Source organism: Barbus barbus (genome assembly GCF_936440315.1).
Source record: "Barbus barbus genome assembly, chromosome: 36".
Taxonomy (NCBI): Eukaryota; Metazoa; Chordata; class Actinopteri; order Cypriniformes; family Cyprinidae; genus Barbus; species Barbus barbus.
The window spans coordinates 18065663-18137751 of NC_136714.1; the positions used below are offsets into that span (position 1 = coordinate 18065663).

The 72089-nt window shown below is 38.3% G+C and overlaps 2 protein-coding genes across 2 annotated transcripts in view; both read right to left on the reverse strand.

Moving 5' to 3' along the window:
• Positions 1-11570: 11570 nt before the first annotated feature.
• LOC306855502 (transmembrane protein 132D-like) lies at positions 11571-42000 on the reverse strand. Its single transcript, XM_079394259.1, has 9 exons — positions 41687-42000; positions 37792-38665; positions 25397-25543; positions 23157-23331; positions 20332-20475; positions 16821-17026; positions 15424-15694; positions 15032-15223; positions 11571-13596 (listed from the first exon to the last, which is right to left on the reverse strand). Exons 1-9 carry the CDS (start codon positions 41727-41729, stop codon positions 12178-12180), a joined length of 3471 nt encoding a protein of 1156 aa, XP_079250385.1. The 5' UTR covers positions 41730-42000; the 3' UTR covers positions 11571-12177.
• Positions 42001-53271: 11271 nt separating this feature from the next.
• LOC306856176 (RIMS-binding protein 2-like) overlaps positions 53272-72089 on the reverse strand; it is a gene marked incomplete at both ends in the record, with an annotated part of 89755 nt that continues 70937 nt past the window's right edge. The window contains 9 exons of the mRNA XM_079395259.1: positions 53272-53460; positions 55846-55995; positions 56080-56151; positions 56253-56350; positions 65268-65436; positions 65517-65686; positions 67688-67811; positions 67901-68047; positions 68175-68303. Of these exons, the coding sequence (XP_079251385.1) occupies positions 53272-53460; positions 55846-55995; positions 56080-56151; positions 56253-56350; positions 65268-65436; positions 65517-65686; positions 67688-67811; positions 67901-68047; positions 68175-68303 (1248 nt within the window). The remainder of the gene's footprint in view (positions 53461-55845; positions 55996-56079; positions 56152-56252; positions 56351-65267; positions 65437-65516; positions 65687-67687; positions 67812-67900; positions 68048-68174; positions 68304-72089) is intronic.

The window sequence follows — 72089 nt, forward strand, 5'->3', positions numbered from 1 at the left end:
CCCAAAACCGGTTGTTCAACACATTTAAAAAAGCCATAAGAAAGTTTATTGTGTTTTGAAGAGAAAGCCAGATATGGTATATAAATTAATATGATAGAATCACACTGAATTTATGAGGTTATGTATTAATACTAGTTTGTGTACTCATCAGTTACTGTATACATATACAAGAGAAATGCATACACAATTGTTTTATAAAGCTTTTAGTCTGTCATTACAAATATCTTAAAGAGAAAAGACTGTTACTTAATTTCTTGATTTTCATTTATTTCTATTATGATGACAGCTCACAAAGAGCTGTCTTCACCTAAAAACATACACAGTCCGACAAACAAATTGTGAACGGTCAGCTGAAATCTTGATACGATTAAAACTAGTGGTGTAAGAAAAATGTCATTTACAAAAGATTGTTATTCTTAGAATCTGTTGGCATAAATGTTTTAGCACAGCTATTTACGCACATAGTATGAGAACTGTACATAGTATCACTTTCCATAGAAAATTCGTTACCAGTTTATTAAGATCAAAAACAAATTGACGATAATAGTTGAAACATCCTTGTACATCTCTTTCATGCTGAAAACACAGATAATCTTTTAGTAAACCATTTCAAATGACGTGATACCTACAAAAGAGTCAAATAGTCAAAATGTACAAGTTTTGTGTTCTAGGTGAGAAATTTACACCAATAAAGGTCCCCATGAACACTAGAAAACAACATGTATTCCCTCTGGCTGTTAAACGCCTCGGGTGAATAATTTGAAATGTAGGTCTGTCAAATGAGAAAAGTTCAGTCATATGTTTCAAAAACTTTTCTGAATTAAAAATTATGTGTTTGTCACAAAGACATCCAAAGAGTTATCTACTCATGTGAGAAAACCACTTGGATGCATTATCATCAGGCTATTTTAAAGAAATCGAAGAATAAAACTAAAGTTTAATTTAAAGACAATAGAAATCATGACTTACTTTAGTAACACACCATGTGTTTAAAACTTTTAAAACATTTTTAAAACTGTAGGTGTAATTATTTTACTAAGAAGTTTTAAGTGAAATGCATATTTGTTATTTTACAGTACACATACTATCTACAGTCTAGATTAAAATGAAAATATGTCTTAAATAACAACAAAAAGTAAAAACAAAATATACGATTTTGCTCGCATTTAAAAATTTTGCATACTCAGATTTGTGTGTGTTTTCTTTATCTATCTAATTCCAACCTTCTTTATCTATCTAATTTAGGTCCAATTCATAAAGAACAATCTCTGTAAGTGTCTTGCGTTAATCAGAGGATCGTTTGACTGCTTCTAATCCTTGCTCTAGAGCATCATGGTTTTAGGTTTGAAAGATCTAAAAACTTATTTGTTAAAACAAAAGTTATATCATTGTTTAATCATGCTACTTTTCATCATCTTGTAAAGATACCCAGTGTGATTCTAAACGTTTTTATTTATAAAAGGTTTGTATTGTAACAGCACGGCCAGGCTCCCCCGTCACTCAACTCCCAAGATCTGCCTCACCTGACTTCTAATCATGCACACCTGCACCTCGTCATCACCCTCATCACAGACACTTCATAAGCACTCACCCCAGCCACCACAGTTGTCCGATCTCGTTGCTACCTGCCGGACTCTACTCTGAAGCTCTCCAGTTGATGAGTATTACCTCTGATTACTTACCTTGTGTACTAACCTGCTGTTCTCCGTCCCGTCTTCCTCTCAGTCTTCAGACCCGTCTGTGTGTGATCATCTGTCTGGGATCCGACTCCTCTCCGGTCACGCTCCACCCGCCTGCAAGGCAGAAAGACCCGATTAGCACTATCACCCAACACCTACAAGATTCACGACAAAGAAGCTACTCACCTTGTCTCACGATCACCAGCACCCAAGTCCTGTAAATAAAGACACATTATTGCACTTACCTTTTGAGTCCGTCTGCATCTGTGACAGAAGATCGGACCAAGACCGTTAACAACATGAGCACGCCTGATCCCTTCCAAGAGCTAGTCGACTCAGTGAAGAGGCTCCTCACACAAGCTACCACCTCTTCACCACCCCCCGTTCCACCGAATCCACCAGCCATCAGCTCTCCTTCTCCGGTAATGTTCGCCAGTCCCATGGCCAGACCAGCGCCCTACTCAGGTGAACCAGAAGAATGCAATGGTTTCATTTTGCAGTGTAATCTCACTATCGATCTTCACCCACAAATGTTCACCTCAGATAAGTCCAAGATAGCGTTCATCATCTCCTCACTCACCGGTCCAGCGCTCAAGTGGGCGGAAACTATTATGTCTCAAGCTGGTCCCGCGACTCACTCCTTCTCCCAGTTTATGAGCCATTTTCGCGAAGTTTTCAGCCATTCACCAGGTGACTCCACAGTTGGCGAACAGCTGTATCGGCTGCGGCAGGGCTCTTTATCCACCCGTGAGTATTCCCTCAAGTTCCGTACCCTCGCGGCTGCGAGCGGATGGAACGAGCCCTCGCTTCTGACTGCCTTCCGCCAGGGCTTAAACCCCTCGGTACGCTTACAACTTGCAGCTTATGATGACAATTTCGGCCTGGAGAAATTTATCCAGCTGGCAGTACGCTGCTCTAACAGAATGCGAGCCTGCAGCCCTGAGTCCCACCAGACCAATTACCCCCGCACTACATCCACGCTGCCCTCGTCTGAAAGTAACCCACCTGAGCCTATGATCACTGACTCCTATCACCTCACTCCCGGAGAACGCCGAAGACGTTTACAAGGAGGTTTGTGCCTATATTGTGGAAGCAACTCTCACCTCATCCTGGATTGCTGACGGCTGACGGTGAGTGGACTCCGACCTACCTTCCCGAAGATGCAACCTCTTACCACTCAGGCTCAGCTAATCACCGATTCCTTTTCCCTGTCAGTCACCGTCCTCCTCGACACCGGCTCTTCGGGGAACTTCATCTCTGGTCTCCTCTGCAAGCAGCTCCAGCTCCAGACCACCAACACCGAGACAACTTACCAAATCGAAACCATAACAGGTAAAGCCCTTTCCCGTCGTCGTGTGAAACACTGTGTGGGGCCCTTACTACTACAAGTGGGCAGCCTACATCAGGAAGAAATTCATTTGCTGGTGTTAGAGGAGTCACGGGTGGACATCATCTTGGGTCTCCCCTGGTTCATTCAACATAACCCGACGTTGTCCTGGAGTACCGGTGAGGTTTTAAAATGGGGTAGTTGCTGTTTCCCAAGATGTTTCCCATCATTGCCGTCGCCCACCTCTGAGACCCAAGTTTCTCTTCCCCTCTACTCCACCTCCATAGAGAGCCCTGTCGCCCAGCAGTCTGTCGACATCCCAGCCGAATACAGCCAATTTCAGGACGTCTTCTGCCCAAAAAGGGCTTCTCAGCTACCACCGCATCGGCCATGGGACTGTGCAATTGATCTGCTACCGGGTGAGTCAGTACCGCGGGGAAGGATTTATCCTTTGTCACTACCAGAGCAGAAGGCCATGGAGGAGTACATCGAGGAGGCGTTGCGACAAGGTTACATCACACCATCTACCTCCCCTGCTGCGTCCAGCTTTTTCTTCGTGGCCAAGAAGGATGGTGGCCTTCGTCCATGCATCGACTACCGTAAGCTCAATGACATCACAGTCAAGTATCGGTACCCTCTTCCTCTTGTCCCTACGGCCCTGGAACAACTCCGCGGCGCAACTATCTTTACCAAGCTGGACCTCCGCAGCGCTTACAATCTCATTCGGATCCGAGAGGGAGACGAATGGAAGACCGCTTTTGTCACGCCCACTGGCCACTATGAATATAGGGTTATGCCCTATGGACTCGTCAACGCTCCCTCGGTCTTCCAGGGATTCATGAATGAGGTGCTCCGGGAGTACCTCCATCGTTTCGTCATCGTCTATATTGACGATATTTTGATTTACTCCCGGAGCCTGGCCGAACACTGCCAACACATTGCGGAGGTCCTTCAACAGCTGCGGAGGTTCCATCTCTACCTCAAGGCCGAAAAATGTACCTTTCACCAACCCCGCGTCCACTTCCTGGGCTATATTATAGAAAAGGGTGGTGTCCGCATGGACAGAAAGAAGGTGGAGGCCATCACCTCTTGGCCACAACCGTGTACCATCAAGGAACTGCAACGCTTTCTCGGGTTTTCAAATTTCTACCGTCGTTTCATTGCTAAGTACAGTACCATCACCAGCCCTCTCACAGACCTCCTCAAAGGGGGAACCAAAACTCTTGCATGGAACACCAGCGCCACAACAGCCTTCCTGAACCTAAAGAAAGCCTTCACAACCGCACCACTCCTAGTTCACCCTGACCCGAATCTGCCATTCGTCGTGGAGGTAGATGCCTCCATCACAGGTGTTGGTGCGGTTTTGTCCCAGCAGCAGGGGACGCCTCCCAAGCTCCATCCATGTGCCTTCTTTTCCCGGAAACTCAGCCCGGCGGAGAGGAACTATGATATCGGGAATCGAGAATTGTTAGCTATCAAGCTCGCCCTGGAGGAATGGAGGCACTGGTTGGAAGGGGCCCTTCACCCCTTCCTGGTTCTGACGGACCACAAAAATCTTTAGTACTTGCGTGAGGCCAAACGGCTGAACCCCCGCCAAGCCAGATGGGCTCTATTCTTTACCCGGTTTAACTTCAAGATTTCCTATCGCCCAGGGCCCCGTAATTTGAAAGCAGACGCTCTCTCTCGAGTCCATGCCCCTGAGGAAGGTCCGGAGGAACCAGAGGGCATTCTGCCGACGGAGATGTTAATCAGTCCCATCCAATGGTCCTCCCCACCAGTCGCCTCAGAGAACCCTCCTGCCAATCCGCCGGGCTGCCCTCCAGATCGCCAGTATGTACCTAGAACTCAACGAACCCCGCTCATCTTCTCGTCTCATACCTCCCTCGGTACTGGCCACCCCGGGGCCAACGCCACCCTCTCGCTGCTACAAGATCGCTTCTGGTGGCCCAATATGGCCAGAGACGTACGAAGGTTCGTTCAGGGCTGTCCGGACTGTGCCATCTCCAAAACCTCCCGTCATCTCCCCACTGGCAAACTCGTTCCACTTCCCACACCTAACCGCCCATGGTCACACCTAGGAGTGGATTTCATCACCGACCTGCCCGTCTCGGACACATTCACCTGCATCCTTGTCATCATAGATCGATTTTCCAAGTTCTGCCGCCTAATCCCGCTCACAGGCCTACCCACGGCTCTTCAGACTGCCGAACTACTCTTCAATCATGTATTCCGCCACTATGGCATACCAGAAGATATTGTGTCCGATAGGGGACCCCAGTTCATATCACGTGTGTGGAAAGCCTTCTTCACTCTCCTAGGTGTGACCGTCAGCTTGACATCCGGCTACCATCCGCAGTCTAACGGACAGACTGAACGAAAAATTCAAGAAATCAGCCGTTTCCTAAGAACCTTCTGCCATAGCCACCAGAACTCTTGGAACCAGTTCTTGGGCTGGGCCGAGTACGCACAGAACTCCCTACGCCAAAGCTCTACAGGTCTTACACCCTTCCAGTGCGTACTCGGCTACCAGCCCCCATTGTTCCCGTGGACGGGTATTCCCTCGGATGTTCCTGCAGTAGACCACTGGTTCCGGGAGAGCGAGAGGGTCTGGGACGCGGCACACCACCAGCTGCAGCAGGCAGTGCGCAGGCAGAAGATCCAAGCCGATGCCCGCCGCGCTGCCACACCCTCCTACCGCCCCGGACAAAAGGTATGGCTGTCCACTCGGGACATCCGCCTGCGCCTGCCTTGCCGGAAATTGAGTCCCAGATTCGTTGGCCCCTTTACCATCCTAGAGCAGATCAACCCAGTAACATACAAACTTCAACTACCTCCTCAGTATAAAATTCACCCTGTTTTTCACGTGTCCCTGCTAAAACCCTTCTACCCTTCTGTCTCCCCAGAGCCTGGTCCGGTCGAGGAACCCCCTCTCCCTCTCATCGTAGACGAAGGTGCCATCTACAGGGTGTGAGAGATCCTACATTCCCGGCGCCGTGGTGGCAGGTTGGAGTACCTTGTAGATTGGGAGGGCTATGGCCCCGAGGAGCGCTCTTGGGTACCCAGAGAGGATGTTCTCGATCCAACCCTTCTTTCGGATTTCCATGCCGCTCACCCGGAGCTCCCAGCCCCACGTGGTCGGGGTAGGCCACCACGACGCCGGGGTCGGCCTTCAGGAGCAGGCCGTGGAGAGGGGGGTACTGTAACAGCACGGCCAGGCTCCCCCGTCACTCAACTCCCAAGATCTGCCTCACCTGACTTCTAATCATGCACACCTGCACCTCGTCATCACCCTCATCACAGACACTTCATAAGCACTCACCCCAGCCACCACAGTTGTCCGATCTCGTTGCTACCTGCCGGACTCTACTCTGAAGCTCTCCAGTCGATGAGTATTACCTCTGATTACTTACCTTGTGTACTAACCTGCTGTTCTCCGTCCCGTCTTCCTCTCAGTCTTCAGACCCGTCTGTGTGTGATCATCTGTCTGGGATCCGACTCCTCTCCGGTCACGCTCCACCCGCCTGCAAGGCAGAAAGACCCGATTAGCACTATCACCCAACACCTGCAAGATTCACGACAAAGAAGCTACTCCCCTTGTCTCACGATCACCAGCACCCAAGTCCTGTAAATAAAGACACATTATTGCACTTACCTTTTGAGTCCGTCTGCATCTGTGACATGTATGAGACATCATAAAAGTTTAAATATTTAACTGTATGGTTGTTTATGTGTAGATGTGCTGTGTGTGTGTGTTTGCATTTTCAGTGTTTGTTTTGAGGGTTGAAAAATATATGAGTGAAAAAAAGAAATAACAAAACTAAGTAAAATGAAGTAAATTAAACAACGTTTTCCTACAGCAGACCATCTTATTAAAACAATCACCTTGACCCTCCCTATTTATTTAAGTTTGTGGTTATCGACTTCTTTATCTATCATCTCATCCTGAACATCAGTTTGAAACCGCATTCGAATAGATTATAAATTCATTATAAATACTCAATTCTCAACTTTACCAAACTTCACCAGATGTGTCATAAAAGGTTCAATAGGGCACACATCCTTTGACCTGTACCTAAACCTTCGACAGAGTTCACACTCGCAGGTGCGTGTCATAAAATAGATGCGATAGACCGAACATCTTAGAAAGATTATCTGTTTTGATAAATGAACATTTTACCTCACGTTCTAACAAAGACGCCAGATCCCCTCAAAAAACTCATTAGATTGCAAATGAGTTGAATCCCAGAAACTTTAGATATTTTACAACGGATCTCTTGATCAGATAAGGACGTTTCAGTGATCATACAGCCAGACGCACAGCGGCCGTTCTCATTTCATCGCACTGCGTGAGACAAAATATTCACATTTCGTAAGATGCTGTAAAAAAAGTTTAGGCCTCTAATTATGGCTAAAAATCCAAAGATCCCACCAAAACATTTGCTTTCATTTCAGTTTGTTCTCGCATATGTGTATTTTAACTGACATATCATACTAGAAGTTTTAAGATTGACAAAATCAAAGAGTAAATAAAAGATCATAAGCGTGAATAACTAAACTAAAATAAAACAACATTTTCTTGTGGGTTAGAGGTGAATGTTTAAAAGAAAACCTGTGTAACCTAATTTTTAAAACAAAAAATGTCTGGGTTATATAGCACTGCAGAAGTCTTAAGCTTGACAAAAATCAAAGGGTACATAAAGGACTTATGGCACTTAAATAAAATAAGACAAAACAAACAACGTTTTCCTGCGAGCGTTTGTTTAGAAGAAAACTTGTGTAACCTTTAAAGTGAAGAGTTTTAAGATGAATACTGAATGGTTTCATTAAGAAACGCTAAAGATGTATTAAAAATAACTTAAAAACGTTACTTTGTTTAATTCTTTGAAATCCTCGCGTTGGTCTCTCCTTACAGCGTTAGGGTGTTAGGGTGATGTAGGTGTGGCCTGACCACAGCGCTCGTGAGTTCATTCTCAGTTTGACACAGAAGTGAGAGGTTATCTGACGGATGGTCAGGGCTTTTTCTTTTTGTTCAACTTTCTGTCAGTGTAGCCAATGATAGACAACAAGATAGATTTCGACAAGTACCTTATGTTGATGTTTTAACGATCACCGTAAGATACACATTTGTTTAACTTTTCTACCGTTTTGACAACTAGTTTTAAATTGTAATGTTACAAGATTTTTACAAGTATCTTATACTATTGTTTTAACGGTCTGATATTTTTTATTTTACATCACGGTAAGATAAAACAATTCTATATTATTTAACTTTATATCTGTTATAAACTCAAACTTTTTTAAAAAGTACGACATAGATTTTGATAAATATATCTTATTGTTTTAACTAACGCGTCCGATGCTTTTTTGTTATAGATGAACGAACGCGCTTACCTCTTCTTCTTTTTAACTTTGCTAAACTAACTAGTTTTAAATTCTAATGATAGAAAAAAACTGACGTATTGTTTAACTAACATGTCAGATGCTTTTTTGTTTTATTTTCTAAGTTTTTCCTAAAACTGTTTTAACAACACTAGCACGTCTTGACTTGTAGGGAAAAAACAGGCGTTGTATGTTTTACGTATATGTTTGATCTTTTTTCTTGATATGTATGTGAAAACACTTTAATAAAAACTTCCCTTTATCCCATTTAACACAATTTCACCATTTAAAGTTTAAACCACATAACATTGGCCCCACACACATTGTCATAAATTCCTTAAGATCACCGGGGTGGATGAAACAGATGGACACTTAGACGGGTGGGGGTGTACAAAACAGGTGTCCAAATAGGCGTCCAGTTATGGGAGGGGGGTGGTATTTTTATGAGGGGCAATAAATACATTTTTAGAGACAAGGTGCCCTTCTACCTCTCTCACGTCCTCTTCCAGGCAGTTTTGTAACATTTTCTGTTGATTCTGTTGCAGGACATTTTCTTAATTATTGCCCTGATGGTGGAAATGGGAGTTTTCACTGCTCTAGCTCTTTTTTTAAAGCCACTTCACTAATTTGTGAAGCTCAATTATCTTTTGCTGCACATCAGAAATATATTCTTTGGTTTTTCTCATTGTGATGGATGATTAAGGGAATTTGGGCTTTGTTTTCCCTACTGTTTATATTGCTGTGAAACAGGAAGTCATGGCTGGATAATGCCATGTTCATAATCACCCTGGAGTGCTCAAAATTGTGAATATGAATGGGAATATACTTCAGAGATATTTTACTCATAAGAATTTCTAGGGGTGCCAATAATTGTGTCTAGCGTGTATTTGAGAAAAAAACATTTATTTCATAATGATATTTCCCCCTATTTTAAATTCTTATTATCCAATAAAAGGTTTGATTCTTGTAAAAATTTTAAATAAAAGATCAAAAGGATGCAGATTAATTTTCACAGCCTTCTTTGATCATATTTACCAAGGGTGCCTATATTTTTGGCCATGACTATATATATATATATATATATATATATATATATATATAGTTTTCATTTTATCCTTTATGAGAGGCCCTGCTCTCAAAACTTGATCAAATATTAGTCAATAATTTGTTTTTCATTACAACATAAATTTTGTGAACTAGTAAAAGAGAAGAATGAAAACGTCTTTGTTGCACAGTAGTAACTTCTAACCTTTGTTTTCTATGGAAGTCCTATTTTCTTTTCAATAATTAATATTCCACCAACCGTCATTTAGTGCTGCCTCACTATTGCTATAGTCCCTCATCAACTCGTGGAAGCTCGCCATTGCGCCTGCTTTCATCAATCACAGCTCCTCTGTAAGAGGATGCCAAGTCCTCCACTTTCAATGCTTTTGCAATTGTTCACTGGATCGTCAGTGATGGTTCCAGCACACACTGATGAAGTGTGAAGTGAGGCAGGAATGTTTACAGCCACTATTTATTTATTTATTTTTATTTATTTTTATATATCTTATTTATATCTTTTATATACTGGAATTTATATATTTTTCTGTCTTTGGAATTGCAAAACATTATATCAGATATGATATCTATGAGTACATTCAGCTACATAAAGAAAAAAAATGTTGTCCTAACATACATTCTCTCAAATAAAACTCTTTGAAATGTATTTGAAAAAGTGCAGACATACTGGCAGAGATACTACCTTCGGACAGTATTAAATACAAGCCAGAAATGAAAGGAGTTCAGAGCAGATTCACCATGTTTAGCCCACATGTGGGCAGAGATCGACTAATGCATGTTAATCCAGAAACACAATGACCTCAATCCTGTAAATCTGTCAATAGAATATCCGGCGCTCCGGATTAGGTGACTGTTGTAATGATAGCACAGACGTAGCTGTTATTTAAAACATCCTACACATGAATATGTATTTCTTTGTGCTATGCCCATACTATTCCTGGAAAATTTAACAGGTCATTATGTGTGACAACTGTGATCTTTAAGTAGTTAGGAACTTGATGGTTAGCAGAATTGGTGCATGACTCTTTTCCCTTTTTTAGAAAGAAAGAGTTCACTTCCATCAAAGGCTAAAGTATAGCAGTGCTTCTCAAACTGGTTATGTGTCATATTTGAGTAGTTGTGACCAAAGCACCACAAAAAGCAAAAAGTAAAAAAAATAGTCTTAATGCTTTTCATATTTGATTTAAAACCAGTCATAAAATAATATTTTCATGAGATGAAAAGTCCCAACAAAACAACAAAATTTTAAAACAAAAAAGTAGGAAAACTGACAATATTATAAAAGCATAACGTGACTTAGCAGCCTAACACATGGTACATTAAATAATGTATTAGTAGACATATGAAAACATACATAAAAAGATATGGATTTTTTCCACCCTACTAAAAGTCATATATATTTTTTTCTCTACACTAAGATCCCATCAGCCCAGAATTGCAACTCATTTTAGTGGGGAACCACTCCTATAGCAAAACTATTTAATTTGGCTTGCTTTGCAAATGCAAATTATGTTGTGAAATGAAATGCAAATTAACACAAAATCCAAAATTCCTAAAGAAAGTGTTTACACAAAGGCAACATGTTTGGCAGTGTATTTCAAACTGTTCACAACTGTGGAAGTGTTTTGGAGATTAAATCCTCCCAGTAAATCTACAACAGTCCTGAGGTGCAACACATCCGATTATCTGGGCTAGGCCAACCTATTTCTCCACATGCAATAAGGGGAACGCAATTTCAAGATTTAAAGCAGTGCTCACTCAGAGAGAGATAGCTGTTTTTTGAGGCAGAGGGCGATGGCAGTCATTCCAGAGCTAGGGTTGGTGGTATCACAATAAAACAGAGAGGTTTGTTTGCAGCAGAGATTTCTTTCTTTTCACTCCAAGCTGTCACTGATGAGCTGAACCAGAGCACGGGTCAAAGACTAGATAAAGGCTCCCGAACCAGGAAACAATCAGGAGGCATGTGGAGCATTATAAGAAGATGTACTGCTGCAGTGATAAAATGGATGAATACACTTATTAATAATAAAGAGGATCCAGAGCCACAATTAATCAGTGTTAACATAAATGGGATGAGATACAATGGGCACAAAACAATGTCATTAAAGACCATTACAGCAATAAAAATGTACACAATCAATGTACTTTATTTGATAAATTCATTAAAACAGAAAACCAATAGTTCACACTGAAACTATGATTTGCAGTGTAGTTTATTATTTAATGCTAACTTTACTATTAAATAAGCATAATATTATACAACTTCATATTTGTATTAATGGATATATTTTATACCTTTTCATTTTATACATTTAAATCTTTAATTAAATTACATGTATTTGCTTGCTTTAAAACACAATAAGGGGTTTATTATAAAACAATATACTTGTTTCTTAATATATTATCAGTGATTTTAAATATATTTTTTTAATATTTGGTGTGATCTATTTCTACTGATTCAATACAAATATACAAAAGCAGGAAACGTAAAAACTTGCAGGTTGCAGAAATATTTACATCAAACTTTTAAGACAGGCATGCACATAAATGAAAAACAAAGACATTTTTGTGTTAAATTGTTCATAAAAACATTCCTATATAAACTGTCAAATTCAGTTCAATGCAGCAATTTATTTAAAAATAGATTTATGGCCAATTTACACAGAAATTCTTGCTTGTGTTTCATGAATGAGGCCAATAGAGCTGTGGTCTAAACAACCCTTTCCTGCATCACACTTTTGACACCGGTGTAGCCACAGGCCATGGACCTTCTGGAAGATATCCTTTGGATTCTGTGGATTCCGGTGTCTGACCAAATACTTCCACTGGGCTAAAAAAATGTACATGATTGACTCTTTCGGCTTTACCATTTAACCCACCCTGGCCGATACTGGTAGCTTGACAACCTCCAACTGGTTGACTGGCCCAACTGAAGTTCTGACCGCTCTTCTTGAGAGCAGCCAGATGTTTGATGTCCAGAGTAGTGAAGGTTGTAAACTGCACTTGGTTCCTTTTGCTTGTGGGAGAATGTAGAGGTTCGCTGCGAATGGGCCTTGCCAGCAAGGTGGCTGATCTGACAGCCATTGGAGGCAATGGAGCCATCGGATCCCGCCTTGGAGGAAGTGTGTTGGTTCTTCGTCCCAGAGTGGCAGTTCTCTCCTCACCTGCAATGGCTGGGATCTCCCTTGGCTGGATTGTCTCAGGGCCTCTGCTGTTTTGCATCTGAATGGCTCTTGGCATCTCCACAGCTGCCTGCATCTCCTGCTTGGAGGTAGTCGCAATCGGCGCAGCTCTGTTTTGCTCTGCAGCTGTGCCTAGACGTACCCAGTGATGCTTGTGCTCAGACTTACCCTGGCACTGAACCGGAGACTTCTTGCTGCGTGATCTTGTGCTGTTGGTGGCACAGTGAAGCAAGACAGCGATAATGATCAAGCAAGAGAGTCCTACCAATGCATAGATGCAGACCTCCATGTCTGTGAACACACTAAACATCTGTATTATATCGCTCTTCACTAGGGGTGGTTCTTGCTTGGGTTCTTCTGGTGGAAACGGGAAGTTGGACTTCTCAAGCAAGTTTCCATATCCATTATTTATTGGACTCCAAGGGCCGACAGTAACAAGCGCTCTGTCTGCGACGGGCTTGGTAATGAGAGTTTTATCCATAGTGTTTATTGACTTAATTGTAGATACGCCACCTCCTATTGCTTCTTGAAGGTTGGAATTGGTTGCCGTTTTGATCGAATTTGTGGTGCTCTCTTGGATAACGGTGCGTTGAACTGTGTTCAGAGGGGGTGTAAGAATCAATTTGGACACATTATCTCCATCCTCACCATCACTCTCTTTTTTGCTAGTCCCTGCAAACTGCTCATCCAGTGGGAATTTCACCCTCACCATGCCTCCACCCACAGCCAGTTTGCTCTTGCGTTTGGATTTCTGACAAGCCTCACAGATAGCTAGCTCCGCTCTGAGTAGTAAGCCCTGTCCCTCAGATTCAGCGACCACAAAAAAGACGGACCCTGGGATCTTCCGCACAGATGCTACCCTTGGGTCCAGTGAAGAAATGGTGAGGGAATAACCATTGGAATCGTACAAATCAAGAGGGGTCTGGGAGCCATCGCTGAACTTCAACCAGCAGCCAACCACCGCTTCCTGTTGTATAGAGTTATAAATATTTACTTAAACATTACATAAAACTTTAACAGGCTCATTCAAGTTAAAGCATCAATGTTAGTCAACTTGGAAATTATTTTCAGTAAAGCATGACAGCTAGAACTGCATCTTAGCGATATATTATAAGTAGCTCCTTGGCATGATGTAGAATGTGAAAGGCTTAAAAACCCCATGCATGGAGCTTCATTTATCCAAATGGATCAATATTTATATGTTTGTGTTCAAAACTCCATTTGCTTAACCACCAAAGGGCACAGTGTAGAGTTTGTACCATAACAAGTTGTGGCACAATAACCCAGAGCTGTTGGCTAATACAGTATAACCAAACGGCACCACAGGCTGCCCTATATTCTGGAGTGAAATACATTATGCATTGCCTTAGGAGCTCTGCTTGCAGAGCCCATCAAGAGACGAATGAGGCCTCTCGCTGAGTACTAATAGCTTGATATTGATTGGATCATGTTATGCCACTCAGACCTGGCATTGGAACAGGCAGTTCTATGAAGAAATTTAGAGCATAGTTGTACTCGTTCTACAACTCTTGTTCCTTACACTTAATGGTCAGTGCTTCTCATTGATAGTGATCAATGGTACCAGACACTAAAGATTTTTTAAGCAACTTGGATGGATGATGCATTCCTTTAGTAGCTAATATGAATGTCAGTTTAATGTAAATGCAACATTAATTTAGTACCATTAATCATTAAAAAAAAACATATATGAATGTCAACTTAATGTTAATGCAAAATTAATTTAGTGCCTTTAATCATTCAAAGATTTAAAAAAAAAATGCACAAAAAAAAAAAAGAATTGTAACTTATTAATGATTAAAAACATTAAATTTATTTTATAAGTATTAAATAAAATAGATTTAAAAGTATTAAATTAAAGATACTAAATCAACTTAATGGATGACTTATTTCTTTAGTAGGTAAGATGGGTCTCAATTTAATGTTAATGCAACTTTAATTTAGTACCTTTCATCATTAAAAAAAAATTAAATGCAAAAAAAGTTTTTCTTTTTTAATTATTAAAAGTATTTAATTTATTAAAGACTGAAAGAGTCATTCACGCAGGACACAGTTTTGTGTTGTTGAACTGTTTCTAATTTAAAAAAACAGTGCTAATGGTGCAAAATGCAATGCACAGGCACTATTGCATGATTATATAAATTGCTTTGCACAGTACTGTATGCCAGTTCAATGATGTTCAGTGAAATGGAAAAAACAACAGTGTATTCACATTGAAAGCAACTTGTTCTATTCAATTTTTACATGTCAACCACAATTAATGTCATGTCTTCGGGAGGCTTTTCTCTTGTCTCTTATATATGCAGTTATTTTTGGTTTGATTAATTAGCTCATAATTCGACTCATTTAATTAGACTGACAGCCTTTGTAGCTACATGAATTACCTGCTTGGGGTAGTGTATGATCTCCTGTGTGGTTGTCTTGGCAACGATGGCCCTGTTACTTCCTGGGCTAAGCTGCAGGTTCAGCGAAAGGCCAGAGACCAGCTGCATGCCCAGCTCTGTAATACTGACTTTATCATCCAGAACTCGGATCATCCTCTCAGCCAGAACCAAGTCTGACAACGGAGACATCACCTGAACAACAGAAACCAAGCCCAGCATGGCATTATTTTTAATTTACTTGTCTTCCAATTAAAAAAAAAACAAGTAATCCATCTATGTGCTGTCTGTATTGTCTCTGATATAAACTAAATTCACACTAAACTTTGTTGTCTTAATAATGAAAATCGTGCAAAGCTGACAGCTGCGGGTGGCTCTGTCATTATCACCATTACCTGCACAGTGGTGACTCCCACAGCCTTGCCTGTCAGCACGGTTTCTGCCTGCAGGCGAGCGACGCTCGTATCCCCAACTCTCAGAAAGTAGCGCACCAGCCGCGTCACATCTACCTGCCAATCAGAGCCAAGGAAGTATGCAGGAGACGGGCTGCTTGGATCTGGCGATTCTGCGATGAAGACCGTAAGCACTCGAATCAAACTGTGCTGATACTGCAGCATGCAGCCTCGGCCCTTCCTCTCATCCTCTTCCTCTGTGTCCCAGCTCACTCTGAGAAACATGCGGAGAGATGAACAACTCTTTTCCTCACTCTCCTGTTCTCAATATATATTTTTTTCTGCTATCTGCTGTTTGACTATGCTCAGCAATCTCTCATCTCTACCTTATAATGAAAGTCTCTGCAATGTCATAAAAAAACTGCGGAATATCTCTGCGGAACACATTCTCTATTTTAACAAGAGCGCTTTGGAGCGTTTTTAAAGTGGAAAAAGTCTACATGAGGTGGAACATCAAATATAGAAGTTCTGAGCTATTTAGAGGAACCAAAAATAAAAATAAAATGAGAAAATAAAATTCACAGTGGAATACAAGATTCAAAATTCAAGAACAATTCACAATATAAATTATGCATTAAAACATTATCAAGAACCCCCCCCCCCCCCCAAAAGTGAATGTTAATAATAAAACATATTTTAACATTTGTCAAATTTAAGAAAATAAACCACATTTATTTTTTTATAATAAGATTCATTGTTTATTCACAATAATCTCTCTGATCTCTACCTTTAAAATAAAGTCTGCAATGTAATAAAAAAACTGATTTGGAGCAGTTTTAAAGTGGAAACGATTCATATGAGGTGGAACATCAAATAGAAATGTTCTGAACTAGTTTGAGGAACTAAAAATAAAGCAAAATTAAATAAATGTTAATAATTAAAAACATCTTTACATTTGTCAAATTTAAGAAAATAAACCACATAAATTTATTTATAAATGTATTCATTTTTAAAAGCAGGATTTTAAGCTTTAAATATCTGAAATATCTGAGAAAATAAGAATTATACTCATCATATAACTGTTCATATTATTATGAAATGAAAGTAAATCTACTTCCTAAAAAATTCCTGACAGTTGAAATACTAATAAATAATATTTAGTAACACATCTAAAACTAGTTCATATATTTTTACACATTAAATTCACTAATATACAATAGATTTAAATGTTGGTTATAATAGTTGTCACTGTTCACATAAATGTATTTTAAAGTGCAAAATTATATTATTATACCCACAACTGCTATCAAATGGCTAAATGCTGAGTAAAAGCACCAACATTTCAAGCCATATGAAGCTTGTTGGGGCAGTGTGTCATTGGAAATACGCTTGTCACTCACTTTTTGTTCCCTGTGACAGGAACTCTCCAGGCTTTGATCTGACTGAGCTCTGGATCAGATATCTCCATATGCAAGGGGACTCGAGGCATCCATACGCCCACCTCCAGCTGTGTGCTCAGGTAGCTGTAGGTGAAGTTCACCATCATCCTCACTCTTCCACGTGTCTCCTTGCCGTTAACATACACAGAATCACACCTCTCAGACACCTGTGTGTGAAAAGGGCATATTAAGTTTAGTATAGTTCATTAGTTTTTGCAGGTCAGTGTTCCATCCCAACTTCTGCGGTTTGTGAGTCGTGCATTGTGGTTCCACAGCAAGGTACAAAATCACTTCGTAGATCTTCCACATTCACTGTTTCTCAATGGTGGAATCCAAATATTAACCAAACATTAACAAAATTCCAACATATCATTGAAGTAAAACAATTGAAATTGAGGGGAAAATCTCATTGTGAAATAAATGTTTTCTCTAGTTCATGTTGGCTGCAATTATTGCCACCCAATTATTGCAACGTTCTTTTCCCAGGGTAACAGCTCTGAGTTTTCTCCTATAATGCCTGAAGAGTTTGGAGAACACCTGATAAGAGACCAGAGACCATTTTCTTCATACAGAATCTCTCCAGATCTTTCAGATTCACAGCTCCATGTTAGTACTTCTTCTCTTCAGTTCACCCCACTCATTTTCTGTAAGGTTCAGGTCAGAGGACAGGAACAGCCACGGTAAAAGACTAATTTTGTGCTGAAAAGCTCTTTTTTTAGTTTCATCTGACCATAGAAGCCATGCCATTTGAAGTTCCAGTCGTGTCTGATAACTGAATTAGCTGGAGTTTGTTTTTGGATAAGTGAGGAGAATTTTCCTTGAAACCCTCCCGAACAGCATGTGGTGATGTAGGGGATGTTTGATATATGTATATATATATTTTAGGTTTCTGACCCCAAGACTCAACTAATCTCTACAATTCTACAGCTGTGATCCTTGGAGAGTCTTTGGCCACTCTCCTCCTCACCGTGCATTAGGACGATATAGATGCACGTCCTCTTCCAGGCAGATTTTTAACATCTTTAGTTGAATGGAAGCTCTCAATTATTACCCTGATGGTGGAAATCCACACCAACGCTCATATTTGTAAAATCAGTCTTTGACGTGGAAAAGTGCTTAGCATCACGTCAGGGTCTGAGCAGACGTACACACTGTTTCTCATCAGAATACTGCAGATTTTTGGAAATGTAAGCTGTTCTTGCAGCTCGCTGTTCTAAATTAAATCATTTGGATGATGACTGCAATCTTTTACATGTTAATGACATTAATTAGAAGCTGTTTGCAAGGCATAGAGCTAAAACCATTCATTTGAGCGCAAGTTCAAGATCATTTGCGATTCATAGATTTCACATCTGAAAGAGACACGTGAGTGCTTTTTCTGTACGTACGTTCATTTTATGAATCACACGTGCACATATTCGAGAAATGATCGTAAGAATTTTAGGATGTTTCTGTGAAACATTTTATAAATGAGGCCCCAGAACTATATTATTAGGTTTTACTCCTTGTGATGGATGATTAAGGGAATTCGGCCTTTGTGTTCCTCATATTTATAATCCTGTGGAACAGGAAGTCATGGTTGGACAATTTCATGCTCCTAGTCACCCTGGTGTGCTAAAAAAAAAAAAATTAAATATGAATGGGAATATACTTCAGAGATATTTTTCTCATAAGAATTTGTAGGGGTGCCAATAATTGTGGCTAACATTTATTGGAGGAAAAACAGTTATTTCATCATGAGATGTTCTCCCCACTTTCAACTGTATTATTTCAATGATAGGTTAGAATTTTGTGATTTTTTTTGAGTGAAAGATCAAAAGGATAAACAATGCAGATTTATTTTCACAGCCACATTTTCTTTCCAAAAATAGATACAGTGCCCTCCACTAATACTGGCACCCTTGATAAATATGTTATCAAGTGTGCCAATATTAGTGGAGGGCACTGTATTTGGAACTTTGTATTGCAGAACTCACAGAGTCTTATATTACTGGATAATTGAATTGTGGTGTGACATTCCTCATTTTTATATGGCTTTGGATATAAATGCCTGCTAAAAGAATAAATGTAAATGTAAAAAAGATAAAAATGTTTTATGGTAATGCAGACATGAGTGTCAGTGTGGTGTAAGGTAATGAGCCCTGTGTACTGTACATTGTTCTATCTCATTAGGAAAATCTATGGGCATTGTTGCATCACTGTTTCATTCACCCCCAGCACTTCGAAGGCTAATTTATAAACCACAGAGCTCATGGTCTGAACTATGTGCCATCAAAATATTTTCAAGACAAAAATAGAGAGACTTGTGCACTTCCTCCTTTATTTTCAAAGTAATGTAATTTATTCAAGGTGTGCATGTGTAAGAAGGACACATAACAGCACCTGGGTTTGTGTGCAGTAGTTCAGTCATTCATTGTTTGTTATTTACCACTGAATAAGTTAGTGAGTCCCTCCATTTATGTTTTAAGGCTTAACATGGAAAAGACAAGCTCATGGGGCGCTGGAGATCTTTATATCTTCAGATATTCACAGTGAAAGTGCCTGTGTGCCAGGTGGAAAAACTCCAGAAAATGATCCAGTGATATTAAAAAGAGCTCAAATGCTTCCTAATAAGCATGCAAAAAGACGACTGTTATCAAGGGCACAGAGATTCAAACAAGTTCATTGAGGGCTAGTGCAGTGGCTCTCAACTGGCGAGATCTGTTCTGACAGGGTCAATGCAGAATTCAAATAATCAAATTATATAACTGTGCATATTTAAGGTAGCAAAATAAGTAGGCTTATCAACTTTTAAAAGGAAGAAAGGGAAAATAATTTCTATATCTTTCGTTACTGACATCAAAGGCCCACACAAACTCAGTCACACAAGGTCAAGGAGAATAAATTAAATATGGGTTTATTTACAAAAAGGATACACATGGGTTTGTGCTGTGAATCATTTCCTACTGAGAGCACTGAACCATGAAAAGAGATATTTAGTTAAAATATCCTATTCAGCATATGTCATTGTTGATAATTCTGCATATTGTCGGGCCTGTGCAGTTTATGGTAATATGAATAAATTAGTTTGATTATAAGCACATTTTTGATTACTGTGTCTGATATAAGATTTTGGTCCTGAGGCAAATACAGTTGAGAAGCACTGCCCCAAAGATCAATCCAGTAATAAACAAAGGGCTCGAGCTCTTCATAATACACATGGGGAAAAAGACAGGTGTGCTTTGGGTAAAAAACACAAGTTCAATGAAGACTTGTAAATCCATGTCTGTCTCCCTCCTCTGTTTTTCTCTTTTTAGGTGAGGAGCTAGGAAGTGGTGGTCATCTAAGCTGAATTCCCTGACCCCTCTCTCCTGTGCTCATCCAGTTCTGATAGACAAGTTATTCAGAAGCAGAGTAAGGCTGCTAATAGGAAGCATACAGAGTGTGAGATTGCTGAAGCTGTCAAAAGTGGCTTGACCTTGACATACATTACCTTCAGGACATCTTGGTCTGAAGACCTGCAGCGAGATGAGTTAGTAATGTCTGTGATGGAGCCATCAGCCTCAACTCCCAAAACTTTCACAGGCACAGAAACCCTCTTACCAGTCAGCACGGCCGTGTTGAGAAGCTCCGTATCCTGGAAAAAAGCACAACAAACAACACTCATTTAACACTAAAGATGTGGAAATCTACATTTTTTAAGCTGACATGCCCAGACAAAAGGATAAAAGTTTCAAATTTAAATGTATTCTACATTTCTGTTGCATATTCACCTGAATTTTACCAAAATAATGTGATCTAGCTTGCTAACATGTATGATGTTTGTAAATTTGCAAAAATATGACTCAACGCATCTATAAGAATCTAATGAAAACTACATACCAATCAGTAATGCTTATTGTTTAACATCATATGTGACTCTGGACCACAAAACCAGTCATAAGTAGCATATGTATATTTGTAGCAATAGCCAACAATACATTGTATGGGTCAAATTTATCGATTTTTCTTTTATGCCAAAAATCATTAGGATATTAAGTAAAGATCATGTTCCTTGAAGATATTTTGTAAATTTCCTACCGTAAATATATCAAAACTTAATTTTTGATTAGTAATATGCATTGCTAAGAACTTCATTTGGACAACTTTAAAGGCGATTTTCTCAATATTTAGATTTTTTTTGCACACTCGGATTTCAGATTTTCAAATAGTTGTATCTCTGCCAAATATTGTCCTATCCTAACAAATCATACATCAATGGAAAGCTTATTTATGCGGTTCAATTTTAAAAAAGTGACACTTATGACTGGTTTTGTGGTCCAGGGTCACATATGCAAGTGTTTTCCAACAAAAGTGTTTATGACAAATTTATGAACAGAATTTTGACAACAACATTTATTGAAAATATTAATATTTCTAACAAGTACTTTGCTAAATATTTTTCTAAATATAAAATAGAACCCTTTTTTGTTTGGGCCAAGCAAATTTTGGCAGGGTAGAAAAGTCATAACTACTGGCCCAAGTAGAGAGCAAAAACAATCCTTGTTGAATCCTGAAGAGAACAGCCAAAACCTTCCAACAGAATGTGTATGGCTGTAGAGGTGGCGCTTTAAAGGAGATGAATTTAAAGAGAATTGTCTGAGAGTTTTACTGTGCAAACAAATAGCACACTAATTAAAGTATCCACACTAAAAATATCAATTAAAAATTAAAAAACTATTCTAATACATCTCACAGTGTCCCATCCCTAATTAACACAGAGGTATATGGAAGAAACATGACACACTGTAAACAAAGCAGGCTAATACTTAGAACAAGCACTCTCTTCGTCTAATAAGCTCCTATGAAGTATCTCAGTTTGGTGGGGAGTTAAAGCTTAGACAGGTCAAAAATGTCAAAGCAACAATCGTGGATCAGACTCTCTCTGTCTGAGATTAATAGCCACTGTGATGACGAACACACTAGGATGATTAGGTTTGAGTGTAGATTTAACTTCTAGACCCAACAGATGTCCAAGAGCATCCTCCAAATGCAACACAACAGATGCTGACTGTGATTTAGAAAGTTACCAGCAAAATCCCACACTCTTATACCGGTGTTATTTCAGGGACAGGGTCACGCTGTGAAATAGACTGTTCCAGTAAACAAATCTGTCAGCTAGCTCATAATGGATGCTTGATATCAATGAATTGTCACAATCTCTTTTTGCTTTATTTGTCTTAAACAGTTACATGATAAAAAGCTCTATTATTATATTTTAATGGCTGCCGGTGAACTTGTACTAAAGGGATGCATGTGGATGGCTTTGGGAATTACGTGAGTGTCCTCATAAAATGAATGTCAGGGGAAATTCTGCAGTAGTTTGACCAATGTAGTGGACGGTAGGAAGAGATCAAAGGGCCAAAGAAGTGGCACAGCGCCTCGGGACAATTAACACACATATACGCTCACAAAAACACACAGACAGAACAAAGACACATAAATCATGTATAAGAGCTGTCAATGTAGCTTTATAGTTAAAGGATTTTACACAAAGCATGACAAATACTTGTCACATCAATGTGATTTCATTTTGAAATGTCCACACTTCACAGACAACCTTATAAAACGTGACCTCACGAAACCTTACAAAAGTTAAGCGGATAGTTCATTTTTTTTTTTAATTCTGTCCTTTATATCCCAAATGACATTTCCAAATGGCACTGTTCTACACAAAAGAAAGAATTTTAATGATTTTTATGCAGATTTTTCCAAACATTTAGCAGATTCTGAAAGGGAGATGTAAACTTTTGACCTCAACTGTATACATACACACACACACACACACACACGTTGGTTTTTGTGGTTTATGGGGACTCTCCATAGGCGTAATGGTTTTTATACTGAACAAACTGTGTGTGCTATTGCCCTACACCAACCCTACACCTAAAATTAGCCCTCACAGGAGACTTTATGCATTTTTAGATTTTCAAAAAAACACCATTTAGTATGTTTTTTAAGCCTTTTGAATTACGGGGACATAGGCAGTGTCCTCATAAACCACCTTCATATTGTAATACCTCTGTCATACCCATGTCATTATACAAATGTGTGTCCTCATAAACCACATAAACATGCACACACACACACATATACATACATATATATATATATATATATATATATATATATATATATATATATATATATATATATATATATATATATATATATATATATATATATATATATATGTGTGAACTTTAGTTTGAAAAGAATAGTTCCATGTGATCATAACACAAAGGAAATTGATCAAAAGTAAAAACAAACATTCCCAACCGTGATCAGTGGTGCTATTCCCACATAGTCTCTCTGAATGGTGTAAATCCTCATGGTTCCTTCATCCCGGATCATGTTTCCAGGCAGCTCCAGTCGCCACGTGATCATCTGGCTCTCTAACTGATCACTCTGCTCCTCCGTCTCAAAGTCCAGCTGCAAGACCTCCAGCAGACCTCTGTAAATACAACATCAGGACACAGTCACATCCCAATCTCTGCAACAAGTGACTTAAATTCATTTTCTTGGTCAAAAGAGACAAACAGAATCAAAGAGGACAGCATGGAATCTTAATAATGAAAGCACAATCAGCCATCAGGAGAGATGGAGCTTCTCATCCACTTCAGTAGCATTAAAACACTTAGCATTCTAATGAGCATACCAGGTTCATTGCAGGAACATGATTCAGCTCACACCGCTGGAACTTGCTTTGATAAAGTGCTTTTATATAACTAACAGAAATCAAACTTTTATACAACTTCTTACGGTTCATGCATTTGTATACAGCATGCTGAAGCTCTCACGCAAAAGGAAGGAAGCTTTGAACGCATCAGAAAAATTAGTGTCTGTGATATAGAAAAAGCTTTTCCAGAGTGGACAGATCCTTAGAGATTTGATGCAAAACTCTGCAAATCTTTATACTTACTTTTACTTACTTTACTTTTGTCATTTAGCAGACGCTTTTGTCCAAAGCGACTTACAAATAAGAAAAAGTAACTAAAACTAAAAAGTTACAACTCTATAAATACTATCTACTATTATACTATATCGTCTTAAATGATACAATCTGATTTTTGCAGTCAAGACCATTGTTAAAGGATAAGTGGTGAAAAGTTATGTGAGCTATGACCCATCATCACTATACTGTGCTAAGTGCTTCCCAGCATAGCGTTAACCTCTCGGTTTAGCTCTTCACTGGTTAATGTGGAAATCCCTGTTCTAATCTTGTGGAACGTGCTGGTCTTTAAGCTGGTCTAACACACTGATGCACTGAGGATGATTAAAGATAAGTGGGTCGTCGTTGTAAAACACAGAAAGAAGGGAGATGAGAGAAGTACTCAGGAAAATACCGCTTGCTGAATGGCAGCTGGTGACAGCTCCCGTTGTTGAGCTATTATAGTTTGAAAAATTCAATTCAGCATAACAAGTGAAATAACTTGATCCTGTACTGATGTCCTGTTGTGAAGAAGTAGTTAAAGCAAGGGCTTGTCCCTTTAAAAAAATAGCCAGTGACCTTTAATTTACATCTCAGCCATGATTTGCTACTTGCTAATGCTAGTCAGAGACAGGTGCTATTATGTGATTTCTAATTTTTAAGAGTATTTGATTGTACCAAACTGTTATATATGCAAGTGCAAGATGGGTCATCGATAATTTTACTTCATCACTATTTAACAGTTAGGGCTCAGTAAGATTTTTTAAAGAAATTAATTTTATTCAGCAAGGATACATTAATTTGATCAAAAGAGACAGTAAAGACATTTATAATTCTTTTTGAAATTTCTATTTTCTAATTTCTATAGAGCCGATGAGACCAAAAGAAATATGACACCCAGATGGAGGCTCTTATTAACAAGATGCTCACAGTTTTGGAGATGCATTTGAATTGTATCCAGAAACACTCAAAACTCTTTATATGAAAGCCAAGCCAATCGCTCCCCAGCTTAGATGTACATAGGTAATATGAACTCAGAGCTCATTCTTCTTAATAACAGCGGAGGAGTTGTATGTTTTCTGTGGATACTAGCAGCTGAGGTGATGGAAATATATCAGATTTTTATTAAGTTATTTTCAGTCGCTTTCCACATGAATACCTAACATTATGGAATTGATTTGTGCCATTAATCATGAAATCACAAAGTGGCAAGTTTTTTTCTGAAGCTGCTGTCTGCGCTTAATAAGTGTCTGTACAGGGCAAATGCGGTTAACCTGCATCTTTTTAACCAGAAAAAGATGGCCTTTCATTTTCATTCAAACTATTATCCTGCAAAAGGCGAACAGGTTGTCTGAACATCTGTTAAGTACCTGAACAATGAGGAGGGGAAAGAAATTAGAAGGTTGTTTTTCACTGTCAAAAAATAATTTTGCAATCTGTCACTTAATTCTCGTGGTTTCAGAGGAAACAGATCACATCTGGCGATGTGCAAGAGCAGAAAAAGCTTTTTAGCAATAAAATGTGAACTAGGGAGAGTCTGCGGCTCAGTGGATTCTGTGAACATTGAGATGATGCAGCGAAAGCTTGCCTTTTGCTAGTAAATGTGCTTTTCTTCTGGCAGGTCACAGAGATGGTTTGGGCTTCACTTCCTCTCCCAGGTTCCAGAGTGATGTCCCACAGGTTCGTGTCACTGGGTCTGGCTGTGCTGAATGACATGCCTTTTCTTGATGTGGCTCTGTGGGAAGGAACAAACAAACAGACAGATGACATCAGTGGAAAGGTCTAAGCCTCAGGCGGACACCTACAGTCTACTGACTGACCGCCTGAAGCATACTGCACACAAACATGACAACACCTGGCTGAAATGGACAGTTGTGATCTTATTGGCTGGTGCTTGTAGGATTTAAACAAGTACAGTTAAAATACACAACCATTCAAGTATTTCAGTAAGAAGTCTCATGCTCAACAAGGTTGCATTTATTTATATTTTTAACACATTAACATCCCGTGGTAGCCAGGAATTACAGAACTTCAGTCTGGATCTAACCATTACATGATCTGAGATGACCGAACACCTGAGATGGAGGATCAGCGCCGGGAGATGACGTATGTGTCCCTGATCGTAGGCAGAGGCCAAACACCTGGATGAACGCCAGAGACAGATCCCCATTGAGGACCCCGCCACTTAGACAGCCATCGGAAAAGACCACTGGAACCAGCTGAGCCCATTCAACCTGACTTGCTGCAGTTTGGAACTGAACTGCTGGTTTGTTTGGCCAGAGGAGAATTGGCCCCCCGACTGAGCCTGGTTTCTCCCAAGGTTTTTCTCTATTCTGTCACCGATGGAGTTTTGGTTCCTTGTCGCTGTCGCCTCTGGCTTGCTTAGTTGGGGACGCTTCATTTCCAGCGATATCGCCGACCTTATTGCAAAGACACTATTCAAACTTATTGACACTTTATTTTCCTTTTTTTGATATTGTGCAGTGCTTTGACACAATTTGCATTGTAAAAAGCGCTATATAAGTAAGGTGACTTGACTTGACTTGACATGATCCTTTAGAAATCATTCCAATATGCTTGTAGAGGTTTGCGATCTTGAGAAATGCAATGGCTTACACTAATAACCATCTAACAGTATTCCAAACAGCTAGTCCCATTTGCAGTGTCCATTGTCAGACCAGCAACACAGTTCAATAAATTCACTTCAGAAACGTTGTTGAAATAAAAGATGAAGATTTCTGGTTTTATTCCTTGGTTTCTGATTTACAAAAGAGAATGTGAGCTGATTAATACACTTATTCTAGTTGCTAATGAAATAAAAGATTCTTAATAGAAATAGCTAAAAGTTAGCAGTTAGCAGGTAAGAAAACCGTTCGCTTCCACAGCTCTCAAGATCTGAATCACATAAAAGGAAACAACGTAACGTAGCCGGAGTTTTGCCTGTTCTTAAAGAGGCAGTACACTATTTTACCAATATGTACCAAATCCTATGAACACATGAATTCTAGTATGCTTTTAACCTTTTAAGTATTACATGAACTTCTAAATTAAATTATTTACCCTTTTTAACATTAATTCTTATTCACATTACTATGAATTGTACTTTGGCCTCTACATACCCGGCCCCTAATTGCCTTCTATTCTAGAAGCAATTACAATTTTAAATGTCTCTCTTTTGAGTAAAACTCGGTAACAGTCCTTCTCATACTGCTTCCTGAAGTAAGCAGAGTTTAGTTATCGGCCTCTCAAGTTCATTCGTCTTTGTCTTGACTCGAACCTTTCGGACCATTCCATGCTCGTCCTCCATAGTCTTAACGATTCTTCCCATCAGCCATGATCCCCTGGGGGCTGATTCGTCGACAATCAAGACTACATCTCCCGTGATGAAGTTCCGTGATGGATGGTTCCATTTCTGTCTCTTCTGGAGTTGAGGCAGATATTCCTTGGTCCAGCGCTTCCAGAATAGATCGCTCATATACTGGACTTGCCTCCATCTTTTACGTGCATAAGTATCATCCTTATGGAAGAGTCCTGGTGGTAAGTTGGGGTTAGTCTTGAGCAGGAGTAAGTGCTGTGGGGTAAGAGCTTCCAGGTCATTAATATCATTGGAAGGCGTGGTAATAGGCCTACTATTCAGAATGGCTTCACATTCACAGAAGAACGTCTGAAGACCTTCCTCATCCAAGTTTTGTTCTCTCAGTGTAGCACCCATGATTTTCCTGATGGAGCGGATGATTCTCTCCCACACCCCTCCATGGTGGGATCCGGATGGTGGATTGAATAACCATCTGATGTCGCGTTGCAGCAAGCTGTTTTCGATTTGTGAAGTATTCCACTCTTTTATTGCCTTTTTGAGCTCATGATCAGCTCCAACAAAGTTGGTCCCATTATCAGATCTCATCTCCTTTACCTGACCTCTTCTTGCAATGAAGCGACGCAGAGCTTGAATAAAGGAGTCTGTTTCCAATGATGTTGCCATTTCTATGTGGACCGCACGACATGCAAGGCAGGTAAATATCACCCCGTATCTTTTTACAGATGATCTTCCACGTTTAATGTTGAATGGCCCAAATAGATCCACTCCAGTTCTGGTGAAGGGTGGCTCGTCTGATACAACTCTGTTTCTTGGTAAGTCCGCCATCATTTGTGTGCCTGATGCACCATGTTGTCTTCGACAGATAGTACACCGTGACAGCATTCTTCTGATTGACGAGGGAGCATCAATAATCCAGTACTTTTGACGTACATGAGATAAGACATGATAACGTCCACTGTGTCCCAGCCGCTCATGTGAATCCTGGAGAATCAGATCAGCCACATGATGGTTCTTAGGCAGGATCATCGGGTGCTTGGCTTCGGCTGGCATGGATGCTCGACTGAGCCTCCCTCCAACACGAAGGATTCCCTCTTCAAGTTGTGGATTCAGTCTGAAGATTCGACTACTCTTCTTGATGGAGTCCTTTCTCCGAAGAGCAGATATCTCTTCCTGGAACCTACTTTGCTGACAATAACTGATGATATCCGTCTCAGCTTGTCGCAGATTGTCCACGGTCAGGTAAGTCTGTTTGAGACTCTTTTTGTAGCTCAACATCTCCCTGTTGACCCGTTGTTGATCGCTGTACAATCCATTTATCTCCTTTCTCTTCCTTGACAGGTTTACCAGGGTTCCCTTGAGTCGTGTGAGCCACGCCACAGCCTTCTTGAGGTGTATCCATGAAGAATAGTATCGAATTAGTTGTTGCATTGCATCAGCGCTTTCTTCTGCTGTTATAGCATTGACAAGTATGCCTTTCTTGACCTCAGGATCTTCAGCCGTGAGCTCTTCTAGGTGATCGTGCTTGTCTGGCCATTCCCTTTCAGGTTTACTGAGGAAGACAGGTCCTGCAATCCAAACCTCGTTCTTCATGAAGACACTCACCTTTTGTCCCCTGGAGGCGCAATCAGCAGGATTCAACTGAGTGTTGACGTAGCTCCATTGCTGCACTTTTGATGCTTGCAAGATTATGGCAATCCTGTTCGCCACAAATGTCTTAAATCTGATGTTCTCATTTGCTAAGTACTTGAGTACCGCAGTACTGTCCGTCCAAAACCTGGAATCTGACAGTGGCAACTGTAGTTCTTTCTTCAGCATGACATCAATCTTCACAGCTAAGGCAGCCGCCGTCAGCTCCATCCGCGGGATAGTTGGTGGTTTGAGAGGGGCAACCCTTGCCTTTCCCAAGACAAATGAGCAGAATATTTGGTTGCTACTGTTCTTCTGGACTAAGTAAGTAACAGTACCGTAGCCTGTTTCGCATGCGTCACTCAGGTGGCTTAAAGCACCGATCCACTCCAAAGTCAGTGAGCTGTTTAAGTTCTTCAGTCCACTCTGTCCATTGTTGTGCGAAATGTTCTGGCACAGTGTCATCCCAGCCTGTTCTTAGTCTACACAATTCTTGCAGGATGGTTCTAGCAGGCAGTATGACTGGCGACAACATTCCCAGTGGGTCGTAGACTGAACTCATCGTAGACAGAATTCCTCTCCTGGTAAGAGGCTTCTGCTCTATGTGCACGTGGAACTTGAACTGATCCGACCGGATACACCACTGTACTCCCAAAGCTCTCTTGATGGCAAGTGAATCCTGGTCAAGATCAAGATCTCTGACTTCTGTTGCCCTGTCCTCAAGTGGAATGTTTAACAACACATTTCGATTGTTGGTCGTCCATTTTGTCAGTCTAAAACCTCCTGTTTGACAGATGGCCTTCAAGTCTTGGAGTAGTCTGACTGCTTCTTGTTCAGTGGCAACTGATCTCAAACAATCGTCTACATAAAAATTATTTAATACTGTATCCACTACTGTTGCACCAAACATGTTCTTGTTGTCCTCGGCACACCTTCTCAACGCATAACTCGCGGAGCTTGGTGAGGAGGTGGCTCCAAACAAGTGTACCTCCATTCTGTACTCTTGCAGCTCTTTTGAAGTGTCGCAGTCCGGCCACCACAAAAACCTGAGGAGGTCGGCATCTTCTGGTGGAACTTTGACCTGGTGGAACATCGATTCCACATCTGCCATAATTGCGACTCGCTCTTGACAGAATCTAGTCAAGACACCAACCAGACTGCTTGTCATGTCAGGCCCTTGCAGTAATTGTTCATTGAGTGTGGTTCCTTGATATGAAGCGCCACAGTCGAATACCACTCGCATTTTATGCTTCTTAGGGTGGTAGACACCATGATGCGGAATAAACCACACCTTTCCATCATTCCGTTTTAGTTCTTCATCTGGGACCTTTACAGCGTAGCCCTTCTTTATCACATCATTCATGAAACTGACATAGTCCTCTTTGAACGTCTGATTTCTCTGAAGCTTCTTTTTCATGTTGAGCGCTCGTTGCTCTGCCATTGCTCTGTTGTTGGGCATTTTCACATCTTTGTTCTTCAACGGCAGACCAATAGAGTAGTGGCCGTTGACCAGCCTTGCCGATTTAGAGACTTTGTCCATAAACAGTTGGTCTTCCTTAGACATTTCTAACTGCTCTCCTTGAGCATTCTCAGGAAAATCATACTTGAATTGCTGAGTCCACAAGTCTTCAAGTCGAGCCACTGAGATCCGATTCATCTGGATCTGCGGGTATCCATTCTTTGTCCAGCTTCTGATGTTCTCACGCAGCGGTCTGTTTACTGTCCATCCCAATGCTGTGCGTACTGCATACGGCCCATCCTTGACACTGCGGATTACCTCTTCTGGCTCCAAAGCCTTTGCCACATCAGTCCCAATCAGAAGACCAATATCCGCGTTGATCAATGGAATTCGTACACCTCGTAGATGTGGCCACCTATCCACGTCTTCTTGGGTTGGAATGTTCTCTTTACTTGCGGGGATAACCTTTTGTGCGAAAACACCTGTAAGCTCAATAAAGTCATCGCCTTCTAGGCTACTCACTTCTAGGTCTGATACAGCCTTGCATGAGACTGTCCTTTGGTCTCCCATAGTAGTGAGTAGGATGTTTACATTTTTTCCTTGCAGGTGAAGGTCGTTCGCTAGCTTGTTAGTGCAGGAGGAGGCGTTACTCCCTGGATCCATGAATGCATAACAAGTCAGCACCTTGTTGCCTTTCTTTGCTTTTACTCTCACGGGCACGATGGCGAGGACACTACCTGTACCCCCGACCCCAGTCTGAGAGCATGCTTCTCCTGCATCCACGAATCCACTGACAACGGTTTGCTCTTCCCTTGGAGACTCCTCTTTTAGCTCCTCCTGTGAAGCCTCTTCCTTTGTTAAGTCCTTAAACTTCCGTTTTATGTGTAAGAGCGTAGGGTGTGTCGCTGAACATATCTGACAGCTCTTCTTTTGTTCACAGACATTACTCATGTGTCCTCCTATAAGACAACAAACAAAGTCCTTTGCTCTTAAGGAATTCAAGCTTTTCTTTGTGCAGCTTTCTTTGGAGTTTCTTGCACTGTTCCATGGTATGATCTCCCTGACAGAAGATACAAGGTTTCATGAAGGCTTTGTCCATGTTTGTTCCCTTCTCCTGAGCTTTCTTGTTTCCGGCACCAGCAGCACCTTTCTCAGCTTTCTGTTCTTTTACTTCAATGGCTAGTGTTGTGATGTTTTTCTTTCCACTTGACCTTTCAGTCTGGCGCTTAGTTTGTCCTGAGATTTCACCAAACACAGGGTGTGCTGCCATTTCAGCCTGTGTGTTGATAAATGACACTACGTCCTTGAACTTTGTCCGCCGATCTTGCTTTTTCTGAATGTCTATGGCGACACTCCTAAATCTCTCTCTCAGCCTGTATGGGAGCTTTGAGATGATCGTGCGCATGTTAGCAGAGTTTTCTATCTCTTCTAAGTACTCCAGATCTGACATTGCATTATTGCAGTTTGTCATAAAGAGGGCGTATGCTTCAAGTGCTTTGGTGTCATCTGCTTTAATGGCAGGCCAGTTTAAAGCCTTGTCAAGGTATGCCATGGATATCTTATATTTATCACCAAATCGTTCCTTTAGCAGTCTCTTGGCTTCAGGGTAGCCCTGATCTGGATCCATATGAAAACAGCTGCGCACTAAGTCATTAGGCTGCCCATTTGTGTGCTGTTCTAGATAGTAAAGCAGATCCTTGCTGTTTTCAGTCTTGCTTTCTATGCGGTGCTCAAAGGCTCTCATGAAGAGACGATATTCTAATGGATCTCCTTTGAAAACTGGAATGTTCGGTGATGGCAATGTAGATAGCCTTTGTTGCTTTATTAGGCTTTCAGTGATGTCGTTTTGCCGTTGCATGACAGTAACCAGATTATCTGTGTGATTATCTGAAGTGACAGGAGCTCGTATCGCATTTGCGCCTCTTCCACTAGTGTAGCTATGCCAAGTTGCACTGCTAGCTACACTTCTCTTACTGTGGCTGACATCATGTTTTTTTTGCGCATACATCAACATTTCCACCCTACTGCCCTTGGTTCTACTTGACACATCTGAACTTTCATATTTTCTTAACACAGCTAATCGTGCATCAGTTGCAGCGAGCCCTGCTTGCAGCTCCAACTGTTCTTTTTCAACCTTGAGCTGTAGTTCATGCTCCTCTAAAGTCTGTCTTTTTCTCAATGTAGCTGACTTGGCTAACAGAGCAGCTCTCTCCAATTCAACCTTTAAGCGCTCAGCACGGGCTGACGATGTTGCAGAAGTAGCAGAAACAGACTTAGATTTTCTAGTCTTACTGGATGTGACTGACGCACTATCTTCAGGATGTATCTGCTCACTAACCTTGTCAGCCTCTTCTCTGCGTAGTATAGCATTCTGTATCCATGCATTCACTTCTTGCACAAATTCTCTGTGCTCGTTATTTCTTGGCTCAAACCAATCCATTTGATCTGTGTTCAAATTCTCTACATCAATCTGGCAGAATATGTCTTCAACGTCAGCATTTATTTTACTGAATTTCTTTATCAGTGTTTCATACTTGGCCAACAATTCCTTTGCTATGATTTCCACATTTGCATCATCATCCATTAAAGCATGCAATTCGTTCTTTTTCTCAGTAAGTTGTCCTAGTATGGCTCTTCTGGAGCTTATTTTCGTTTGCAGATTATATTCCAATGCTATAAGTGTTGGTTTAACCACTCGCTTTTCCTCAGTTAGGCTTACCGTGGCTTCTGTTCCTGTCTCCGTCATGATTGCTTTTATAGTCAGTCCGTTTTTTTTTTTACAGGTTCCACTTGCAGCAGTCACGCAGCAGAAACGACAAACTCGTTGAGACTTTTAACAATCCACTTAGCACTCACCAGCCACAAGCACAGCGCATGATCAAGATAGTTGAGAAAATCAGTCCCTCCTTGAACCTTCATTGATGTTCCACTCTCCGCAAACCTCTCCAAAGGCTCGTTGTCCAAAGTCAAGCAGGTTTTCTTACTAATGTAGAGGTTTGCGATCTTGAGAAATGCAATGGCTTACACTAATAACCATCTAACAGTATTCCAAACAGCTAGTCCCATTTGCAGTGTCCATTGTCAGACCAGCAACACAGTTCAATAAATTCACTTCAGAAACGTTGTTGAAATAAAAGATGAAGATTTCCGATTTTTATTCCTTGGTTTCTGATTTACAAAAGAGAATGTGAGCTGATTAATACACTTATTCTAGTTGCTAATGAAATAAAAGATTCTTAATAGAAATAGCTAAAAGTTAGCAGTTAGCAGGTAAGAAAACCGTTCGCTTCCACAGCTCTCAAGATCTGAATCACATAAAAGGAAACAACGTAACGTAGCCGGAGTTTTGCCTGTTCTTAAAGAGGCACTACACTATTTTACCAATATGTACCAAATCCTATGAACACATGAATTCTAGTATGCTTTTAACCTTTTAAGTATTACATGAACTTCTAAATTAAATTATTTACCCTTTTTAACATTAATTCTTATTCACATTACTATGAATTGTACTTTGGCCTCTACATACATGCTAATTTGGTGCTCGAGAAATATTCTTACGTTCTTATTATTATTAACATTCAAAACAGTTTTTATTTTCTGAATTCTTTAACGAAAAAAGTTCAAATAGCATTTGACTATTAACAGCATTTATTTTAAAGACAAATCTTTTGTAACATTTTAAATGTCTTTGTCACTTTTGATCAATTGAATGCATCATTGCTGAACAAATTTAATTTCTGTAAAAAAATCTTACTTAATTGAACTTAAGGACAAAATAACTTTTAAAGATTTGATGTGCAAATTAACACATAATCTCAACATCCACAAAAAGAACTGTATATTTGGCTTCACCTTTTGAATTATTTTTATGAAACATAATATTTTTGGATGGACAAAAATTGTGATTATAAAGTCTGCGCACATGAGCACAAAATGTGCCCACACTGGTTTATTATCTGCCCCTAAACTGTGATTGGTTGCTTCTCATGCATCACAAACAAAACTTTGCTCTAAGTGGGTGTTTCTTGACCAGAATGAACTACTGTACAAACTGGACTAGACTTAAATAGTCAAAAGGAAACAGATGGAAAGTAGACTAATTACAGGCTAATGGATGTACAATTTTAAGCAAGAAGCTCAGTATTTACTGTATGACTGCCTCTGGGCAATACTTAAAGGAAAAACACACATGCTCACCACGTATGATACAATGAACATGTCCAGTACTAACTGAATGTTTGCTAGAGGGAATGTGTGTTAAAGACGCTGACCTGCACATCGAAAGGTTGAGGTGGAAAACGTTCACCTGCCTTCTGATGGACAGAAAATCTACAAACACATCTCAAGCCCATCTGTGCTGACATCCCTTTCCATTCAACCTGACTCGTTTTTTCCCCTCCCATATCTCTCAGCTTTATCCACCAGCCAGACAGTTCGCTGGTCCCTCCTCTCCACTGATGGGACTTAGAGACCGTGGAATCTTGCCACGTGAGAATCTCCCAGACATGTGCTGGAGTCAGGCATCTTGGGAAGCGTGGCCAGAGAGGCAACAGGTCACGGTGGGAGAAGTAGAATGAGTGTGGCTGACAGCATTGTGACACACTGCATTATCGTTCCGCAACCCCTCATCCATCTTTTTTGGGGGGGGGTTTTCACACCACAAACTGCAATTCTGCCTCAAAAACAACAGATTTTCATGCAGTGGATCTCAAATGGTTCCTTAGCGATGTGCACAATGAGCCTATGCATTAAATGACACATGCAGATGTGTATTTTAATGATTATTTACCAGAATGTTTGATGCAATAAACACACACATGATGGGCTTTTATCTGGTATTGAAAAGAAATACACGATATCACAGCTGGTATCAGTTCACGTTGCATGTAGATCTCTGGGATAGTATCTGTCTATCAACCCCTGGGACTCAAGGGAGAGGGATCAGAGTCCGTCTTGACCCATTTTGTATCGTTATCATCTTCAGAGCAGACGAGCAATTTTTAGAGACAGATGACGCCCTCAGTTGGATAATCCAAACATTTTTAATTTCAGAGAAACAATGAAAGCATGAGAGGAAAATAAGAGACAGAAAAAAAGAAATTGCCATACAGAGAAAGAGAGAGAGAGAGAGAGAGAGAGAGAGAGAGAGAGAGAGAGAGAGAGAGAGAGAGAGAGAGTCTGAGTGTGTTCTGTTTTGGTCTGCCAGGGGAAGAAACACTGTATGCATGAGTGGCAAAAGAATTCAGTCAAATCTATAATGAGGATCTTGATGGAATAAATCTCTGACACAAAATCAAAGACGGACGAATATTGATGAGAGGCTGTGTGGTGCTGTCTGCAGGATGAAGTATAGAAAATAGAACAGAATAGAATAGAATTAATAAGTAGTATAATATATGAAACATTTATTCTAATATTAGCAAATTAATAGTTTGTGTCCATTCAAATATATGAATAATACAAAAATGTCTATATACATGTATATCAATGATCTGATAACCAGTAAAGAAGAATCATTTAATATTATTCATAAATAAATAATGCTTATTTATAATATATAACGCTTAACAGACCATAGTTTGTCCAAATATATAAATAAAACTAAATATTTTTATCGTAACATTATGATTAAATGTACATTAATAATCTGTAAAGGAGCAGAACAGAACAACATACTTTTCATATATCTATTATATAATAAATATAAACCTAACATATATTACCAAATATAAAATACTTATGTAAAATTAACTATAATAAGCAGAGAACAAAGGACTATGTCACTAAGTTCTTCATAAACTATGTCAATATGTTCTTTTCTAAATGAGTAGTTTTTTTTCCTAATGCACTGTACAAGTCACAGGGCACTTCATAGTCTATTTAGTCCAGGCAGCCTCCAGCTGAAATAACTTTCTGGTGAAAAGAGAGCAGATCTCTGAAGAGTTAAAGACTTCACTAATTTTCAATCTGTGTGTGGATTATCTATCATAACCTCAGGGGTCTGGACTCAATCTTGGAGAGAGTAGTGAAGTGGGGCAGAGATTTTTCCCTGGATAAAATCAATCTCTTTGGGATACCAGCCTTCACCTCACTTTACTGCTAACACTGAAAGCGAATGTCCATTTGAGCCAGGGCCGGGGGCAAAGCAAACCCTATCAGAGCCGAGTGGAGGGCCGCAAGGATATTGGGGGCTCAGGTGGCATATGGGGCTCAGCTGCCAGTCAAATGTATATCTCAGAACACAAACAGGCTTCCTCAACTTCCCAAAATGACCAGCACAAATAAAAGTCTTAAATCAGTCTATCCATATTGTCCAAAGAGAGTCAAATCACTTTAGGGAATAGACAAAAATCTAAAAAAAAAAAAAAAAGGAAATAAATAAAATTATCCCCACACTAAATACCATCTAAATTAAACTACGCTGGGATTTTGACTATTGGCTTACAATACAGGTCAGAATACAATTCACCTCATCAGTTCTTATGGACATTTTTCCCCACAGTTTCATTTGCCTTCAAAACAATTGCAAAAAACTTCTAAGAAAAAGAACAGCTTCGCCAATACAGGAAAGAACAATACCTTTTGTCCAAAACATGCCTATAAATCCAATTTCACTCACTTATGTGTTCTTTCTCCATTGCTGTGGGTTGAGACTTAGAAAAAACTGATTGCACTGTGTGTTTTTGTACGATAGAGCTCTCGCTGTAATATGTTTACTTCTGCCCAAAGGACTCAAGTAGTTATTAGGTATTTGTTTTCTTGCTCCATTAAGTCGATGCATTATTCATGTGGAGAGAAGCCACACAAACAATGCAATGTTAAGAAATGAATGCTGCCAAATAATTTCCCCATTATTTTACCATTTATGGAAGAGTGCCTTTGAAACTCCTCCATTTGGAAAAAAGTGAATTGCGCCGGCACAACGTTATTACATTTCGGTAATCTGTATACTGAGTGGGACCCTTCGGTTCTCTCGGCTATGAAGTGGCATGACTGTAGTGTTGCATAGTTGTTAAATTCACCCTAAGCTTCTTGGGTGTTTGACACATCAGTTGGCTCCATGCCACACTTCTATTCCAAATGGGACACTGTTATCTCAATCCCCAACGCACCTCCTCTTCATCTTATTTTAGCCTGACCAAAAGTCTTTTCCAGGAAAACAGTTGACATTTGTTGAACCATATAATCCTGAACAGAGTAAATCCAATTTCTCAGCACTGCATTATGTGTACAGATTTTTTGCAGACTTCCAGATAGCAGGTTGTGAAATAATTATAGCACCAAAAGTCAGGTTAGATCTACTAGACACTTGTTTATGCCGTATTTTGTTGCAATCTTATTTACTTTAAAATGCATCAACTCTCATTAAAGGGATAGTTCCCCCAAAAATGAAAATGTTGTTTTGGACCCCATTGACTTCTACTGTACGGCCAAAAACATTTTTTCAATATATGTTCTTTTGTCTTCAAAACAAAGAATGTCAAACAGGTTTGGAACGACATGAAGGTGAGTAAATGATTTTTAGGTAACTATCCCTTGAAGCAAAACTGGCAGATAAGAAACCATAAAATCAACCTACCTGAGTATAAAATGTTCAACTGGCGATGTGCTTGATAGAAACACATAGAAAGTGGCAGTGTCTGTGGTCTTTAGTGGTTTCGAGGACGTCTGGATGATGACGGCTCCTCCGAGGCGTAATCGCATAAATGTGGGGTTTCCAGGAGGTGATCGCAGGAGGTTGACAGTCCCAATCCTCGTCATAGAGGTTCCATAGATCTGCCGTCCCAGGTCACCATGCTGTGGACCCCTTCTTATCTTGCTCTCTTGCGGGACACACTGACCACTGGGACTGGGTCTGATCTGGTAGTAAAGTTCAGCAACATTTCCTCTTTGATCACCTCTCTGCTCCCAGCTTGACCTTCCACCTCCAGGGTTGAACCAGGCTGGCTCAGGCTTCAGGTGCACCAAGCAAAAGCCACCATCAGCCGAGATGGAGCAGCTGTCCCTGACCTCCCTGGATTCCCATAAGGCGTATGCCGTAACACAAAGGTGCCCTCCTTCGTTCTGTCCTGGAATGTTTTGCATCGGGCCCTCGCTCATATCGTCTCTATTACCGGTTGCGTAAAACAACACATACAGGGCAGGCGTAGAAGAACGTACTTGACGGGCCAGTATAAACGGTCGGATCCTGGGGCCAGTGTGGATCATATGCAGTGGTATAGACTGCTCCAAAGACATGGGACCATAGCTGACATTGATGGCTGGCTGGCCACTGAGTCCAGTGAGGATGAAAGGTTGTCTTTGTGCCCGCAGGCTGGAGTTGTCCATTATGTCCTGCCTGGTGTCTCTGAGGAGGAGGTAGTCTGCATTGATGATTTGATAGTTCACACTTGGAAGAACCGCGAGAGGGGACAGGGATCTTGGGTCATCTGACAACTCCACAACCTTCATTCCTTGAGGACAAAACAGATCAAACTAGATTAAGCATAATAGAGCATAAGTATGAGAGATTATAAAGTATTAATCCAATTTCCAGTAAATGTTGTACACATCACATAACCCTACTGGCCCCTATAGTGCATTTTTCAAATTAGTGGTTTTCAACTGGTTTTGTTTCAGGGACATCAAGTAGCGACCCAACACCGTTCAATGGAATTTCAATGGTTTTATGCTCTAGGCAGCCAAAAATGTGCTGCACAATAACATTGAGATTGTCTTCAGTGCATTTAAGGCCATATAAAGAAGTCTGTATATTCTTATAACTTGTATAGCTTTCTTAATGGGTTTGGAGGATGAGAGCATAGGCTATCGCACAACCTGCCTACGTTGGCTTGCACCGATTTAAATGAACTTGAATAAAATAAAATAAAACAGTTTAATTGGATACATCTTTTAAGGATCAAATGCATTTAGGACATTGTCTATTTACTATCATAATTATACATTATTAAATTGTTAGTTGCATTTTATTATTTGCATCTTACTCCTGTCTCCAACTCCAATGCATTTTTGAATCACAGCCCACTAGTTGTGAATGACTGTTCTATAGGAATCTGTACTAATAAAACCTTTCATTCAAAAACACTGTAAAGGCAGGGTTACTTTCACAGAACATTATGCTTGGTAAATATGCTATCAAAATGGTTTTGTATGTTCTAGACAGCTATACCTCAGTGCTCTTGCTATTTCTACATTGCAGAGTTGTATTTCGGAGAAGTCATTTGCTAGATGGCGTTCCTTCCTCATTCAAAGTCAGAGTAAAAAAAAATCATGATTGGTCTAAACCTGTCAGCAAAAACCCATCATTCTGTTGCCGTTTGAAATTCTCCCCAATGTGCTTGTCTATAATCTTTCAGAAAATATTTCCATAGATGTCAAGCCCACGAAATCTTTTACTTCAATAGCACAAAACACAACATTTCCCCTCTCGGTGCTGGATGATTTGGAATAAAGCAACACAGGGGGAGGCAAAATAGTCAACATCACTCTGATCAGGTGTACTGTGTGTCCGGACAAGCAGCTTGTCAAATCACTCATCTGGGAGAGATGCTCTAACCTTTACCTTCTGACAGGCTGCAAGGGCTACATTGCCTTCTGATTGCTAAAGTGCAGCATTGAAAAGCTGAAGGTTTGATCTTGACATGCTGTGCGTTTTTGGAGGAGTTTGTCAAATGTGTCATACTGATACGTGAATGTGATTGCTATTCCTAAAAGAAAATCCTTCAAGTAAGGCAACAGCAGCCTGAGAAAACTTGATTATATTTGTTTATATTTGAATATACATTTTACTGAAATAATACACACATTGTGTTTGCATTATATAGGGTATATCCCTATATAATGCAAAATTTCAAAGAAAAAATGATTTCATAGTTTTTTTTATTGAATTTTCAATTGATTGATTTTTCACACTCCATTTTCTTTTAATCTAAGAAGAGCTGAGTCAAATCCATCTGTCACAGGTCAGATAATTGTCAAAGAGACACGATTTTGTGTAGTATAGCCGTTGTTGTTTCATGCTCTAAAAGAACTGACACACAATATTAACAAAAATATGTAATATAATAAATGATAAAATATTTTATCTATATGCCAAAGTGCAAAATAAAATGTTAAATAAAAATAAGGGCTGACAAACTGGTTTTTTTTGGTTTTTCTTGGGCTTGAAAGGCATTTTTATCTGCTTGCATTTGATCTTAAACACCTGATATGTGTACCTGGAATAGTTTTATGCAGCCTCTGTAAATAGATTATACACAACTCCCAGGACGGCACTTGAAGATGATCAACTTCCAGTTAAAAAAAGAGCATGTGTAAATAAGGTTAAGGCAGTGAGCAGAGTCCACAACAAGCCATTTTAAGCATTATAAACCTGTATAGTTCTTAGAGAAAATCATTGGGAGGAAATAAAATTCTATTATACAGAACACTGTATGAATTCATAAACAATCTCTCACTTTTGTCCGTTTAGAAATCTATACTGATTTATGTTTTAGGTATACTATAGCAAATCTAATTGACATATAAGTCCAGTCAAAAAAGAAATACATTTAAACTGATACTTTATGTTTGAGCTTTAATTTCCAGTCTGTTGCACAGGTTATCTCTGCCTATCAAGCATCAGGACGCTAATCAATTTGATGATTTTTCCTACTGGAATCCTATTGACTTGTATAGAAAAGCATACAGTAGGAGTCAAATAAACAATATATTTGCATCTCAGACTAGGAATAAAGTAGGTTAATGGCTGAGCCTGAGGGTAAAATATGGACTACTGTCTGTGCCTGAGAACATTAGGCTAAACGTGACTGAGTTTGCACAGCTCCAACTCAGCCTCTGCACTGATGACAAGCCTATTTGTCAGACTCTCAATTTTTTAAATTGCTGCTTTTGGCATTACTAAACACTCCACAGCATATCATTTCCAAATTAGGAGCTTTCCAAGTATGGTTTTATTCAATGTGAATAAAGACGATTTGAGAAAAATTCCCTCCTCACAGTTTCACTTCAAAACAACAGTGAAACTAAAAGTTGTATTAAAGTTTTATTCAACTAAGCAGCTATTTGCATTCTGCAAGTAATTATATAAGAAAATTGCAATTAAATCTATATTTACTTTGTATGCAAAGCAATATTAATAGCCATATGAATCCAAACAAAAAAAACATTTATATTAATGATGCTTGATTAAGTGTTCACACAAAAAGTTACTTCCAATGAAGTTCACAAATCAGGTTAAAATTTAAATATGCAAATAAGTTATATTAATGCAAACATTTTAACAGGTCTTTCAGCTCATACACTCATACAGTAGATTATAAAATCATGGTTATTTGTGGCCAAACAACTGCAATACCGTCCATGTCTATACCCGCATAGTCTGATTCAGGATATTATCTTAAATTATACAGAATTTATATAAAATTAGAAATGCCCAACAGCAGGAAATGACGGATATGAGAGGAATATCTTACCTTCAGCACAGGATAGGCACACCGCTATAACCATCAGCAACATTGTGCTTGTTTGTACAAACAAGTCCAAACTGGAGCCTAAATTACTTTATTCCTCTAATGCATTCCTTAAAAAATAACAGAACAAAAAAAAAAACTAGAAAAAAAGTGAGCTTTAAAAATAATTTTGCAAATCAAAGAAAGAAAGTGAACGTGGCTCCCTCACATGACATTAAAAGTAAAATCAGTTGTCATGGCACACAGCGGGCTCAATCTTGATCACGTGAGTAACAAAACGATTCACGTGCTGCTGTTTCTGGACCTCACATTCATCTGAATCTGAACGATTAGATGTCACAAGAATAATCCTCAGCAAATGAAATACATGTGCGCTTTATGTTGTCCTGAAGCCCCACAATCTCGCCTGTCACTGTCATGTAGACAGACAATCAGCAATACCAGTGATATTAACTTGAACTTGACCCTTTCAGACGATTTCAACCGACTAACAATCTCTGCAATTTGTATTTATGAAACACGTGAAGGAATATAAGTAAAATTGTCAATTGTTGCATGGTAATAATATGGTTGTGTAAATGTAAAAGATCAAGAGTAAAATCTGAGGTATAAGACAAAAAATATTTAAAACGTATTTTATTACTTCAATATAATTGTTCAAATATAGTTGAAGTTATAATTATGTATCTTTCAAACGCTTCAGTGTCTTCAGAGGGCTGCGGTGTAGCGCGCAAGCGTCCCCTGTTGACGGACATTTTTTCTGGAAGCAACCTACATTTCAGGTACACAGAAAAACTGGACATTTACAAGAAAGACAGGCCAGCGTGACATAAAAAGCTTACAGATCGCTTTGAGTTCATCAAAATAAAGGATAAGTGCTGTTTTGCAAAATGTGGCGAGGCTAGTTCATACTTTTTACTCCAGTGAAAGTAAATTTATGTTTGCTGTGGACACATATACGTTTGAACATTTCCATTGTCTCTCCGTGAGTTAAACAATGCAGTTAATGCGCTTTTGCATGTGACAGGGCATTTTACACACTACATGACGGATCTTGGCTGGCATAAACTGGGCGCCTTGCTAATTTGTCACGTTAGTCATGACTTTCTCCTTATTACTACAACTTCAAGTTTTACAAGGAGCTATTTTTGGTTATTTTAAATATGCACCCTATAAATACAGCCATGCTATATACACCCTGTAAAGGGACTTGGACAGTAGGCCACAAGAGTATTGCCTATTAAATAACATGACAGAGAAAACAATGAACAGCATTTTGTAGATTGAACATATATATATATATATATATATATATATATATATATATATATATATATATATATATATATATATATATATATATATATATATATATATATATATATATGCAGTATATATAGGTTTTAAAATATATAAAAGCTTTTGAACTATGTTTTTGAATTTAACACACAAAAACCACTGCTGTGAGAAATTGGATGTTTGACTCAAACCCTTATAGTCACTGATATATAGGCCTTGAGACAACTTACCAGTGTGACAACTATTTTTCATATAGCTTTAGTCACATATTGAAATATCTTTGGTAGAAGTCAATGCATCATTATGACACGTTAGGTTATATATTCCCCAAGAGATATACTTTAGCTTTACACTTTATATTCAGAGTTAGTGTGAATCACTAACCACTCTGTGATTTCTGACTTAAGAAGATCTCACTGAGGGGAGCATCATCAATCTCCTGTCAGTCAGAACACAAAGTATGACCTGTACCTTTGCTGCTCTTAAGAACTTGATGGCATCTTTCGCCAGTACGATGCAGGATTTTATGTCCTGCTCTTTGATAAGTGCCACAAATTCCTCTACAAGGCCACACACAGTACCAACCTTTAACGCAAAGAATAAATCAAAGGACCGCTCATGCCAAACGCTGCATAAGAGCAGACTGGTTGTAAAAGTTATGCAATGGATATTATGCATTTAGCTTGTGAATCTCAAGAAGCAGCTGTGCATTGTATCTGAATCAAATCAGCTACTACTGTAGATCCCTCCAGTTGCAATGCCTTTGCTGGAGTGCTTTTGAAAATGAATTTTCCCCCATGGCCCAGTTTACATACCATTATCATTTCAGTCCCATCTGCTCAGATGTCCAGATGTTAGCAGTGTGACAGACCACGGCCATGAACTGTAATACTCAAAGGTGAACAACAGCTTAGCAGCAATAATATGAAATAGTGGTCAGTAAACAGTCCCGCCAGTTAATTTGACCCATTTTGACAAACTATTCCATTTTGTTTCACGTGAAAACAGCTGCTCTTTTTTTTCTTGATGAGCATCATGTGATGATAGGTTGCCACAGTAGCAGAATGACAGTAAACCTACTTAGAGAATGAAATATATCACAATGACCACATGTATCTCAATCTCACCAACGCTATGACTGACTCCATGCCGCTAAATGATTAGATCACCTTCCGCACATAAATCAGAATCTGAAATGTCACCGCCAATACGCTGCATGGCAAAAAAAGAAAGAAAGAAAAAAGCCTGCTCTTTTTATATTAAAATTATTAACTTTACAAAAAGTACAAATTTAGTCAAACTGCTATTCCACCTGTTAAGGAAAAACTATGCTACTTTGTTCGCAGTGTCAATGCTATGCTAACAAAGTCACAATTGTTAAAAATCACCCAAGTTGGAGGGCAAAGTCAGAGCTGAAGTCATAAAACAACAAATGTATCACTTTTAGCAAACAAAGGCATAGGCGTCCGTCAATTGAAGCAGTGGGAACCCTTTGGAAAAGTAGTAAGGGAGAGTTTAGGAGCCTCAGTCAAAGGCTTTATGACGTTGATCTATGGATAAAGTTGAGCAGAGGTGCTCTCGCTCAGTGTGAGCTGAATTTCTATGCAGGTGATGAATGTATGCGGTCTGCAGTGCGTGTCGTGGATGTATATCACTCTGCTCCCTACAGGATGGAGAGATAAGTTACTGCTAACCTGCAATGTCATTCTACACCTTCCCTCAGGAAGCGTAGGGGTTGTGTGCCCGGTTCGCTTCAATTACTATAAATTTGCTGAAAGTTATTTTAGTTTTATAAAAGGTCAGCCTTGCAAATTCTTACTCGGATCTTAGGTGGCAGACGTCTTCCTTCAAAGTAGGGCTGAAAGCCTATGATAGAAAAAAGTGGTGGACATTAACTGCAGACGAAGCCTCAAGCAGGGCTTCAGTGTCCCAGTATTCAGTATTAATAGGGAGTCTCAGCATGGACACTGTGGTTCATATAATGAGACTCTCCTGTCTCAGTCAAAACATATTCAAGAAGACAATGACAAATGCACGCCATTGTGTCCAAAACTGACCCATCCGATGAGTTACCTGCTATTGAACACACCTCTGTCATTCAGGGGTCAATAAGACACTGCTCTCTGAAAAGGAGCTGCTTTACAGCCTCTGAAATATTCACGAAAAGCAGCAGGAAGATGAATGGGCACCCGTGTCCCCGCTCAGGGCCCTTGATAAAAGAAGGCGTTGATCGAGAGGTCAAAGCCGGAGAGAATTTTAAACATCCATTGGCCCAGGGCCCCCCGGGATCATTACAGCTCACTCCTGAATGGAAGGAGAGCCGAGCCAAGAGCAAGAGAAGCCTAGCGCGGTGATATACGAGCATAATCATTTCTCGCTCTCCTCCTTTTTTTCTATAAGGCAGGGTTGGCCCGCACTTCATCCTCTTGCATTTCGGTACAGGCTATGCCGCTGAAACCTCTGCAGCAGGCTCAAGCACTTTCTTTCCTCTCAGCTGACTTTTTAAGGAGAAACATTACCCCAAAATGAGAGTTCTGTCATTATTTTATCACCCTCATGTTTCCAGATCTCAAAGTGGTTGGTTTTTTCCATGGAACATAAAATTAGAACATTTTGAAGAATTGTTATGCAGCGCTTGCCATACAACATTTCAGTTCACCAAAAATAAAATAGTTCTTACCCTCATGTTGTTTCCAAACCTCAAAGTGGTCATTTTTCAATGGAACACAAAGATAGAAATTTTTGAAGAATTGTTTTGCAGCTCTTACCATATAACAACAGATGAATTCAACAAAAATATAAAAGTATAGGCAAGTAAGGAGCTGAAGGCGTTGAGAAAATTTGAATTTGAATTTGAAGTATAGGCTAATAATAATAATAATAACAATATGGCAGTGGCTATTTGCACTAAGTGTAAAATAGTGATAGATGCTATTTACACTTAGTGCAAGCACATTTTCTTAGCGAGAGATGCTATTCGCACTAAGTGCAAATAGCGATGGATCTATTTACACTTTGTTAAAATAGCAAGAGTTTCTATATATATTTCTATATACTACTTATTGCAAATAGTGGCAATTATCTGCACCTCAGTATTGTAGTACATTATAAAACAGTAGCCTATGCAATAATAAGGTATTGAGTGTAAATTATAGTTTTAATTCAAATTATTAAATGGATGCCATTGCCACCTTATTGGGACAAACCCGGTATTCTGTCGATTTGTGCTACCCTGTCAGATTTTCCTACCTCCCATTAAAACAGTAGGTAGTACAATTCGACAACGAAAAATGCTACCTGTTAAATTATGATTTATTAATGTCTCCACCTACCACAACCCTAAACCTACCCTTACTGTAATGCAGATACAGTAATTATGTCTTATATTCGCAGGTGGGATACAGCTACCGGAAACAACAATAAATATTTTTTTCTACCTATTAGATTGTGTTTTATTAACGTCTACACCTACCCCAACCCTAAACCTACCCCTTACAGTAATGCAGATGCATTAAATATTGTTGTTCAGCGTGAGAAAAAGAACAAAATATTGATGTGCGCATGCGCAGTAAGCCCCGGTAGGAAAATCTGACGGGTACCTTAACCCTACCCGATACTTTATTTTCCACTTTTTGATTGTTTCCTTCATTTTTATTGAAAATAAATTCCTTTCCGATGCGATATGACATTCGAAAATGCAAAAGGTAGGTTCGAACTCGGGTCGATCGCATCAAAATGTGCATAACTTAACATCTACACTGAAAATGACGTACAAATGGTGTCTTTTTTCAGTGTTGACTATCCCAATCACACGTTGGTGGGTGGAGTTAGTGTAAATAGCCTTTGCTAACAAGGCAGGCTATTTGCACTTAGTGTAAATAGACACTCCGTAATAATAAAAGCACTTCTTATTTGACTACTTCACATGCAAGATTCAATGCAACACAATTTTTTTCTAATATGGACTAAATATAATTAGTTTATTAAGTTATATTATAATTATTTAGATCTAATTTGTTTATTTTTCAGTTTTGGTTACACAAAGTCATTGTATGACTTCAGAAGACAAGTCATATGAACTATATATATATATATATAGACTATATATTTCCCCCATTTTGAAGCTTTACAGACTTTGGTCAATACAAACTTTTGCTGTATGTTTTTTTTGTTTTTTTTTTCAAAAATATCTACTTGTGTTCCATGGAAAAAATGACCGCATACAGCTTTGATTGGTGGATTTTGGGGTGAACTATTCCTTTAACTGACCATATTGTTTATTAAATGCTTTGAATTTTTAAACACTACAGTGTGAGTAACACCAGCCTGATGCAAAAAAGCAGGATGACACCTCAGAATTGGATAAACTAGATAATTATAATCTTAGAATGTGCTGCTCTATTCTTTTTAAAGTAGATCATTATAAGACACAGCAGTCACAATATCTACAAATAATCACCAATTCTACTGCCCGTTCGGAACCCATCATTAAACGTGAAAAATGTGGCTCTTGGAATATGTTGACAGAGTTGAGAAAAGTGCACCCTTCATCCACTACACAGAAATATTCATTCACTCACCTTACCCATGATGCCTGAAGTGAGAAGTATCAAGATACTGAGGTCACTGCTGCCATCTACTGGGTTGTCGCTATATTTATTGTGGAGTTTGTATGGCAAGCCGTATTGACTTTTATTCCTTCTCAGGATATGAATTCTTGATATCAACAATTCAGTTTTTACTAGACTAGTTAAAATGTTAATTCTTGATATCAACAATTTAATTCTTGATATCAAGAATTGTATTTTCTCTAGTTGAAATTCCAATTTCACATATCAGAAATACAATTCTTATGATGTGTCTTATGATGTAAATGTCTATTCTTGATATCAACAATTAAATTGTCACTAGTGACAATGTTAATTTCGTATATCAAGAATTAAATTGTTGATATCAAGAATTAAATTGTTGATATCAGAAATTACCCTCCCAATTGCTGATATCAGAAATACATTTTTAGATATCAGAAATGAACATTGTCACTAGTGACAATTCAATTGTAGATATCAAGAATTCAATTGTTGATATCAATAATTACATTTTTGATATCAAGAATTCAATTGTTGATATCAAGAATAGACATTTTTACTAGTAAGAATTGTTTTTCTGATATGTGAAATTGGAATTTCAACTAGTAAGAAATTAATTCTTGATATCAACAATTGATTATGAATGGCAGCCTATGGTGACGTTTAACTAGTGAAAATACAATTACAGATATCAACAATTTAATTCTTGATATCAAGAATTAGCATTTTAACTAGTGAAAATTGAATTGTTGATATCAATAATTAACATTGTTACTAGTGAAAATCCAATTGCTGATATCAAAAATAGCCATTGTTACTAGAAGAAATCTAATTCCTGATATGAAGAATTAGCATTTTAACTAGTAAAAACTGAATTGTTGATATCAAGAATTCATATCCTGAGGAGGAATAAAAGTCAAAACGGCTTGCCATAGGAGTTTGCTGTTGGGAGACATGCTATGTGCTTTGCCAAGACAATTTCAAGCCTGATCTTGAAAAATATCACATTTATTTCCATAGAAAATGTATATTTTACACAGTTCTACACATGCACAGCCACACAATAGTCCATATCAGTAAATATAGACCAACAAGTTCTTTTTTTTTCTTTAATTCACAGAGCAAGCACAGAATTGCAGACTTGAGCTGCAATCTGCAGATCTTTTCTTGAAGACACCATGGAGAACACTTACACTGTTGAATATTAAATCTTAAAGCACTAAAAAAGTCTGAAAATCTGTAAATTAAGTATAAACATTTATAAATTATCTACAAATGGTGTACAAAAGAGTAACCGAGAAATGAACACTTATAACATCCAGTCACAAACAAACACTTGGGATTTATGATAATAATAGAGATATTTCTGTTAAATTAAAATATATGTAATCTCTTTTATTTTTCTTTTGGCAAAATGATGTTGCAAGCTATACAGGCAGCTGAACATTTCATACATTCCTTTTTGGCTATCCAACAATTTTTTATTATTATTATTGTTATTAGGACCCTTCATGTTTTTTGTCTACAACAAATAAACTCCATTCATCCCAAATGAATGTCTTAATTTTTAATTAAAATGCTTAAATATAGTATACTTTTATTATAATCTTTTTTAAAGATAAAAAAAATCAAACACACACAGTATTTACCCTGGATCAAACCATTCAAGAGTGCAATCTAAATCCAACTGGCCACATTATTCTGAGATGCCACCAAATGTTGGCTCAACCTCGCATTTCCAGTTGCAGGGGCAAGATGTTTTGTGTTACAGTTTTTCTCAATTGCTTTGGCACATTTTTCGAAACTATATTTCAAAATATAAAGTATTTTTGTCATCGTGTGAGCCACACTGGTCAAAATGTTTAGTTGTTTTTTCACCATGACAGTTAAGGTAATGAGAAATTAAGGTTTTATAAAAATAAAAAAAGATATTTGTTGAGAAGAGTCAATATTACATAGGAAAATAAAGTATATGAACATTTGTATTTATACAGTACATTTATTTTTGAACGAATGTATTACATGTAAAGTAGTGTGAAGTGTAACAGTGCACTCTGTTACGGTAGTATTACCTGATGTAAACTATGGCAACAGTTTGGATGACAGTTACTGTACTGAAATGCAGAAGGTTGCACTTCTTATGTATGCCATATTTTCCTTTCAAAAGTACAAATTTACACATTACTGTATGTGGGATATTGATTGAAAGAGACTGTTTCAAAATGTTTGAATTATTGAGGATATGGTTGATCTCCCAGTTTTTAGCTGCACCCTTCAGCCATTGTAAATTGACAACATTATTTGATCTGATATGCACCTCTGTCCTTGGCCTCTTCTTCCTCTTCCTCTGTTTTGCCTCTGTACCCTTCCATGCATCCTTACTCCTCTTCTTCCTCTCGACTGTTGACCCTGATCGTTTTCTGGATGTTCATCCATCATCAGAATTTGTAACTTTTGTGTTGTCCTCTGTCTATATAGGCTTTCCAATTGAAGGGTCATGAAATGCACCTTTGATCTAATTCAGAGAACTGGTTTATAATTGGTTGATCTGTATTCTCTTCATTAGTGAGAGTCAAGATTCACTTGCACAATTCATGGCAAATTTACAAAAAGTCTAATAGAGATGTGTAGAAAATATGCTTGACAGTTTATGACAACTAGATCAACCGTTTTGCATTTAATGACTTATACGATGAACTAATGACTAGATGTTTTGAGGGGTAAGACACTAGCACAGAGAACTATATAATACATTTTGAGCAACATGACAATAGCAACTGATAATGTAGGAAATAGCAGACAAATGTACATAATCAGTTGAATGAATGTACCAAAGCAATCGCAACTTGTTCAAAAGAATGAGAAACTGCTTTTATGAAGTGCACAAGTGACTAGATGATGTAGAGGTTGAACAAGTAGTTTTGAAAATGTCCTTTCTGTTCTGACAAATGCACCAAAGCAACTGAGGAAAAACTGTAATGCAAGAGATTTTGCCCTTAATGTAAACTACTAGATTATAGCTTGAGACAACTGAGCTATCATAGGTAGTTTTGCCTGAGGGTATTACTTAACCTGTATTTTGGTAGCTGAGAATATGTATTATAAAGTCCTCGGCAAAGAGATTTGATTCTACCATAGCAAGCAAAGACCTCAGGAAAAACAGCCAATGATAACAGCAGCAAGGATATGTGCATTTGGATGAAAATCTGTTTATACAGAATGCATTCTTGTGTTTAAAATGGAATGGCAAAGAACACAGCGTTTCTATGCATGTAGTCAAACTACTTTTGCTTTTTAAATACAAACTATAATGTGGAGAAAGAATGTCAAATGTCAGTCTTTCGCATGTTTCCATCGAAAGACGATAAAAACCCATCGCAAAAATGCATTCTGTGTAAACTGGCCCTTAGAAAGTGAAATTCGAGGAGACACCATCTTTTCTTAAATATTTCTTCTTATGAAGACGACACCACCCTTATTTACTTTAGAAAGGAACAGGAAACAACTTGTAATTAGCAGCACGTCACATTATCACAAAAGTTTATAACAACATTTGTCCCTTTTCAGTTTTAAGGGGTTGCACGAACATGGATGCAGAGGGGAGACACACACACACACACACAAACACCCACACACACGAGCCATTCACCAAAACACACCGAATTGTGCATTGAAAGGCAAAAATAGAAACTTTCCATTGTATTTTTATAACTTCAGAGTCATTCTCATGATAAACGCAGGAAAGGGAGAGCAGGTTTTTTTAAGAGTTTTTTCTTAGAGCAGTGGTCGGCAACAGGCCAAAAGTGGCCCACCAGCAATAATATCTGGCCCGTGCCTGTAGCCAGATTATTTTGATAGCGGCTGGTTCTGAAATAGATCTGTCATGACAGCAACAGTTACTCACAATCAGAGTATATGTGAGCGGAGTGGAATGGTGTGATTTTGACTGGAGCGAAGAGCGGATTTTTTAAGAGTCGGAGCGTCGTGGTTTTCACTCACCGCTCCATCACGAGTACAATTCATGCCAAGACCCGTAATATAACTGTATATTTAGCAAGAATTCACGTTAACCATATTTAGCTAGCTAGATAGAAAAGGATCACTAAAATCAGAAAGAATGTGAAGGCTATGATGACTGCAGTGGAAATGAGCGGGAAGTTATATTTCTCAAGGAATTTATTTGTTCCTTCTGAATATTTTCAGCTGACAGCTGACAAATTCCTCAGAATTGCGTGATATAAACTCGCAATTGGAGTTAAAAAAAAATCATAATTCTGAGAACATAGTCTTTTCCCCCCTCAAAACTGGACTTTAACTCGCAATTCTGACTTTAAATCTCACAATTCTGTAAAAAAAAAAAAAAGTCAGAATTGTGAGATAAAAAGTCGCATTAGGCTTTTTAAATGTTTTTATTCAGTGGCGGAAACGGGCTTGTGTAGGGGCGTGGTTAGTAAGTGCCATCATACGTCACAGGGGTACGCAAAGTCCAATCGGAAAATTTAACTGCAGTAGCCACCGTTCAACCTGACGAGGGCAGCACTCCGACGCTTTTACACCATATATTGTAGAATTAAAACACTTTATAACCAAATGTCAAAACATTTATTCGAATCAATGCACAGCACTAATAAAGACACATCTTACAGATCATTAACTCAAAAAAGTTGTTTTAGGGTTTAGTTACCCTTTAAATGCGCGGAGGGGAAATTGTTGATGCTCCACTCCGCTCACATACTCAGATCAGACACGGCCACACAAATATGGCTTTTTATTAATGACTGTCGCAGGATTTTACACAGAGTAACAGCTCACTACCAGTTACAAAATACACTGTAACAATCAGTCACAGGCAATTCTGTTTGCATTTTTCATCAATTAATATCTTACATTATCCTTCGACTATATTCTGGCCCGCCATCTAGTGGTGACATTTTTTTTGGCCCGATGCCAAACTTACTTGCCGACCCCTGTCTTAGAGCAAGCTAAAGGGAGAGTACTTGGCAAAGACTGATGTATGGCGACATCAGATGTAGGTAATATACTGTACTTACTGAGTTTAGATGAAGGCCACAGCAATGTTTAAAAGGATTTGCTCATAGACTGTTCTGGTCAGTTATGCCATTTTGCACCTTGCGCATCTTTCTATGGAAATACTTATTTTGATAGTGATCCTTTTTGTTTCGGACTAATGCACTTAATATGGTCTGGAGGTTTTTTATCATTCACTGCTATTTGACTGACATTGTCAGACCATATTTAAAGTGCTTTTTGAACTGTTTTTATCACCAAGTGCTATACCAAACTTTAAAATCTATGAGATTAAATATTTCATTCAAAATCCAGCACTTTGATTTGAAATATGGAAATTATAATTGAAGGAATTCCTTAAATATTATTTATATCTCTTTGTCCTCTACATCACAGTATGAATAGATGCTTTCATTCTGACAGCCAATTAGCAAGCTCACTGACATATGAGTGACATCTTTATATATGTCATTCCTTTTCATTTGGATATCAGATCTTTTTCAGAATATGTATATGGCATGTTAATGTGAAAGCTGTTTAGATTTATTTTTGTGTCTGACAAAAAAAATCACTGTAGACTTTTCTGAAACACTGGGGATTGGTGTTTTCCCTTTTGAGAGAGAAATCTGTATGCTGTTTTAGCCATATGAATTTGAAATAAATCTCATACTTTTACTTTGAGAACTTTTTGAGCAGTTTCTTCCCCTTAGAGAGCAGTCCTTTTTTCTTTTTAGATGCCAGGTCTCGTGGACCCCTGGCAGAGCTCAGCGGCCTGAGTGGGACAACGGGAAGCAAAGGACGCACAGTGGGAGAGGCGGGTCTTCCAGGGGCAGGAGCTGGCACTGTACTTTCCACAGGCACCTAATGAAACATCCACGGGGAAGGGAAAATTGTGGGATATTATACAGCAAGAATATATTTTGCCTTATTATCTGCCTTCTTCATACATAACAGTCCAGCTTATGTTCTGAGTTTTAAAACAAATTATTGGCATTCTTCAGACTAGAAGAATGCCAAGGAAGTAAGAGCAAAAATTATATTATTACTCACAGATTGGATCTCTAGAGAAAAGGCAGATAATATGGTTGGTTCCTGAATTAACTTGACTGTTTTATTCAATTTCTTCTTGCCTGCTAATACAGATATGAAATGTGAAAACATTCCTTCATTTAATTTGTGTTTGAATTGTTAGAAACCTCAATGGGTGAGGGGATTTTATATTGTAAAGCGGCATTAAAATAGACAGACCTAACAGCACAAGGATTTCACACAGCACGGGAACCAACTGCAGATACCATACAAGTCTAATGCACTGGCATATTAAGCAGAAAAAGTTTTTTTAAGACAGAAAATGTAAAAAATTTAAAAATTAACAATCATTTGAATGAATAAACATTAATAAAGGAGCAGTTCACCCAAAAATTTTAATTTGCTCACTATCAGGACATTTCAACATATAGATGAGTTTGCTCCTTGATCAGATTTGGGGGAAAAAATAGCGTTAAATCACTTGCTCAGCAGTGAATAGGTGCCGTCAGTAGGACAGTCCAAGGAGCTGATAAAAGCATCACAATAATACACAAGTAATCCACATGACTCCAGTCCATCAATTAATATAAAAAGCTGTGTATTTGTAAGAGACAAATCCATTAAGGCATTTTAACTTTAAACTGTCATTTCTGGCCAAAGGGTCCATAATCCAATAGTAACGCTTCCTCCAGCGAAAAAGTCCATCCCCTGTTGTCTTCTCACATTAAAATCCAGACATATTTGTTTGGAGCTATTTAGTTTTCGTGTGTAAATGGTGCTTGATCTGTGCATTTTTCTCTTCTGACTCGGGCAAGATTACTTTTTCACTGGAGGAAGCAATATTATGGATAGAGGCCTTTTAGCCGGAAGAAATGGATTGACATTAAAATGTCTTGATGGATTTGTTCCAATTTGTTCACATGGAGTCATGTGGATTACTTGTGTATAATTATGCTTTTATCAGCTGTTTGGACAATCATTCTGATGGCACCCATTCACTTTAGAGGATTATCTAAATCTGTTACAGTGAAGAAACAAATTCTTCTACATCTTGGATGGCCGGATGGTGAGTAAATATATTTTCAGCAAATATTAATTTGGAAGTGAACTATTCCTTAAAGCAGATAAATCTAAAACAAAATTTATCTTTAGACGACAACAGATCATTCTTATTCAGCTACATCCCAATGATATAATTTACCCATAAAAATGCATAAAAAATCTGCATAAAGGCTGTGCATTAAATCGCATGCATGAAACTGATCACTGGTATCCCCAGTTGCTCAACTTACCTAGCAAGACAAAAGTCTGCTAGGACAGGAAATGAACAATATTCCTCAGCCTTTTTTTTTTTTTTTGGCAAAGCCGGTGGGGAAAAAAAGGAAATTAGAATGCAGCAACATCATTAAAAAAAAAAAAACATCAATTATGAGGAGAAAAAAACAACAACACCACATACACAAAAACAAACATACGTATTCACTAAATGTCCACTAGCAAAATTACATATTTGTTTCAGTTTTTCATTTATTTCGATTTATTGTAATTACATCATGAATGATATTATTTTAGTCTCTCAGAAAGAGATGGAATGAGTAATATGTTCTGCTAGTTCTTATGATCTGAAAAATAGATTTTTTTGACAATGTGCAATATACAAAAAGAAACAAAGCCTCCTCAAAGAAATACAACATTTGGGGTAATGTAGTTTACTTTTATATAAAAGCTACAGGTCTGTTCTGGAAAAAACAGGCATGCGTCAACTACGTGAGTTTCCAAATCAGTCTTTTAACAGGGTCACAAATTACGAGCCACAGACCCTATGGACTTCACAAAGCACTTTGACTAATGCAAACAGCTTCACTTACGTAGGGTTTGTGTTTCAGTGCAAAAATGCTTTATGCTTTATTCATAGTCTGGTGCAGGAATGGAATTTGGCCTTTTCCACAGTCCTCTGACGACCCTCTACGAACAATTGCTTTCTTAATAGAGTCACGTTCGTACCTGTCTCTCTATGCTCTCAAAAAAGGCTCTGTTTGCAGTGGGCTTTGCTTCTCCCTTTCCTAGAGCAAGAAAGGTTGGACTGGAAATCACCACCACGGTCACATAACGAAAAAACAAACAAGCACAAGAAAACACAGAGACGGCGAGTGGACCAAAACTCAAACGGAGGATGAATGGACACAGGGCCTAGCGCTGAGAACGGCGATGGTGTACCCGTTTGGTCTCTGGGCGTAGTGCCGGTACTGGATTGGGCTCGTCCTGATCGTGGTGGGAGGGCGTGTCCGTCAGATAGACCTCCACGTCATCAGGCACTTCTTCGAGAAAATTGGATGGAACCAAGCCCCGATGTCCATTAAGCTCACCCTGAAAGACAAAAAACAAAACACAATAGTGCTGCATGGCTCAGAATAAAGCAGTGTGAGCAGTCAGCACAACAATGAGACTTACATAATAGAAGCCGTCTTCATCTATATCCCCAAAAACAGCAATGATATCACCAGCACAGAATGTCAGTTCAGCCTGCCACACAAAGCACATAATCAGCAACTCTAAAGACATGCGTATTCAGCAGATTGAGAAACTGATGTGCATAAATACATATATGGGAGTGCGTTTAACACCTCAACATCCACGTTTGGTGAGCTCTCTCTGGGGTCGTAGTCATACAGGGCAACCATTCGTCTTGTGGCCACTGGGTGGCGACCTCTCCTATTTTGTTCTTTTGAAGGAGAGAGAATCAGTTCTTATGTGAGAGAGGCAGGCTATGTTCAAAACAAGATTTAACTGATTGGCATGGTCTAGAAGATAGTTGCTGTTGGTAAAAAAAGTTGCCATGCATTCTATGTATTCAAACAAAGTAAAAAACAAAACATAAATCTGAAATATTTAATAAATATCCTTGTATCTCATTTGGGGTCAGTAAGATTTTTTTTTTAAATAAAAATATTTAGGCTCATTTACACCAAGGATGATAAACTATAACATTTATAGTTATAAATAACAAATAATGTTATTATTACAATAATAACAAATAATAATGTCAGTGTGTGCACTTGCTTGGCCATTTGTAGTTGATAAACAGGAAAGTGGGTTCAAGCGCCAGCAGAAGGCAGTGTAATGGAAGTGGTCTTTAAGAGAAGCAGTCTATCAGCGGAAGTTTAAAATCAGCTCGTAAGTGTATTTACTTGTCTCAGTGTTTAGCGCATTTGCCGTTGCTAGGAAACGCTTATTTTGTTTACTAGGATGAGAGTTGCTGAAATCGCGTTTGGTCTCGTACTGTATCGTGTATCTTGTCAGTGTGTGCACTTGCTTGGCCATTTGTAGTTGATAAACAGGAAAGTGGGTCCAGCTGAATTGAAACGATCATTTGTTAGATTGGTATAATAAAGGTTATTATACCGCGGCAGCGGTCGCGGCAGTCGTCGTGTGAAGCCCTCTTAGTTTTTTTTAGTTTTTTTTGTCTTTTTTTTTTTAATTTTTTTATTAGAATTCAATTAACAGATATACAAACATCACAGTTCGTAAACAAAAAGAACAAACACAATACAAACACAAAGCAGAGCCATCAAATACAAATTAAAATTAAATAATAATAATATTTTCATATTTTCAATTGAAAAGTTTGGAATATATATCAGTTGCTGACATAGCTTTCTTATTTTTTACCAATTTAAGAGACTCAAAATATATTTCAGTTTCAGTTCGGAAGAATTTAAAGCATGGTCTTGATTTAGAAAATTTAGCTTTATGAATATGAAACTTACCTAATAAAATAAAAATATTTACAATATTGCATAAACTTCTATCTCTACAATCAAAATATGTAATAATCTGTTTCCCTTCAAGTGTTATTGAGTGTTTTGTTTTAAAAGCCAGATAACTTTCAACACTTTTCCAAAATGTCATGCAAAATGAACAACTATAAAAAAGATGAGTTAACGATTCTTGTTCTGTCTTGCAGAAACTACAAAGATTATCAACCGGTCTAAATTTTGAAATAAACATATTTGTGGGATATATATTGTGTAATATTTTCAAATGTAATTCCTTAACTTTATTTGTGATACAAAATCTAAAAGGAACAAGCCACGCCTCATGCCAATTAATTTCAGAAAAATGAGAATTCCAGAAAGATTTCCCACGAGGTGTTATTTTCTTTAAATTTAAAAAACATTTTCTGATATGCCTATTAGTACAATTTCTACTCATAATATCCATACCGTTTATATAAAGAGTAAAATTAAAACCGAGAATTTCATTTTGTTTTTTATAACCTTTCATTAGTTCTAATATGCCATTAGGTATAGACTTGAAAACAGAGTTATATTCTTTGAACGTTATTGGGAATGCCTTCTCTTTGAGAAAAGATTCATAATTAAGTAATTGATTATTATCATCAAAAAGGTCTTTTAAAAAGATAATATTTCTATCAATCCATTTCTGCAAATAGAGTGACTTGTTCCCTTTAGTGATGCATTCATTATTCCAGATGATGGACTTGTGTGGAGAGAAGTTGTGCGAATGACAAAGTTTCCAGGCCAGAAGAGCTTGTTGGTAAAATTGGGACAACTTCAGCGGCAATCTTGTAATACTGTAGTTACATTTCAATAAAAATTTTAGGCCTCCTACACTATTATAAATGTTGTTGGGGATAAAGTACCATATGGACTCAGGTGCTTTCAAACATTCCTTCAACCATTTCACCTTAAAGGTATAATTTAAGTCACAAAAGTCCAAAAGTTCAAATCCACCTTCATCCTTAGAACCAGAAAGCACTGCTTTTTTAACATGATGGTGTCTGTTTTTCCATACAAAATTTGTAAATATGGTATTTATATCTTTACATATTGAATCATTAACATCGAGAGAGAGAGAGCAGGATAAACAAATCTTGAAATCCCTTCGGCGAACTGATCTCAGTACAGGAAATCTTTTTGTGGTATTTGGATATAATATCACAGAGCTATCAATATTTTTATAAAGCATTTCCACTATAGATATAAAATTTTGTCCGAAATCAAAAATCTGAAGTGCTTTAAGTAAAAAATAATGTTCTACCGTATCAAATGCTTTATAAAAGTCTAGAAATATTATCAGTGCCTCAGTATTAATGTTATCAGAATAATCCAGCAAGTCGAGAACAAGTCTTATGTTAGAGCTAATGTGACGGTTAGACATAAATCCTGTTTGTGTTTCACTTATTATCTCATGAAGACCCCTTTTTAACCGTTTAGCAAAAATTAACGATAAAATTTTGTAGTCAATATTTAAGAGTGTAATAGGTCTCCAATTTTCTATAATTAAATGATCTTTATCAGGCTTAGGGAGAAGACATATTAAACCTTGCTTCATACTCGAAGACATTTCCTTTTTCAAGATACATTCTTTAAATAAATCAAATATAGGATTTTCAATAATTTCCCAAAAATGCAAATAAAATTCAACTGAAAGCCCATCATTACCCGGCGATTTACCTTTTTTCATTGAACTAACAGCCTCTGAGATTTCCACTTTAGTAATGGGACGTTCGCAATCCAACTTAAACTGTTCAGATATAGTTGGTGTAAATGCTTTAACTAATTCAATAAATGTATCACAATCATCGAATTGAATATTAGACTTATATATATTGCTATAAAATGTACCAACATATTTAGAAATGTCTACAGAATTAGAAGTGATGTTATTATCAATTTTAAGAGTAGTTAAATTATTTCTCTTGCGATTTCGTTTCTCTAAAGCAAAGAAATAACTCGAATTTTTTTCCCCATGCTCCAGCCATTTTGCTCGCGACCTTACAAATGCCCCTTTAGCCATTTCACTATACATATTATCAATTTCCTCTTTTAATTTTTTCATTATAGTTTCTTCTTCCTCTGAAAGATTATTCTTAGTCATTAAAATATTTAGATTATTCATAATACTTATTTCTTTTGCTATATTATTTTTAATTACTTTACTTCGTTTAATTGCTGTTTCTCTAATTTTAAACTTGAAAAATTCCCATTTTTGTATGTGATTCTCTCCATTATTATCAAATATGCTTTTTGCTATTTTTTTTACTAAATCACAAAACTCCTTATCTTTTAATAAATTATTATTGAATTTCCAATAACCACGTATATTACTATTTTGTTGTTTTGTTCCTGCTAAATGAATTGAAATTACTTTATGATCAGAAAATGGAGCATAGCTATGTGATGATTCTGCTACAAATTGCAGACAAGAGGGAGATACAAGCCATAGATCAATTCTAGACTGAGAGGATCTACTAACATTGCTCCAGGTAAATTCGTTAATATCAGGGTTTAGAAAACGCCAAACATCTATAACTGCCAGTTGTTCACATATGTATGCAGTACTTTTGAATCTCGAATGTGGAGTTAATCTTACAGGTACTCTATCTACAAGATCATCTGGAGCATCATTATAGTCACCTCCAATAATCAAATGTGCCTCCTTATATTTGTTTTTAAAGGCTTCAAGTTTCAAACAAAGTTGTACAAACATTACTTTTGCTTGAGCTGTATTGTTATAGTTATATAAATTACAAACTATAAAGAAGGAATTATCTAATTTGAAAACCAAGATTATCCATCTACCCTCATTTGAGGTCGCTGATTCAATGATATCTCCTTTAAATTTATTAAGCAGAATGGCGACACCTGCTGATTGTTGAGAGGCATGACAAAAATAACATATATCACCCCACTGTGCTCTCCAAAACTTCACATCATCTTCCACCGAATGAGTCTCTTGTAAAAAAATTAAATCAGCATTCTTCCGTCTACTAAATAAAAACATTGATTTCCTCTTGGTGTTATCGCGAATACCTCTAACATTCAAAGATATTATTTTTAAGGAACCAAAACAGAAGTCTGTCATAATACAAACAAAGAAAATTAAAGAACTGGATGTTTGAAAAGTTATGAGAACTAGTTAAGGAAAAACGGGGGGAAAAAAAAACAACAACCTGAGATAAAAGTATAAAGATTAGCTTACCTCAAGTAGAAAACTCTGAACACAAGTACCTTAATAAACTCCTAAATATTTTAACGATTGGAGTAAACATATTGCTCTTTTAACTGCCTACAAGAAGAGCAAATTAACCTATGATCGTGTGACAGCATTTGCTTAAATTGAACCTCACATTAAGGGAAGTTTAACAAGTTATGCGGTGTGTCTCACACCGTTAATGACGACATCAGGACCCTGCCATTTCGTTTTCTTTCCGTCAGCACGCGCTTGCTTCACAAGAGGCCACAGTTTATTTCTGCATTGCCTCTCCAGTTGGGTTAAATCTTCCGTCATCCGAAGGTTCTTTTTCTTCATGACATCAGAGTTGAAAGAAGCTCTCCAAAGTTTGAATCTGAAATTGCGCATGGTGAACTGAATGATGATTGGACGTGTGCTTTTATCCTCTCTCGGGCGTCCGACCCTGTGCACAGTGTCCACCATGAAACCAAGCTTGCTCTTTTCCTCTGGAATGATTTCCGCAATAATCTCCATCACCTCCTTCCTCACATCTTCGTTGCTACTCTCCGGAAGATTCAGAAGACGAAGATTCCACCTCCTACTGTACCGCTCCGAATCTTCTTGTCTCTCCCTCACGATAGTCATCTGATCACTCATCGTTTTTACTGCATCCTCAGTACCTTTCCATTGGATTTCTAGCCCTTTCACATTTTCTTGCACTTTAGCAATTTCAGCTGTGTTTTTCATGACCATTTCTTCAAACTTCAAAAACCGGTCGTTTAAGCCATTAATGGCTTTTAGGATGTCAGCATTTGAAACTGCTTCCTCTTCTTTGGTAACGTTACAAACTTTCTTAGGATTTGGGCTTTTTGTGGGAGTATCAGGAAGAGGTGTACATAAACCGGAGAACGAACTTACAGCTTCTACATCCATTATCAAGCCTTCCTTCCTCACCTTCTTGGCATCTCTCTTTGACATCGTAGCACACTTGCGCACGTGTTCTGGTTTAGCACTTTGGTTAACAACAAGCAAAAGGTCTTTTATTCAAGCGAAATAACTTCCTAGATGCAAGAGCAATGATCCACTCCTTCATTTATCAATAATAAAGTCTCAAAAATACAGTTAAAATCATTGGTGCTCGGTCAGAGTCCCGGAGCTCAGAATACACCGTCTACACCGGTCGCCATCTTGGACCAACCATCGTGAAGCCCTCTTAGTGTGAAGACCAAAGAGTGTAAAGACCATCGACTCTACCGTGCGACTCCACCGGGCAGGGACACCGGCAAGGGATAGTAGTAGCTTTTTATTTAATTTTTTCATTGATATGTTTATTATTGAAATGTTGTTGTTATATGCATGTGTTAATTTGATTTAATTTCTTTATTTTCTTAAATATGTGGGTAGATAGTATTTATAGAGTTGTAACTTTTTAGTTTTAGTTACTTTTTCTTATTTGTAAGTCGCTTTGGACAAAAGCGTCTGCTAAATGACAAAAGTAAAGTAAGTAAAAGTATTTAAAAAATCTAATTGTAAAATAATAGAGAAGGCCAGATAGCTATAACAATAACAGGGAGGAACAATATAATTGGAATCACATAAGGGTGGGCGATATACCAGTAGATGCAATTAACCAGTAGAGATTTGTCAGCTGGCAGAGATTTTCTACTATTAGGTGCGTTCGACTTGAAGCACGGCTACAGACGGTGGTCAGCGAGAGTAGCCGCTTGCAGTCAGGGGCGGAGTTGAAAACGGAGTCGTCAAGTCGGACACTTCGGGGCTCTCGTAGTTTGCTGCATCTACCTCAGTCATGGCAGATCACGTGGCGTTTGCTTGCTTTATTGCAGACGAACTGGAAGCTATAGAAATGCCGTTATTATTGTATGAAATTGAGCACAATGAGCAACGAAAGTAAGTAAAGGTTCAATGTAATAAGTATTGTTTTTATATATCCAAAGGGACGGGACCATACCCAACACCAGTGTGACTCGTTATTTCTAATACTAACCAATCAATGCAATTACACTTAACAATTTTCATTAGAAGTGATTCTTTTTTTATTACTATGTTGGTTTATGTTTTAATAAACCTTTAAGATGTATGTAATATTTTGAAAGGGTGTCAACAGAAACAAGTTTTAAGTAAATAAACAGAACATATTGAAAATTTGACTTGTGCAGTATGATTCATTATGTGTGTTTTTGCTACTGCAACTTAATAAAAATAATCTATGAAGATAATAATTGTATGTACTAAATGTGGTTTTCATTACAGATAAAAGAATTAGGATGTTACATATTTGTTTACTTATTTTACTATTTCTCCAGTTAGGTAAGCACGTTTTAGTAAGACAAAACACCATGAACATTCATACGTGAACACCATGAACAGGCCTACGGATAAGCCCAATTTATTTGCCTTTCTATTATGATTTATACCAGCTTATGAAAGTGATCTGAATGTTGTATTAAGTTGACATCCAACCAGAGTTGTTGGCAGTAATCACATGCAAGTGAAGATGGATGAACCCAGCAACTAGACAATTAGTATCAATCAGAATCCATGATGACCACATTATATTAAAAGTCTGTAAGATTGACATTTGATTTATTCCATAAAAAAACGATTATCTAAATAGGTTATGCAGCTTAATAATGTAAAGGGTCTGTATGAAAAAGGTCCAAAATAAACCTATGCACAAAACCTATATAAACGAATTAACAAAAAGTGATTGCAGTAAAAATAATTGTAATCTTTTAATAAACATGATATACGAGATGAAGATGACATGAAAAGTTAATTTATTTTTATTTTTATTTTTTTGAAAATCCGTATATGAGCATTAGTGGGACTGAAGTTGTCAGAAAAAACCCGAAATACACGTCGTTGTTGTCATGTGGTGAATTTGGCCAATCGTGAAACAGCTGTGTCATCATCAGCGCTCCCGCAGTCGCTCTGGAGAAATTGCGCCGGCTGAGTCAGCCGGCTGCTCTCGAAACGCTATCGCGGTACTTTGATGCCACACGTGACAGTGACGTGTGTTCGGCGCCGGTTCAAGTCGGACTAAATTTCTAACCGGCATGCACTGCTTCAAGTCAGTCGCCGATCGGACTGCTAAGTGCTGCATGAAGTCGAACGCACCTATTGTCTCTATCGCGGTTACACACTCATGTGACGTTGATGTGCTATGTGGTCACGAAAACGTATAGTTTTCATGCATTTTTAAGCATTGTGGTTTAACAAAACAAGTGATTTTAAGCCATTGAAATACAATTAGCAGCAAAAGAGAACTAATTTCCCTATATGCACGCTGTCTGAGAACCGTTTCTGAGTCCTAAAGTCATTTCTGGTGCTCATAAAGCACGGTAGTATTGAACTGAGTTATTTTTGGTGCTTTATAGGCCTTGAACAGTTAAATATACACTTTTATGTGTCAAAATGCCTGTTTTTGCAAGCATCCTTGTAAACAGCAAACAGCTGAGAAAGAAAACACGTGTAGCACAGTGGCGTGCGGTGGTGTTTTAAAATGAAGAGGCAGTTTTATATAGCGATATGTATGTGTATGTGCGTGTGTGTGTCCCTATTACACAATGTTGTCACATTTTCCTGGGTAAATAAATATGACATAAAAAAGAGAACAAATATAATTATATTTTGTATTTTATTAATATTATTTTTTATTTTATTGAATCATTTTAATACTAATTATACATTTCATAGTGTTTTTATGCATTTTTATATTTATTTCAAAATAATAACTAAAGGCAGTAACAATTTGAACAATATTCTGGAAACAATAAGGTTTCATTATTTAACTACTTTAGTTAACATGAACTAAGAATAAACAATAGCCTACTTCTACAGCATTTATTAATCTTAGTTAATATGAATTTCAACATTTACTAATGCATTATTAAAATCAAAACATTTGTTTGTTAACAAGCCTCCGCTGTAACTTTACCTGCGGGTGTCGCTGTTTGACAGTGTTACTTTATAAAAAACGAGTGATTTATTCTTTTAATGCCAGATTTAGTAATATTTGCGATTAATTTTTGTAATATCGATTATTTTCGATATTATCGATTATTTTTGACAGCAGTATATTGGATCTGGGCAGCTCTTAAAGTGACAGCAGTCTAATATTCCTACTGTCTGTCATTCATGTTTATCAAACAACAAAAGTGAGATCATCTCTCACTGCTCTTGACTTAATCACTTTTGTAACTTTAGTAAGAAGAAATACATATTTAATTTACACAGTGAATAATATGCAGTGTTTTATACGTTTAATTACTTATACAGTGTATGTAGCATTTCTTATTTATTTGCTCCACTGTAGTTTTTTGTCCTATTCCTTGTAATTAGTTTTTTATTCTTATTTAATCACTGACCGTTTACTTGTCTTCAGTGAGCTTGAGTTTTTTTTTTTATTATTATAAATTTCATAATTCTTGTCACCAGTGTCAAGATGACAAAAATACTAGCATAAATAAAGACCTTATTTACAGCAAAAATAACTATATCATGATAAATAAATACTCATATCATGATATAAGATTTTTGGCATATCGCCCACTCTTACATTCACAGCAATATTTTTTTCAGCTCATAAAGATAAATACATTAGCAAAGTTTGCAAATTTTGTGACATGGAAAACACCTACCTATTCTGTCTACAGGAGTGTTGAGAGGGAGGAATCCCTGTTTCATGAGCTGCTCCATAGTTTCATCATCCTCGGCACGGATTTCCGACACCATGTTACAGGGAATAAGTCCAGACCTGCCCCGGATCTCCCCACGATAAAAGCCATCATTATCCTTATCCCCATACACCTTAAACACACAGACAGAAGGATGCTGAAACAATGGGTGGGCTATTTAACAACAGATTATTAAATCCAACTGAGCGGTACCTTGATTATCTGTCCCTCTTTAAAAGGGAGCTCCTCATCAGCTGCGTCAGGGTTAGGGGACATGGAGAGAGGGTCATAGTCGAAGAGCGCCACAAAGATTCGAAACGGATCCTCCTGCTCAGACTCATCATAGTACGGGGGAGAGCGGCAGCTTCTGTCCCGGTATCCATCTAAAATGAAAAAGATGGGTAAAAACCAAGATGTCTAATAGGCAGGATTAATTGGCACTATGTTACCCCTTACATGGATAGCCTAGTCCTGCAGTGTAATATTTTTACATAACCATTTTTATAATTATTGTATATTTACTATCTATTAATTGAGGGATTACATGTCAAAAATATATAAAAGTTTGAAGTTGGCATGATTTTTGAAAGAAGCCTCTCGTGCTCCCAAAGGCTGCATTTCTTTGATCAAAACCAGTAAAATTGCTTCATATTATTATAATTGAGACTGTTTTCTATTCTATTATATATTTTTAAATGTAATTTATTCCTGTGATGCAAAGATGAATTATTAGCATCCATTAATCCAGTCTTCTTAAACCAGGATTCTTTGGAAATAAATATGAAGTTCAAAAGCATTTATTTGAAATAGAAATCTTTAGTAACAAATATCTTTACTCTCACTCTTGTTCAATTTAATGCATCATTGCTAAACATTGCAAAGTATAATTTTTTTTCTTTAAAAAAATCATATATTAATATATACTGTACAAATTTTATGTTATTTGATGTTATTTAGATATTGTAAACTACCCAAATATAGCTGTCCACTTATCCTGGAATACAAAACAATATACAATATGCATTTCTTTATAGTTCAAGCATTCAAGACTTTTTAAAGATGAGCATACAAACATCCAAAGGATTTTCTAAAGCAAGTAATTAACAGCATACATGTTCTTGTCTCTGTATGTTACAAAAGACAATATGAATAAGCATGCAATTCAGTCCAACGGAGTGAAATTCCTCTCCATACTTGCGCAATCCATTTATTTGCCAAACACATCTTGGGTGGGTTGAAGAAAACAGACATTTCTTACAGTAATGTGATGGTTATGATGTGTGTCACTGTTTGTGTTTGCCAGTGTGTGGGTGTGTGGTGATTGGGAGTGAAGCACCCATATGGCAGCCAATTACAGATGAGCAGCAAGCCAAACATGAAGCTCCTGACAGGCACACACACAGACAGACAGACAGACAGACAGAGAGAGAGGGAGAAGAAGAGGGGGAGCACACGCAGTCTGAGCTACTGTAACCATGCAGAGTTCTGGATCCGAGAAAGACCCATCAGATGGAGCACATTAGCCCCGGATAAAACTACACCTGTTTCCTTTTGTCCCTGCCGCAATTACGAAGCTGTGCTCGATTGTGACTCCAACATGCCCAATGTGCATTCCACAGAGTTGCCTTTGCAGTCGATGCCAAGGAACCGTTTGTGTTCTCTTCCTGGTCAACCGTTACCTACATACATATTCAGTGGCATTCGTTCGGTGCGAGATGCCACCCTTTAACTTTCACCATTCAGTCATGCATGGCCAAAGTAAAAGTATGATTGTGGTCAGGTTGAAAAAGAGGAGGGGTTTGGCAGGCATCCATTGGTGGGGCAGTGCAAAGGGGGAGGAGCATTCTCTGTGCAAACATGTCGCTACTGGCGCTATCTTACAGCACCACTTCCAACACAAGCGTCCATCTCGGTGCAGTCCAGTGCAGTTCATGCGTTTGGCCATTTTCTTTCTCCTCGGACCTCACTCTAAATGCACGTACCATAAAGAGGCCTGCGTCCCCCGTGCCTTCGGGAGGACCATGTCCTGTGTCGCGCTACACTGCCATAGTAATCATCCTCCTTGACGGGAGAGAGGTTCCCTTCACTGTTACTCTCAGTGGTTATCTCTGAGGGAAACACCAATCAGAGAGTCGTTATACCATGCGAAGGCTGTTCTGCGTCAACCTGCCCAGGCTGGAGACGCCTAACTACTCTGGCATGTAATCGATTTAAAGATTCAGAGAGGGTTATAATGATTGAAAGCAACAGGATATGGTTATGGTTGGAACACACAGTGGCAGTCTGGCACACATTGACAAGCTAATGAACAGTTCAGACAGAGAAAATGTGGAGCAGGAGGACAGACAGGCCCTGAACGCACGTCTCAGACTCCTGTCTCTTACTGGGAAAGCACTGACCAATGGATGGGACCGTGAGGGGTCGGCGCTGAGGTTGAGGACCTCTGGGAGATGGCTTCCGGTATGATTCCCGATCCAGCTGACTCCTAGATGGAGTGCTGCCTCCGGTCTTGAATCGGGAAGAAACCAAACTAGTTAAAGCCATGCAAACCAAGATGTCATTGGGGTATTGTGAGATGTCTTCCCTTTTTGAAATACCTTGAGTGCATTGTGGGAGTTTCGTCGCCTGCCTTCTTCATGCCGCATTTCAGAATACAACTCCTCCTCGTCCTCTTCCATGATGTCCGAGAGGTCCGAGCCTCGACTGCTCTCTGTATGATACTCTTCGCTGTGACTGTAATGAGACTGTGAAATGCAGGTTGTGAGAAAAAATGAAAACATAAGATAATACAACACACCTAAACATTCAATGCTGACATTTGCCTCTTATGCCTGTTATTGTATGGTGAGGCAATCACTTCAACTGCCATACCTGCCTGCCCAGCTCTGAGCCCCTGAGGAAGTCATCCACAGATGCTCCTCTTCTGCGGGCCTGATAGCTTTCCTCATCCTCTTCCTCATCTGAATTTTGAGAGTGAAAGCCCTGGCTTCTCCTCTCCGTCTAAATATATTAAAGTACTTTCAGAAATCTTAATAAAAGAAATCTGACGGTTATGCTGAGGTTAAGTACTGACAAGAAAGCTAATCTTCTGTATGTTCATTAACTCTTTAAAAGAGTTCTCATTTGCACATATTAACCCTAGAATGCATAAAGGGTCAAAACTGACCCGATAGGGTGTTATGATAATTTTTCAATAAAATTATTTGATTAATTTGTATTTCTCATAGATGTTGTATGTAAGCCTCAGCAAAAATTTTACATATTTGTTAATCATAGTATCAAAAAAAACCTACCCCTAGTCTTTGAAAAGGGGGTCAGAATGACATGTATATATTTCCTATGGAATTCTAACTCCCAATAATAATAATAATAATGATAATAATAATAATAATGCATTCTTTGATAAAAAGTTGTTTCTGTTCACAAAATGATCTAAAGATATTTATATATTATTTTTTACAGATTTTCTAAATAACCTATAAATAAAATAAACTTTAAATAAAAAGACAGCAAATTCTCACATAAACACATTATTTTAGTTATAATGTTAAATTTAATGTTTTATTGTAAATATACATGGAAAAGAACAAATGAACATTACTGAAACATTTAAACATATATAATCAAATGAATAATTCTGTAAGTACATAATTTCATTACACTTAAAGGGATAGTTCACCACAAAAACATTTAAATACTGTCATAATTGAATCACCCTCATGGAGTTTCAAATGCATTAGACTTTGGTTAATCTTATAAAAAAATAAGATATTTTTAATGAAACCTGAGAGGTTTCTGTGCCTCCATTCAAAGTCCAGATAAACAAAACTTAGAATATCCAAAAAGGTCTTAAAGTTGTTGTAAAATGAATCCATATGTATTGAGTGCATTAATCTTGTGAAGAGATATGACTGCTTTATATGATGAATTTTCTTTTTGGACGAACTATCCTTTTAAAGATTAAAAAAATTATGTGTATATATATATATATACATATACATACACACACACACACACAGTATATATATATATATATATATATATATATATTTTTTTTTTTTTTTTTTTTTTTTTTTTGGGTGTAACAGTTCACAAAATTCACGGTTAGGTTTGATACGACACAGTGGTGTCACGGTTCGGTACGTTTCGATACGGGGGCGGGGCAGTGTTGCAGCATCGCAATGTTGGAAATATTTCTGTTTTAAACCATGAAGGTAAGCCAATGGATATCGCAAAAGCACGCGTTTGCACACGTGCAAACTTTGCGCAAGATTTATGCTGGTGAACATCTTAATCTCAGTCAAGTCACTATAAGCAAAAAGTGAAAGTAAAAACGGAATGAAGGAGTAATGACGAAGCTTTCGGTATCTGACGCCGCTTATTCTCTCAGAGACAAATAGAGAGGAATCTACTTCAACATATGTGACCCTGGACCACAAAACCAGTCTTAAGACCCTGGGGTATATTTGTAGCAATAGCCAAAAATACATTTTATGGGTCAAAATGATCAATTTTTCTTTTATGCCAAAAATCATTAGGATATTAAGTAAAGATCATGTTCCATGAAGATATTTTGTAAATTTCCTACCGTAAATATATCAAAACTTTTTTTGCACCCTCAGATTACAGATTTTCAAATAGTTGTATCTCAGCCAAATATTGTCCTATCCTAACAAACCATACATGGTAATCTTATTTATTCAGCTTTCAGATAATGTATAAATCTCATTTTCAAAAAATTGACACTTATGACTGGTTTTGTGGTCCAGGGTCACATATGCTGATAAAGATATAGCCTAAAGCTTTCCTTTATATTTCTCTTGTGGCCCGTAAATAGGCTACTGAAGAAAAGAAAATGAGAAGAAACATATTTTGTGTTAAACAGGTTGTTTTTGAAGGTCGGTGCTTGAAATAAAAGCTTTTTATTTCATTGATTTTTATTGATGACTGCAGTGTTAATATTTTTATTATAGGACTATAATTCATTGTAGGTAGCCATAGCCTATAGCCTATAATAGGCCTGTTTTAAAAGACCTTTTATAAAACATTTTAATTGAGAAGTAAATAGCCTAATCTTATCCTCGCAGCGCGTCAGTTATGCAGTAATTATTGATGGGCAAATTAATTGTACTTTTAATTTAATAATAAAAGTAACTTCATAGTAATAATAGGCCTAATAAAAATAAGAATGTAACAGGCCTACATTAATTGGAAATGCCAAATACTCTTAATATTGCCAATAATTGATGTTTTTGACAATATCTTTGGCTATCGCTGATACAAGATCATCGTCTTTCGACGCACCCCAGCAAGGGGAGGTTATCTCGGGGCAGACAGCACGTTGCCTGTTACGTCGTTTGGGCTGCATTGTTGAGCGCAGTTGCACTGATATTTCACACATATTTACTGAGATTTAAGCTCTTTTATTCTCCAAACGTAATAGGATTAGTACAACGAATCGTTCGGTTTGTAATGCGTACTGAACCAAAAGCCTCGTACCGAACACGCGTATCGTTACACTCCTAATATATATATATACACATACACACACACATACACATATAGAATACAAAGAATGGCGAGATCTGTAATTTTCATCGTAGGTACACCTCAGCTGTGAGAGACCGAATATAAAAAATAAAAAAATCCAGAAAATCACATTGTATGATTTTTTAATAATTGATTTCCATTTTATTGCATGAAATAAGTATTTGAGACAACAGAAAAATAGAACTTAATATTTGGTAAAGAAACCTTTGGTTACAATTACAGAGGTCAGATGTTTCCTGTAGTTCTTGACCAGGTTTGCACACAGGGGAGCAGCAGGGATTTTGGCCCACTCCTCTATAGAGGTCTTCTCCAGATCTTTCAGGTTTTGGGGCTGTCACTGGGCAACACGGAGTTTCAGCTCCCTCCATAGATTCTCTATTGTGTTCAGGTCTGGAGACTGGCTAGGCCACTCCAGGACCTTGAAATGCTTCTTACGGAGCCACTCCTTAGTTGCCCTTGCTGTGCGTTTGGGTCATTGTCATGCTGGAAGACCCAGCCACGACCCATCTTCAATGCTCTTACTGAGGGAAGGAGGTTGTTGCCCAAAATCTCACGATACATGGCCCCATCCATCCTCCCCTCAATACGGTGCAGTCGTCCTATCCCCTTTGCAGATAAGCACCTCCAAAGCATGATGTTTCCACCCCCATGCTTCACGGTTGGGATGGTGTTCTTGGGATTGTACTCATCCTTCTTCCTCCAAACACAGCGAGTGGAGTTTATACCAAAAAGTTCTATGTTGGTCTCATCCGACCACATGACTTACTTCCATGCCTCCTCTGGATCATCCAGATGGTCTTTGGCAAATTCAGACGGGCCTGAACATGTGCTGGCTTGACCAGGGGGACCTTGCACGCGCTGCAGGATTTTATTCCATGACGGTGTAGTGTAACTAATGGTAACCGTTGAGACTGTGGTCCCAGCTCCCTTCAGGTCATTGACCAGGTCCTCCCGTGTAGTTCTAGGCTGATCCCTCACCTTTCTCAGGATCATTGATACTCCACGAGGCAAGATCTTGCATGGAGCCCCAGTCCGAGGGAGATTGACAGTCATCTTGAATTTCTTCCATTTTCTAATAATTGCGCTACAGTTGTTGCCTTCTCACCAAGCTGTTTGCCTATTGTCCTGTAGCCCATCCCAGCCTTGTGCAGATCTACAATTTTGTCCCTAGTGTCCTTAGACAGCTCTTTGGTCTTGCCCATAGTGGAGAGGTTGGAGTCTGATTAATTGAATGTG

Excerpts from the sequence above, each read along its gene's own strand:
- LOC306855502 (XM_079394259.1), bottom strand. The coding sequence starts at position 41,729 with ATGTTGCTGATGGTTATAGCGGTGTGCCTATCCTGTGCTGAAG. Across the intron at positions 25,544-37,791 it reads GTTGAACATTTTATACTCAG|AGCCACATCAAGAAAAGGCA; the intron begins GTAGGTTGATTT and ends TCCTTCCCACAG. Across the intron at positions 23,332-25,396 it reads AGCACATTTACTAGCAAAAG|AGGTCTGCTGGAGGTCTTGC; the intron begins GCAAGCTTTCGC and ends TTGTATTTACAG.